Consider the following 70,861-nt stretch of genomic DNA (forward strand, 5'->3'; position numbering starts at 1 on the left):
GCACTAAAACCTGTCATCAACCCTCAGGGAAAAAGTTCTACTGGCATTTTAAATATTAGCCCTGGCACTTGGTTTTCAGCTATGTTCTCTGCCAGACTTGGAAAAGCAGTGATGGGACAAGGGACACTGAGCCAGCTCCTGCCTGGGTGACACAGGACACACAGCTGCAGCAAAGCCCCAGTGTGCCTGTGTCTGCCCATGGGGGCCAGGATTTGAGGGCTCCTGCCTCCTAAATCCCTGGGAGAATGCCAGGCAAATATAGGAGCCCACAGCACTAGCAGCATCCATGGATGCAGAATGGTTCCCAGATGAGAGGCTCTCAGGACTGATTGAAAGCAAATTGGTGAATGTGGGGCTTTTCTCTCCCAGGGGCTCTGCATGGATAACTGCTCCAATGGACAGCTTTATGGACTGTTACATGGATATGGCTCTTCCCATGGCTTCACAGACCCATTTCACAAATGGCACTGGCTGCAATCCACTGCTCTGTGCCGAGCTGCTGGTCGGGACTTTGGTGAAGAGAGAAGGAAAACATGGATGAGAAATAGCTAGGGAAAAACAAATGTCAAGCTGTGCTTTTTATAACACGAGGGCAGAGTCTTGGCCGGGCTTTTAAGTAGAGGAAGATGTGCTGGTGATGGGAAAGGTGCCTGGGGGAGGACAGCAGCCTGGCTCCTGTACCAGCAGGCATTCAGGACCCCTGGCTGGCCAGCCCTGGACCACTGTCTGATTGGGCTTGGCTGAGACCAGCTGTGCTGTGTCCCTTGCAGTGCACCCTGGGCATGGACTGGTTCTGATCAGCTCAGGTCATGGAGCCAGTGAGGTGGCAGAGAGGAGATTTGGAGGAAAGGACTGAGCTAGATTCCACTTTTCAGTTGGGGTTGGCCCCATGTCACCACCACGAGCAGAGCAGTTAGCAGAGAGCTCAGAAACACTTGCTGGCAGCCAGAGGCTGAATTTGCATTGCTTAACTGTGGCTTTTTCTGGGAAACTAAAGCTCCAAGACCATGCATAGCCATACCTGTTAGTGCTGTCCATTAGACCCATCAGGCAATGTGCTCCTGCCAGTGAATCCCATGATATATTCCTAAACGCTGTGTAATCGAAGGCCAGAGCGAGTATCAGGCAAAGACATCAACTGTTCCCTGATCTAAGCCGACTGGAATCAATTGCTGCAGGGGAAAAGCACTGCCAGCCACGTCTGAGCCCTCTGACAGGTCAATAAATTCACCTGAGAGGACACACTCGCCCGCAGAGGTGGACGTGTTTCCCTGGCATCGCTGCTCACAGGATGCCCTGCTTGGGAAGGGGCCCTGAGCTGTGTGCCCTGGCACTGCTGACCTGGGTGTCAGGTGGGATTCACACCAGGATTTCACCTTGTCCTCAAGTGCCACCAGGGCTTTTGCTCCCACCCCTCCTGTGCTGGTCCTGCTGTGACAGAGACGAGGCGTGGGCTCCCAGGGCACCCACCACCAGCTCCCGCCTCCGTCCTCCCTGCCAGTCACAGCACTTATTCATGCTTGAAAATTTGCAAGAGAAAGATAATAAAACCCTCAAGTAAGTCTGTCCCTGTTTTGGCCTGACAGAGAACTAAGATAAATGTCAGTTTTCAGTTAATATCATGCTCGAAGGATAAGCAGGAACAGCGAGGATTTCATTCTGGTACATTTATTAAACACATACAGACATGTCAGTGCTGGCAGAGCTGAACAGGTCCCACAGTCCTGGGGCTCAGGTCCCATCAGCACCAGAAATGCCCAAGATTAGATCCAACGCCAGCCTGGCATTTGAAACCTGGGAATTGCATCCACATGTGCTTTCCGAGTCCTCAGAAAATGCTGAGTCCCATCGGGAAGTTGGTCCTCAGTGCAAGCCACAGGCAGCTGCTGCACTCACCATCCCAGGTGGGCAGGCAGAGGAGATCCATGGGCTGATTCCATTGTGGACTGAGCCCACCAGGGACTGACCCACCAGGGACTGAGCCCACCATGGGCTGCACCAGTGTGTGCCACGCAGGTCTCCTCCACTGCAGCATCCTTGGGGCTCTTCCTTGCCAGCCCCTCCTGCCATAAGTCATCTCTGCTGAGAGGCTTCACTACCTCGAACTGCTTATTAGCACAAATGGCCTGGCAGTAACAAACTGCTCTCAGTGCTCGTCGTTCATCGGCCGTGGCCAAGTGCGGAGGAGGAGCCGGGCAGCTCGTCCTGCTGCAGGACACTCTGGGCTCAGCCAGGGCAGGTGACCCGTGGGCTGCTTCAGCGATGACAGCGGTGATAAACCCTCCCTTTTACAACAGAACTTACTGATGAATCAGTTATTTCCAATTTTAATAAATGGTTTTGTTCAGACACCCTTGGGCCACGCCATCCGCCAGGAGCTGGACACATGCCGGGGTCTGGTACCCAGCTGGGGAGAGGAAAGGGGGGTAGGGATGAGTTGCTGGCCAGTCCTGTCCACCAATGTTCCCTCCACTCTGCTGCAGAGCCACCCTGCCTGCCACCATAGGCACCCACACGTGGCCCCATCCCTGTCCCCCATCCCTGCAGGGAGCTAAGGCCACTCAGAGAGGTGCAGAGTGTGGAGATCTTGGCTGTGAGACCCATCAGCTCGGATGATGTACTTACACTTTTAATAAGAAATAGCATTTGATATAGCACAGTTCCAGCATTTATTGAACTGAAGTGCCTTCCACCGCTTCAGTGCGGAGCCCTAAAGGCTGTCCTAGATGATTTAGGAATGATCCATCTGGAAAATGATGCAGACAATTTGTTACATCCAGCCAGAGAGCCATAGAAACCACCGTAACAAGCTTAAATGATTTCAGCATCGCTACATCATCCAGCCCCAGCCAATCTTCCTTAGAGCCATTGCCGAGCTGGGGTCGCCCGTTGCACACAGCTCGTCTTCCTGAAGCTGATGCTGCTCCTGCAGCCCATCCCAGTGCTGGATCCAGGCTCCAAGGAAAGGGTTTATGGGATGTAGGGGACCCCTCTCCATCTTCCTGCTGTGTGTCTCACACCCTCCCCCCCTAAATCCCTATTTGCAGCTCAGAAGCTCCAACCAGCTCACAAACCCTCCCGGTGGGCTCCTCCTGCTGCCGGCAGCACTGTTGTTGCCTGTTGATGGTTAGCACCTCGCCCTGGGTAAATCAGGGCTTCAGTTTTCAAAATAGCGTGTTGATTGATGCTTAAAATATCCCCAGCAATTACTTCGCCCCGGTATAATTATAATAATTAAACTTGGATAATGCTTAGTCCTACTTTTTATCAGAACTGTGCGCTGCGGCACCAGTGTGTGGTGTTTTGTTTCCAGCCTCATTTTCCAGCCCCACCCTGCTGAGCACTGCTGAAGGGACACGAGCTGGCAGCCTCCAGCTGACAAGGGGACAGTCACCCTGTCACGGCACCTCCAGCGCCGGGGACCGCTCATGGCACCGTTTAACCCAGGGCACAGTGTGTGGTGGCTGTGCCCTGGCCCTCACTGCCCCTTACGGTGGGGTGAGCAGCAGGAGAGGATGCTCCTGGCTCCACGCTGGGGTGAGGGGTGCTGGAGGGAGCAGGGATGCTGGTTCTCCTCTTTGGCCGCTCTCCTTGTCCCCCCCCAGTCTCTCTCCCACGGCTCAGCACAATATTTCTCCTCTGTGCTCCCAGCAGTGACACTTGGAACAGCTCAGGCTGGTGAGTACGTTTCCGGCTGTGATAAATATCAGGGAAAGGAATGAGATCCCAACACTGTATTTCATGCCCTGAAATCCCACTTGCATCTGGAAATGAACAGAGTTCTCCGGCTGATATATGCAGCTCTGAGGCCATTCGCATCCTGTTCGCTTGTACACATTGTCATGGTGATTTAAGCTGGCAATTTGGCCCTAAATGAAGAGCATCTCACTTTGTCCCTCCCCATTTTCCTATATATTATCCTGCAGAAGGGAGCTTTTTGAGATTTGGCTGGGCTGGGGCTGGGCAGCATCTCTGGTCCTGGTTTTGTGCTGGTCTGGCAGAGAGCTGTGGAGGGTCCCGGCACTGCGGAGAAGCTCCTGACGCAGCCTGGGAATGCAAGCGGCAGATGGCTGTGCTGAGCTCTGTCTTCCCAGGTCATCCCTCTTTAAAGCCAGCATGGACACTGAAGAAGGCTTTTCCTCCTTTTCAGGTCAGGTGGCATCGTGAGGAATGGCAGCTGTGCTGTCCCATGGTGGCTTGAGGAAGGGGGATGCTGTGAGAGCACGAGGGGCTATGGGAGCTGTCCCTACTGCCTGGCATGAGCCCTCCTCATGCTGCCCTGTGCCCATGTTTGTCCATCTGTCCATCAAGCAGCATGTGGCTGCACAGCTGCAGGGCCAGCTCAAGTGTGAACCATCATCACCTGCATCACAGCCAATGTGCAAACCAGAGACATCACTTAACAGGGACCTGCTCACGGCTAGGACTCCTCAGGTAAAAAAGGTAACTGGGTGAAATGATTCCACAGCAGAGCTGTTTGTTTAAAACATCATCAGTGACACTTAATCAATTCCCCCAAGCCCTAGGGGTGCTGGGTAAGCCTCAGGACCCATCACCCTCCTGCCAGTGCTGCAAGGTGTGGAGGTGGGGGCTGTGGGGGGACCCCCTGGTCCCAGGATGAAGGCAGGACCACTTCCCAGCCTCTCACCCAAGGGTTGCACAGCTGGGGACAGGGGGGTTTCCCCAGGGAAGCAACTCGACTCCTTGCTGATGGGTCAGTCCCCCTAGACCCCAAACCAAGCCCGTCCCCTCCCCGGGAACCGCAGGCGCGCGCGGATGAACCCAGTCACCACTGGCAGCGCGGTTCTCATATCAGTTTTAATAGCAACATCAGAGTACTAAATATACAGAGGGCAAGGGGACAGGGTGGCATTTACAGTGCTTCCAAATACACGGCTTCCACGGACAGAGACAAATTAAAAACCACTCGGGAAGAAAAAAGGTCCTTTTGGCATCGCCCCAGCTCGTGCCGCGGGCACGTGGAGCAGCCGCGATGCCGAAAGGCGACAGCGCTTCCACCGGCACTGGGCTGGCCCGGCACCGCGCCCGGCTGGCCTCCCGGTGCAGGAATTTCCCAGGAAAAGAAAGAAGTACTCAGTGATGTAAAACCGGTTACAAAGTAAAACTGTCTCATGTTAGAAAACGGGTTTTGGCAAAATAAAAATAAAAGTGTAAACTTCACTGTACATGTCCTATCAAACAAAAAAAATAAACCCCTCGGAACCTAAAATAGAAGAATCTGGGTCAGAAATCTGTGCCCTTAGTGTACATTTTTGTGCAACATATACTTTATTCAAAGTAAATATTATCTCCACTCTTGACACTATTAAAAATGTACCTACAAACGCTGAGAGTAATTCTTAAAAATGTGTGAGAAGCATTAGATGAGCTCGGGAGACCAAACCCATGGACTTGGAAATGGCAAGGGATTTCTTGCTGGTTTTGAAAAAATCACATACAGATTTTATACCTGGTTGAACGAAAATTCCAACCACATTCATCCTGAAATGGGCGGGCTGGGATAGGATAGATATATTTTTGTTCTATTTTATTTTTTAATTTTTTTTTTTTACAAAATATATAATATGTGTAGAATATCTACTATTTAACTACCATTTGAGCTGAACTACCTTCCTTTGCAATGAGCTGCCAGTGGAGAAGAGGTAACCTGAAATCCACCCCGTGCTCTGCTGTCGCTGTGGTGACCTCCCGGCGGGCTCGGTGCCGATGACCCCACGGAGCACCACGCCCACACAGCCCCTCCACGCCACTGCCACAGGCCGCCCTTTCTCCAGCTGGGAAGACAGAGTGAAGGTAAACGATCGGATCTGGAGAGACAGGCGGCCGCCCAGGACTGGCCCTGCCTGGGGTGCTGTGGGTGATGCTGCCCTTGGGAGACCCCGGCTTGCAAAGATCAAGGGACTGAGGATCAAACCCTGCCCGCCCTACCCGGAGGTGCCATGACATGGGAGCTTGGAGCTGTAGTCCCAGACCAGCTCATCTGGTGCAAGACAGAGCCCACTGGTACCAGTGGTGCCCACGGCTCTGCCTGCAGCCCTTGCCCCTGCAGTCACACCACGTCCTGAGGCTCCTGCTCAGTGTTTGCAAGGGATTCGGAGGGAGGAGAGTCCTGGGTTTGCTGCAGAGCCGAAGGAGAGCCAACCTCTCCTTGCTGTGGGTGGCTCATCCCACACCACTGCCTCTCTAAGACAGAGCCACATGTGACACACAGACACTCCATGACACCTCTGGGGGACGTGGCAGCCTCTTGGCTGCCATGGTGTGTTTCTCAGGGACGACTCAGGGGCTAAGGAATCCGGAAAATGAACCAAAAAGAAACAAGCAGCAGCAGGTTGGGGGCTTACAGCAAAGCAAGGAGCAAAACTTCTATTTTTTCTAGCTTCCAGAACCCCAGGGTGAGATGATGTGCCCAAAATATGACACAGCTCCTGCGGGAGCATGTCCGAGAACATCACGCTTCCCTGCTTTTCCACGGTGGGAAGATCTGCTCAACAGACTATGCCATGGAAATGCAACTTTCTGTTTTCATTTCTTTCTTGTTTTTTGGCTTTCATCAATAGGAGGGAATGAAATCACCACAGTTCATTTCACTGTGCAAGACCTTGGGATGCCTGGATGCTGCCTTGTACATCACCACATCGGCAGCTCCGGCCCTGTCCTCTCTCCTCCTCCTCTCCCTCCCCCAGCAGCGGCCCTGTCTGTCCAGCATGCATGGGGGAGGCTTCCTCTGATAAAGTGCAAGTGCTGTTGGTCCTTATAAATAAGGGAAGATTGTGCATCTACTTTTGTTCCCTGGTTCACCGCTCGGCTCCGGGTGACCAGGATGTGTCCTGCTGCAAACTGTGGGGGAAGCTCGGGCAAATCCTGCCCTCTGAAACCTGCTCCTGTCCTCAGGGTCACAATTATTCACCCTCCTTCTCTCTCTCACACACACACACACACACACACACACACACACACACATTCCTTCCTCTCCTCTTTCCCACCTCCACAGGGAATTTCCCACGAGCCGGGTGCCTCTCCATCCCCATCCCCACCACCACTGGCACTGGCGCTGCCCGCAACACCCTGCCATCCCCCGGCTCTGCCTGACAACTTCCCTGCAGGCAGCAGGTTCCATCCATGCAGAAGCAGAGCACTGCTTCAAACGCCCTGGAACAAGGGAGCTGAGATACATTTCATGTCCTACTGCTATCATGATTACACTGGAATACCCGCAGGAATGAAATAAATAGGAAGATCGATGGGAGAAGCACAAGGGACATGGCTCCAAGCTGGAGCAGATGGATTACCATGAAGTCACAAAGAGGAGGAGAACCCAACACCTGTGCCAGTGAGGGCAGCTCGCAGGGACTGCACCACTGACACCAGTGCCACAGGAAAGCCCCAGGACACTGAGATGACCCTGGAGCAGTCGCTCAGACTCCACACTTCCCAAGGCAGACACTCCTCATGTTTTCCCAGGGAAGGCTAAAGCCCCTTTGGGGGGGTCACTGCTCTAGCAAGACACTGTCTCCCCTCCTCCATGGAGGCATCCAGTGGCTCTGGAGAGCTGGATATGAGCCACCCAGGAGACCCCGCTCTGCCTGGGAGATGGTTGGCTCAAGTCTGCAGGTTATTGTCAGGGCTGGCAAGGAAGACTTCTGTCCGAGGCAGCATCCAAAAATTCAGAAAAAATAATCCAGACTGTGCAATTCCATGGGAAAAGGACAGAAAAGGACATGGGAACAAGAGACCGCACTCGTGGCTATGTCCAACACCACAGGGTTCTACCTTTTTTTTTTAAATGCACCTTCATTATCATAAAGAAAAGGAGCTGAGTAATTAGTAGGGGAGTAGAAATGTGGATCTGGACAATTCTAAAAAAACACTAGTATTTACCAAGGGCAGTTTACAAAAAGAACTAGAGGACTTTGGTCTGATCTCTGCTGTCGTTCTCACCCACCTAACGGCGAAGGGACCCGAGCGAGCCCCATCCTGGTGTCTGACGTGCAGCACGGCACGGCAGCACCTGACTCCATGGAAAGGGCTTAGGGTCAGCTGGCATCCTCATCAGCACCCACCAACACCACCCAACACAGCTGGAGCTGGCTGGGCCATGGGTGTCTTTCTAGAGCAACACACCAAATCAGAATCCACAGAACTGTGCTTCCCTGGCAGAAAAATCCCTTTAAACACTATTAAACGATCCCTAGGACTGTGGACAGCAGACTGTGTCTTCTCTTGCCACAGCAGAGCCAGCCAAGACCAGGAGAGCAAGGGAAAAAGCTCCCTTGATTCCACAGCCCTGGGCTGGGGCAGGAGGCAACCAGGTCCTTCCTCTTGTTTCTCAAACAGGGCTGAGCGATCTTTGGTGCTGTGGCCTATTTAGAAGCCATTTTCCAAAAAGACTCCCACATCCCAGTGCTGAAATTTGTCTCCTCTGCCAAGAGAGGCCCATCTTTTGGAATTCCACCCCTTAAACCTGCCCTGCCCAGCCCCAAGGTGTCACACCTATCACGGTGGGGATCGCAGCTCTGGACATGGGGCAGGCACAGGCTCTCCGGCTTCTTCCTATCGGCCTTGGTGATGTATCTGAATACAGAAGCCTGGAAATACCTTCACCACTGCCCTGAACTGCCTTCCAGATGGTCTTTAGGAAGCTTCTCCCTTGCTTCCTGCCAGCAGTGCAGCCCCAGCTGTCCCCCACCACAGTCACGTCACCACGCTGGAAAAGCATTTCCAAAAAGAACCAAAACTATATATATATATGTATACATACATATATATGTCTATACATACACACACACGTATATATATGTATATATGTCTACCTATATATACACATATAGGTTGACAGACAAGCTGCCAAAGTAGAAAACGTCAGATCACCCGGTTTGCATGATGCGTGTTAAAGAAATGAGACTTTTAGCCCATGACATCTTCTTTAAAAATGAGTATTTAAGATCTTCAAAAATTGCTACAGTACAAAAAGTGTTTGTGTGTGTATATATATATTTTCTCTCTACATATACCATATGTATGTACGCGTATGGACCGGAATGGATGACCCCACCAGAAGAGACGCCCCACTCATCCTCCACAACGTTTCCAGGCGTTACTGACACGGCTCCTCACAAAGTCTTTGCATCGGTTCATGGCACATAATGGTATTATTGGCACAGGTTCAGAGTCACCGTCCACGGCCGGGCTCCAGGCGCTCAGTCCTTCCCTCTTCATCCCTCGCCGGTTCCTCCTCCTCCACGGGATTCTTTGCTCACACACTTTCCTTTCTCTCCTCCCAAAACCGTGCTCCTTGACAATGCAGTTACCTATAGGCATGTTCATTTTTATAAAAATATATTTGGCCCATAGAACGCTGCTCTTTGAGTCTCCTACTGGTAAACAGAAATGGTAGGTACAGGTAACCCATTATTTTTTTATATTTTTTACAGGTTCACCAATGGAATCCTGTTGAGGACGAGAAGAAAAAGAAAGATTAAGTCATGACAGGGAATTGCACTGCAACTTGCATTGCTGCTTCAATGCTCCCCACAGCCTGGGGGCTTTTCCCTCTTTCCCCCCTGCTGCGGTGGCATCCTGGGGAAGTGGGGTACCAGTGACATGCTCCTCCTCCTCATCAGCTGCTGGTGTGTGCTGGGGACCTGGGACCACTGCTTCTATCTCCCTGGGTCCTTTTCCAGAACAAGATTTACTCCCAGTCATCACTGTGTTCTGCAGCTTCTCATACTCAGGCCACGAGCAGCAAGTGCTGAGATGTGATGAGATGATGATGACAAGCACTAACAAAATTTGCTGAAGTTAAATCTAAAGCAAGTGATGAGATGATGATGACAAGCACTAACAAAATTTGCTGAAGTTAAATCTAAAGAATCAATAGAGAATTGGTTAAGCACCAACCCAGAGATCCTATTGAAGTCCTTAAGCTATTTATTTACTGTCTACTGGAAGATGTCTTCCTACGCAATCTCAGACCCTCAATACAAAGACAATCACTCCCCATCATTAGTGTGCAGCCACTGGCTTTCTGTCGTGCTGTTCCACGCAGTGAAATGTGCTGTAGCGCTGCTGGGTGTGCCTGAGACAGCTGCCAGCAGGTACACACAGCCCATACAACAGTGCTCAGTACACAGCCCCCTAGTCCACGCTGTGCCCTCTGCCTGGCTGGGATCAGCATTCGGAACGCAGGGTGCTTTTTGTCCTAGAGCTCTTTCTCCAACACTGTTTTTAAGCAAGATGCCCAATATACACCATCTCCAGGAACAACCCCGAAGTCTTAATTAGCAAGACAGATTTTCCAGAGTCCTTAATCTCCTGCGCCAGGGCTGTGCTGGGACTGCTGTTATTCCTCCGAAGACAAGCCGGGATTTTTTATGATGACTCATTATCTGTTAATGTTAACACAAACCATTTGCTGTTGTTAGGCAGAACGGGGCCATCACATCAGCTGCTGCCGTGTTCAAGTGTGGCATTACCACACAATGCTGTCAGCTCTCACCGCCCCGTGCCAGGGCAGGGTCAGACTGATGTCACCAAACCAGCACAGCTGCCAGGCCCCAAATCTGCCCCTCGCTGCCATCAGTGCCAAACATCCTGTGGCTCTGGGTGAGCACTGGTTAACGTGTGATGGCAAGGGGTACAATTGGTATTGTATCCCAAATAGCCTCTTTGTGCAAAGTAGGTCAGCGCTTGATCAACCTTACAGATTTTTGTATAATCTCATTCCATGGGGTTTTTCAGTCAAAGAGAGTGGGATTAAGGACAAGAATAATGCGGAATCTCAAACTTCATTTCAGAAAGCCCCAAAGCCAGGATGAAATCAAGCCAAACCAGCCACCCTGTGCTGTGGTGCCCAGCCTGATGAGGCCATCAGCATCCTCCAAGGCCAGGCTGCCGGTTGGACAGCACAGTGGTCAGCCCTCACACCAGGCTGAGGGACTGTCACATGGGAAGTTCACATTAAACTCCAACTGGGCTCCCAGTGCTCATCTCGATGAAACATCTGCAGCCCCTCTGTCCTGCCATCCCTGTCCCATCTTGTGCTTCCAGCTCCAGGTCCACACTTTTGGGAGCACTGATTTGCCTATCAGACAGCTCAGAGATGTGAAGTGTTGTCAATTTAAACTTGTAAAATACCAGGAGAAAGGGGCTGGGAGGAGAAAGCCGCGTGTAGCCTCTCCAGCCAGGAAGCTGCACGTGCTCCAGAGCATCCTCCATCTCTGCTGAGGTGCAGCAGGTCAGTGGCAACTGTCCCCTTCAGGTGACCTTGCTGTGACTGTGAACGCCAGCCAGGAAACAATCATTCCTCCGGCATCAGCGCAGCCCAAGCAGCTGCATCTCCTCGTCCACCACCTCTCCTCAAGAGCTGGAAAGGCATCCTCCATCCCTCCACTCCTCCAGCACTTCCCTCCATCCCACTGCTCCTCTGGCACTTGGCAGCCGGTTGAGAGCACAAGACAACCACGGTGGCAGGGACAGGCTAGCAGGGAGCTCATCTTAACGCCATCTGCACTTTACACAGCGACACGTGAAACTCGGGAGCATTCCTTTCACCTGAGGGAATTCCCACGAGCACCTGGTTTGGACCAGGACGTACCACTTATGCAAATGTATTCCAGAAAAACCCTGGTGCAAACACACCTACACACAGGTACACGTGCAGAAAACAGGTTTTGGATTTATCTTACTTTGTTATCCTTAATGAAACCAAGCAGCAGCTTCCAGAATTGTATGTGTAATTGAAACGCTATTACAGAGCTAATGCTCCAGGTAAAAGATGGATAGATTTTTCCAGAGCGCACCAATGTGCGTTTTATGGATTCCATGAAAACAGGTCAATGAGAATTTCAAGAATTTAATAAGGCATAACGGAATGGCTTCAGGCTATTTAAAGAAACATATGGTGGTCAGGGCACGGTCTTTGGCCCAAGGTTTCACAGCACCTCGGGTGGGAGCAGTGGGATCCTCACAGGCTTCCCATAGCGCTCTGAGCTGCCCCTTCTCCTTCCCTGGACTTGAGGCACGAGACCTGTGGATGGCACCGAGTGCAGTTGGCTTGTTTTGTGTGCTATTTCTTTTTTTTAATACACTTTAAGCCAGTGGAGAGACATTCCAAACTACAAAGCTGAGAGCGGAAAAGGCACACCCCAATTTGGTGAACCTGAATGTGGTAAATGCCAGGATCTGGAGGAATGAGCTGCACTCTGCCCTCGCCCCCACTGCAGCATCACTGGCTCTCCCAGCCAGCATTCCCAGCTTTCCCAGTCAGCATTCCCTGCTCTCTCCATCTGCAATTGCTTTGGAGAGCCACAAGCCCTGACAGACTGGCTGCAGCCCAGGAGCAGGCACAGGGGGTTACTGCTGTTCCTTTTGAGACTGGTGTTCCCTGCAGAACCTCCCTGCTCATCTTCCTGCTGCCCTTGCTCCTGGCATCAGCTCCCACCTGGGTTCCTTCGCCCTCTGTCCCATGAGACGGCAGTCATGACAAAAGAGTCAGAGAAATAAAGCGAGCACATCAACAGGTGGGGAGTGAGAGCCTTTAACCTTCCCTAGTGAAGCCACTTGCTCTGGGAGAGGTTCCAGGGGGGCAGCAGGGCCATGCCAGCCAAACCCCTGGTCTCTACCCCACCACACACCTCACCTGCCCTGCCCAGACACTGCCAGCCCCAGCACAGCCGAGACCATTAACTTTTTATTCCCTTCCATTCTAATCTAATTATATTTCTGTGTTCAATAGCTGTGCATAATGTTAAACAGGCTATTCCGAGCGAGCTGCAGCCAGGGAAGGCTGGAAATTTCATTTACACTGAATATATGATTCATTACAGCAGGGACTTGGGACAGAGCAATTAATTCACCTGAGCGTGTGGCTCGAGCGGGCACCACTGCCCACAGTGAGCTGGCACACACAGACCCTTAATTGCTTTCCTGCCACCACTGTGCTGTGCCACCTTCAGAAGTGACACAAGGAGGTAGAAATGGCTCGAGCCAACTCAACAAAAGAGAAGAAAATCCCCTAAGTCTGTCCTGTTGCAACCACAACAACATCACTGCACAACTTTGGTCACAGTAGCAGGGGTGACCGGTTGGGACCATGCACGCAGGGTCGGCTTTGCAGAGCAGGGGGCTCGGCAGCAGGACAAGGAGGAGGAGGGTGAGGAGGCAGAGGACCCCAGCACCCTCACAGTGAGCATGGAAGTGTTTATGACAGCAAACAGCACCAAATAAGCTTTCAGGTACAGAGGGAGCGTGCATGCTGGACGGGTGGCGCTCAGATGAGGCGGGCTGTCCATCATGCCACCAGAGGTTAATTACAGATCAGGCCATTTCACAGTATGGAAATTACTGTGGCTTGTTGAGGTTTTAGAGGTGGGCTGGAACCATGGGATCAGGCTGAAGTTCAAGTCTGCCCCAGGGACCCTTTGCTCTCCAATCCACATCCATCCAGTCTCCACCTGCTAGTGTGGCCTGTCTGCAATTAATCTCCCTGGAAAAGCCATTTGGCTCTCAATGCCCCACCCATGGCAGGGTGTCAGCCAGGCCAGTCAGGTGAGCCACCCTGCTTGAGTCTGACACCCCGAAGGAAGCGCAAGGGGCAGGATGGCACCAGGCAAGGTACGATGGGCACGGCGGGGGGCACAGGATGGATGGGGGATGGACACGAGGAGCGCGGTACGTACCAGGAAACAGCCCGCTGGCGTCTGCCCTGCCCCCAGAAGTCAAACAGGCTTCGGCCAGTCAGCAGGAGATTTCAAACCATTTCTCAGACACAAAGGCCACGGGAATAAGATGCCGGTCAGAAGAAGAGGGTCTGCAATGGGCAGAAAGAGGGGCTGGTACACGCTGGTACGTAACACATGCAAATCAGCTTTTTAAGGGGAAAAAATTACATCTCTCTAGAGTGATGCTTTGAATGGGCCTGGGTCTGCCAGGCTGCCAGGAAGTGCTCAGGGCCAGAGGGTCCCGGAGAACGTCCCTGGGTGGCAGAAAAGCTGTGATCCCTGCGAGCCAGAACACCGGCATCCTCTGTCACCTGGCTGGGGTTCACATCAAACTAATGCAGGTGGACAGTTCTCTATATTCCGAGGTCTGAGGATAACCTGGAAAATGTGGACCAGCAGAATCCCACGCACATGCAAAAGATGCTGGTAAAGAAGATGTCTGTGGAGCTGCTGGCTCCCAACCTGTTGTTTGGGCAGGCAGACACAATCTGCAGGTGGTATGCACTCCATGGTTCCACCAGGCTGCCTGGAGGACTTACTTGCTTGTTTTCTCCATTAAAACCCTCTTCCTGGCTTTCCCTCTACCTTTGATGGGGACACACATTCACTACGTGATAAAACCACACCAGTGACCGGTGAAAGGGCTCTGGTGCCAGCCTGGGACATGGGGAGCCCAACCCCATCGCTGCTGACCCCCTCCCTCCGGGCAGGCGAGGGGCAGGCAGAGCAGGGCTGCATCCCTCGCACCGCACCGGCAGCTGCCGTGGTGCCCCTTGTTAATGCGCCGTTATTTCACGCCAGCCAAACGCTTCATTTGGCTCTCACCGCCTGCTCCTCCATTAATCACCTGCTCGTTCGCAGCCCGGCAGCTCTGCCGATGCCACTGAGGAGACAGCACAGGCGCTGGAAGATGGATCCAGCGGCATTTTACGTGCTGGCAGCAGCAGCTGGGAACTGAACACACCGTGTGGTGCTGAGCACTGCCGGAGCTCGCCGAGCCACGTGGGGCCAGGGACTGCTGAGGCACCTCCCCAGCCCCACAGGCAGGACAAGGGGTCTGGGGGCCAGTCCCACACTAAGCTATGGGGCAGGTGAGTGCTGTGAGCCAGAGGAGGGTGGCTCTGCCACATACCCCCAGGGCACCGAAGCCCCATCACCAGAGTTGGACAGTGCTCCCCAACCCACCGGGAAACCAGGGCGCCCTCCTCACCTGTTTCCGTTGAAGGTCGTTTTGTAATCCCCGGGCGAGTGCAACGTGTCCTCTGCGTAGACGGACACGGGGGTCCGGACGCACTCGTGAGAGCACTGCAGCGTCTCGTTGTAGGCGGTGAAGATGTCGAGGGCGCTGGGCACGCGGGCGGGGGCGAAGTCGGTCAGGTTCTGGCAGCTCTCCTCCTGCTGGTCCAGCTTGCGCTGGTGGCTGTTGCGCCGCGGGCGCCCGCTCTGCGCGCAGCTGGATGGAGAGAGAATCGGGGAATCAAGGAATGCTTCGGGTTGGAAGGGACCTTAAATACTGTCCAGCTGGGGCCAGGGTGTACAATGTGGGTCAGCCCTGCCCTGGAGCACCGGCCCTCACTGCACCAGCAATGCCCAGAGTCACCCAACACACGGTGTGAGGAACTGAGAGGCACTTTGGTCAGAGCTGAGCAAACTCCCAGGTGCTGCTTCTCCAGCTGGGATACACCTGGGTGCTGCCTGCGCTTCCCTGCTGGGCATTTTCTCTGGTGATTTCCCAATTTCACTTTCTATAAACCATTTCTATTCTACACTGCTCACTGGATTTATTTTTTCCCCTTTTTGGCTTCAGCAGCAGTTACTGAGCTGTTGTGCCAAGCCGTGGTCAGCCGGATCAATGACTCACTGCCACGACTGGAGACAAATCCCACAAGTGTTTTATAAACTATTTTCCCTGCTCCTTCACTGAAACACTGCAACAACCAGGGAAGTTTAGTGAACTAAATCCCATCTGAAATACTGGAAGGGAGTGTCACCAGCTGCTCCCCAAAGCAAGCTCAGCTGTGGGGCCAGAACCTCGGCCTTTTTGGCCACTTGCTGCGCTGAGTTATGGCTCTGCCGAGATGAAGATGCCTCCCTACCCCTGCAAAGAGCTTTTCCTCTCATCTGGGGAGCCAGCGGGCTCCTCATCAACCTGGTGTTCTAATTGCCTCCTGGCTACAGGAATCAATTTGCTGCAGCACCCACAGAGAGCTGGGCTGGGCTGGGCTGGACCAGAGGAGAGAGCCACTGGCAGGACCGCACGGCCGTTCTCCCCAGCCCCGCGCTGCAGCCGCGTCGCTACACCAGCAACGCTGACCTCAAAGTAGGCCAGTTTCCCTGGGAAAATAGGTAAAGTGAGGAGTGCCTGGAGCGAAAGCTAACCTATTTTGCCATACGCCCAGCCACGCTGAGAGAATAAACAGGAGCAAATGAAGCTGGAGGAGCACAGCAGCGCCCTGGGGGATGGGGCACGCTTCGAACCATGGCACCTGAGGGGCTCTGAAGGTGCCCTTTCATCCCTGGGATCCCAGGGAAGGGCAGAAGATGCAGCTGCTTCTTGCTGAGCCAGGCTGGGGATTTATGGAGCAGCATCAAAGCTGCATAGGGAAGGAAGCAGAGGAGCTGCTGGCAGCACCAGGCAGGTCCCGGGAACACCCGCTGTGACCCAACACACGGCTCTGACCTCTCCAGGTGCCATCACACTGCAGTGCTCAGCCCTGCAGCACCGATGCACATGTGTCCTACATGGGACTCAGCCACCCAACCCCAGCCACGTGCTGGTCCCCAAAGCCACCAGACAGGAGGTGAGAGGTCAGGGAGCTGCATGGGCACGGCTGAACCCTGGTACACCAACCTCCTTCTGAGGTTTCGGTATAAACCCCCCATTTCTTCCTGCAATGCCTTTCCAAAGCCATCCTAGAGGGTGCCAGCGGATTTGGCACTCAAAGCTGGACACAGCTGGCATTCCCGTCCCCACCCTGTCCCTGTCCCGCACCACCCCCCAAGCCAAGCAGAGCAGGAGGTGTGGAGGGACCTTACCAATTTTTTAAGACAAGAGTTGTTATCAGCGCAGCTATGACCATGATGAGGGACACAGTAATAGTGATTATCTGATGAACTGCCAGACCTGTGGAGATAAGAAACAAGAGAGAGTGGGGATGGGAGCCGAGGGGACCCTTGAAGAGTCCCCTTCCCTGCACAGCCCCCTACCAGCCCTTCCCGGTGTGCAGCCACATGCAGCCCCTGGCAGCGGCACTGCAATCCTCTCTCCTGCCTTTTACACAAAATAATCTGTAAGCCAGGCTCCTCATTTCCTATCCTCTCAAGTATGTTCCTTGTCAGCCCGAATTAGGCACGAAGAACGGAAGAGAAGTGAAGACGTCTCCCCTCCGGGATGGAAAGGGAGACGAGCACAGCCTTGCACTGGGCGCAGGATTCACCAGGGATAATAATCACGGTGCTGATGGCTGCTCACTTCGTGCATCGGGTGGGCTCATTTCCCCCTCTTCACCTTCTATGGGGTATCACTTTGGCTCGGGGATCATTCCTAATGAGCAGTTTGGAAACAAAAGCAGCTCGCTGTACAGTATGTTTGTGATTTTGTGCAGCCTTACAGTTGCAATTTCATAATGAAATGATTTTTCCTGGCTGCAGCCCAAGGATGTGCTATTTTTCACAAACAGATGTTGCAGCTCCTGATGGATGGTAGTTTTAATAAATAAATAAGTCTTAGAATGACAGGAAAATAAGCAGTTTTATATATATATATGTATGCACGCATCTGTGCCATACGAGTGCAGCAGCCCCAGCTCACACAGGTGCACATGGCAAGGGAACCACTGCTCCTTCCCACAGCAGAGCACACAGGCAGGCTCCTGCCTGGATGTCCAGGGGCAAGGATGGGGTCGGTGTCGAGGCCACGGCTTGGCCAGGGATGGGGGTGGCCTGGGGGCCATCAGGCTGCAGAGCTGGGCAGCACTGAGGCAGCCACTGCTCATGGGGAAGGATTCACTCACAGCCCCGGTGCCGGCAGGGCAGGCAGCAGCCAATTCCTGCGAGCCAGAGCCACAGGACTCGCTCTGCGGCTGCTCCACCTCTGGCTCACATCTCCCGGGGCAATTCACAGGGAAACAACCACAAGGCTCCCCACCTCCCACTAGCACCCAACCTCCTGAAGGCAAGGCGTGGAGAAGGACTTCTGGTCCCACACTCTGGGTTCCCGGAGGATGGCCACAACGGGAGCGCGTCCCGGCGGACCGAGCAGCGCGGCTGGCAGCTCGCACCGCGCGTGCCGGGTCAGGAGCGACGCCCACCCCGGCAGCAGCCAGCCCGGCCGCGTCCCGCACGGCAGTCTTGGAGCAGCTCCCAGTGGGACGCTGCTGAAAAAGATAAAAGGGAAGACTCTAAAAATAAAATCAAACCAGCCCAGTGCCCCATTCCTTTGGAAACAGAAGCGGCGTTGGGGACGAGACCTTCTGAAACGCTGGGAGCTGAGGCAGCAGCGGCAGGGCCACGGGAGAACCTAACGATGCAATTAATCCTTGTATTTACGTAATGAGAAAGGCACAGGCAGAACAGATTGCAGGTGGCTGAGCACTGGGAAGGATGGCAGCTCCTCGGAGCAGGACACATGGATTTTAAGAAGGGCTGGATAATTTTAGACTCCATCACATACATAAGTTGCCATATGTACCGGCACAGAGGAAAGTTCCTTTGCATCATGTATTAATTCTGCACTGGAGCCCAGGGGGATTTCAAGGGGACAGGACATATTTCTCCCAACAGTGGTGACAGACAGAGGGATTGGACTCGACATCCTCCCAGGATGGTTCCCTGGGAAGCCCTATAGCAACACTCACTGCAATAAAGGGTACCCGGGTCTTTATTTTTACTTTACAAATACATGCAATTCTTTCCTCTGGGTCCTCAAAGAATGTAGAGCTGTATGGAGCAAGATCAGACAGAAACAGCCAATCTGCAAGGGATGGGATTAATGGATGGGGTACCCTGGGAGATGGGAACATCCCATAAGGGACACACAGCACCTAGAGGGGGAGGTGAGATGGAGAGAGATGCTGCCAAAGGCAAAGTGGTATTTTAGGCATGGCCCTTGGAGCCTAATCAGATGGAGGAAGGGGACTTGGAAGATAAAATCAATAGCTCATAGAGCAAAATCATCCTCCTCCTCCTCCTCCAGCATGGGAAGCTGCCTGGCACAGGCATAACTCCCAGTGAGAGACTGTGCCCCCAGAGAGGGACCCTGGGAGCAAGGATTACAGTGCCAGGGTTTTGTTTGCTCATCTCCATGGCAAAAGCTCCGATCCCAATGGGCCACAGAACCCGGTGGCCACGTAATTACAATTATTAACTGCGGAAGCAGGGAGCTGCAGGGAGGGCAGAAATGGGCACGGGAGGACAGGGAGGGACACTTGGCACCAGTCATGGCACCTGCAAACACCTCAGCCCTGCGAGGGGCCGGTGAGGGCTCCCCCCGCCAAGGCTTTTACCAGGCGATTTGACGCAGTGACCATTTAACTGGAGGGTAATTACAGGAGAAGTATTTAATGGAACTGAAAGTGTGTCCAAGCCCCTGTGCTTCTGCTAGTGCAGCAGAATTCCGTGTGCCGCCTGCCAGGAGGGAAAGCTCTTCAAAGGAGCTCTCTGAACCCTCGGAAATGCTGAAATATTGCTGGGTTTTTCCACTCTCGTGACATCCGAGCGCGCTCCACTCTCACCAGGCCTTCTCATCCCCCCCGGTGGGGGGAGAGGGGCCACAGCATCCTGGCGGGCAGCACAACCCAGCTCCCGATTCCCCACACCCTGGGCAAAACCCCAATCTTCTCAGAGCAAGCCAGTGCCAGGGCTTTTTTTATCTGTTATTTTAAAGACCATATATTTGCTGCTGAGATGAAAGCGCTGAGGTTTGGCCTTTCTGGACACCTTTTGAAACGGCTCCCGGACAGCTCTGCATCAACGGAATTAATTCCATGAGAAAATCCATTCGAGACTAATGTCTTGCTACTGCAGGAGCACGCAGTGGCAGCGAACAGGAGATATAAGCTCTTAATTAAAAACAAAGAGAACCTCTATCCCCCAAGGCCTTTATTTCAACAGCTCTGGTTAGGGAGCCTGTATTTTTCATTTTCCCAATAAAAACAGCTACGAGCCACAACTCTTTGAAGACCCTCGTCAAGGCCTCAAAGCTGCATAAAATTAAAACTGGAGAAAACAGCTCCATTTCATTTGGTAGGGAGAAATCTGGAGTTACCATTGTGGGCCAGACACTGGCTGCACCCGGCCAGGGCTGCACCGGAGCATCCCAGCCCCTTCCTGCAGATGTGCTATGTGGATCTCCCTCTCCAAGGCAGAGCTCAGCATCCCATCCTCATCCCTGACATGAATCTCCTTCTGTTCTCACATGCCCTGGGCAGCGGGATGCCGATGCCTCCTCCTGAGCGTCGTGGAGAGTCTGGAGCAAAATGGCTGGACTTGAGAGGCTTTACAGCTTCCCCGGCCATCAGAACTCACATCTGAGCCCCAAGAGCCTCATGCCCTGATAAAGCTGCTTTTGGACAGAACAATTCAATCAGGAGTGTGTTGTGGCCACCCAGGGGGGATCAGCCAGACTCGGTCATAGCATGAACCTACTGCTGGTTAATAGCTTGCAAGGAAAATAATTTACAAAAGCCACGAGGCCTAGATAAATGGGAGGAGACTTCTTGGAAAGCCTTGGTCCAGTGCACAGCCAGTTCCTCTGCTGCCTGACCCACTGTGCCATGAACTGCCTTGGGTCCTCTCTTCCCCTGCCTGCCCCTTGGTTTTACACTTGGTAAATCAGGGTGATCATTCCAAAACCCAGCCCAGGGAGTGTTAGTCATCCTGAGGTGAAAATGCAGCTTTTCAGCAAAAAACCCACCGAGGTTCCTGGTAACCTCCTAATATTTTGGGCTGGACTGATGAAAGAAGGAAAATATCATGCTGTCGCTGCTTAATGTTCTTGCCAAGAAGGAAGATCCTAGAGGCTTATGCTAAAGACAGTGGGACTTATCTGCTCAGGTGTTACAGCAAATATCAACGAGCAATAAATACTCAGCGAGCAGCAGAGGAGAGTTTCTGGCTCATTGAGATGCACGTGGGAGGACGTACAGAGGCACACTCACCATCTGGGCACCCCGGGGAGGGAGAGTCCCGTCTCCCTTGCAGGGAGAGCTCAGCTGATGGCCACGCTCCTGCCTTGCTTCCACCATCACCCTCCACCCTTCAGGAGAACTACAGCTGATGCACGACCTTACGAGGCATCCTTTGGGAACCTCGTGGGAAGGGTGACCGGTTGTGCTGGCCCAGGAGACACCATCCAGCCCCCTCACCTCCCCTCCCTCCTCCGGCTGCGGCATCTCCCCACTCCCTGGCACAGTGGATCAAAGAGGCGGCTCCATCCCAACCGCCCAGGGTCTTCTTTAAAACACATTTTATCTTTAATTAATTCCTTTGAAGCTTTTTGCATCCACTATCTCCTCGCATCCAGCAACCCCTACTGCACTCTCTTTCTGGAGGAGGGTCATCCCCAGCAGGAAGCCAATGTGTCTTCATTACTATTTATTCCCAACATGCTCCCAGCCGGTGGCAGGGAGGGGGAGGCAGGTGGGCTGGGGCCAAAACGAGCTGAGATCTGGCTGCTGGCACAGAGGGTGCTCACACTCACACCCATGCAGCCCCTGCCTCCGCCTGGGAGCACCCCAGCCCTGGGAGGGGGTGTCCCTGAGCACCGGCTCCGTCAGGAGCTCACTGCCCACAGAGCGTGGTGCCAAACGTGCGGCAACTGCAACACCACGAAGAGCAGCAGAAGGCACGAGGAGTTTTCTGCCTTATAAAGCACTTAAAGGTTTAATTAAAGACAGCTTTATCCTAATGCTCCTGAAAGGAGTGTCGGACAAGCCAGTGAGTGCAATTCCTGCCTCACTCTGACAGCTTCAATTCATTCTGCTCTCCTCTGCTTTGGCTGAGGCTGTGGGACTGGGGGATGCTCTGTCTTGGTGGAGGAGCCCAGCCTACGCAGAGAGTGCCTGGTGAGGGCTCCTCACAGCCCTTCCCGCTTGCAGCGTGCTGGAATTTTAATTATTCCTCTCTTTCCCTGCTCCAGAGTAAAATGATTATGACAGCCCCGAAAAAGGAAGCACATTTTTGAAAAGCACAAGCATAACCTACGCCTGGGTGAACATCTTGTGTGCCCAGCTGATGCCAGCAGCGCTGTGCTGTGCCGCAGGGGTGGCATCGGGACAGGCACACCTGAGCTGCAGGTCACCTGAACCCCTGTGGCAGCACCCACCGAGCCAGGGAATGAGCCAGCTTCTCCTCTCATCCCAGGCATTACCAGCTTTTTTTTCTTTCCTTCTCAGTGAAGAGGAGGGGGGTGAGAGGACAATGTCACAGAGCAGAGCTGTTCCCACTGCTCATCTCAGCGAGCGCTGCTGCCTCCACTAAAGTGAGCACCCCAAGGACCCCACAGTCCTCCAGCATCACCAGCTGTCCAGAGGCGAATCCCGCTCCAGCACCACAGGGAGGGACAGAAGGACACGGCACAGGAGGGACACAGGGGCAGCAGCACCTTCATTAGCAGGATGGCAGTGCCTGCTCTGCTGGGACTGAGGGTGCTGCTCCATGCCGGGCGATGCGGGTCTGCATGGCTGAGGGAGCCCTGGGGCAGCTCTGCCAGCTCCTGGGATCATCCCAGCTCCTGCGGGTGCCACACGCAGGTGGGACCACCCCGACACCCCAGGCAGCTGCCAGGGACAGTGGAGGGACCACAGGCAGCAAGAGCAGCATCACACCCGCCCCGGGCTCCCGTCACTGGACAGGGACTGGCAATGCTCGCTCAGGCACATAAAGCGTACAGGCGAGTTACCTCATCCTCATTTGTAGCCATATGTTTTTCCCAGCAGAGAACAAACACTTCCAGCCGCTACAGCTTATATAACAGAGCGGAGCAGGGCTGGGGAGCTACACAGCCTCGCGCAGGCACCACGCCAGCACAACCAGCAAGAGCACGGACCCTGTCTCGACACGGCGTCGGCTGCTCGCTTCCAAAATGCTGTCCCAAGGCACGGCAGGGGCACGGTGCTCCAGCTGGGAGAATGCAGGGAGCCCTCCTGGACCCTCAGCCCCAGCACTGGAACAAAAAGCGGATCTAGAGCTCAGGAGCTTTTCAACTGAGGGTGGACGGGCTGGGATCAAACAGGGCCTTTAGCCCTGTAAAGGAGTTTATCACATTCACCGCTCAAAGAGAAGTTAATTAGCAAAAACTCCGATCCTGGAAAAGGCCCCTAATGAGAGCTAAAGCCAGCAGATTAAAGCAGCTGGGCCCCCTGGGAGCTGCCGGGGCTGCAGCTCCCGTCGTTCTGTGGCCAGGCAGGACAGCACTGGTGGCACTGGCGGGTGGCACCAGCGGGTGAGTGGCAGCACCACTGGCTCTTCCCCACCTAAACAAGGCAGTTCACTTCAGTAAGTCCCAGAGCCGCAGCACATGCCAGGACTTATCCTCCCACAGCTGGGGCAGGCAGAGGGGCTCCCGCAGCTGGCAGAGGGAAAAGAGCCCACTGGACCTCCCACTCCTGGATCAGATAAAGCCACCCATGGCAGATCTGGGGAGACCAGACTGACAATCTCACCACGCAGTGAGCGACTCACGCCACAGCCCTTATCAATACTCCCTTGCTAATCTATCCAGCCAATTCCAGTGTTTGTAAAAGGTGTGTAGGTTGGGAGTTATTTTGCCTCTATAAATAACTCCTTTAAGTCAGGAACAACATCCTGGTTACATCGTCTCTTTCTGCCAAGCAGGGCAGGCTGGATAAATTAATTGGGATTAAGATCAGGCCATAAAATTCCTTTTCATTTCGACTAGAAAATCACAGTGGGCTCAGAGCAGTCGATGCACAGTGAGTAAATTCTGTAAACTATCCACTGATATCCCACGGTTTAATATCAGCAATAACAAATATAATTTGCAATAAATGTGAAGCAGCTTTCCCATCCATGTCCACGCAGCAGCCAGCGCTGGGGGAAGGCATCGCTGCGCCGAGCGCCGCGCTCAGCGCTATTACGGGAGATGGCTGTGGATGGAGACTGTAATGGGAAAACACAGCAAGTGGCTGGAAAACACCTCGGGTAAAAGCGATAATCAGCACTGCCGTTCACCTCCAAGCATGTCTTTAATGTCACACTAACTTCTGTCCCAGGCAGTGCTGCCACTGGGACGCTTGTCTCACGGTGACCCCTCCAGTCCAGGACCCCCAGCCCTCCTGATGACCCCTCCATCGCCCCGGCCCCTGGCAGGTCCTACCTGTGCTGTCTCCCAGCCCGCGGGGTGGTCGAGCATCTTTGCCTCCACTGCTGTGTCCGGCGGCCGGTTCGGCAGTGCTGGTGCGGCCGGGGCTGCTGCGGGGCACGTCCCCGCCGGGCACGGGTGCCGGGGTGCTGGGGGACGCGCGGGGCGGCGTGGCAGCGGTGGCGGCGGCGGCGGCGGTGGTGGCGGTGGTCGTGGCAGCGGTGGTGGTGGTGGTGGCGGGGGCAGTGGTGAAGGCGCCGGGCAGAGTGCTGCTCTCCAGGGAGTCCTCCTCGCCCGTGGGGCCCCAGACGATGACCTCAGGCAGCACTGTGGGCCGCCCGTCCCGTGGGGCGAAGCCGCGGCCGCGCAGGTGCCGCCGGCCCCTCCGGGAGCGCGGCCGGCGCAGGGGGTGGCCGTCGGGCAGCGGGGCACTGAGGGGCGGCCGGCGAGAGCGAGGTCTCTGCAGGGGGGGCGCAGGGGCGCAGGTCCAGGGGGGCCCGGGGCGCCGCAGCTCCTCTCCACTCCCCGCGCCCCACAGCGAGCCACGGGACAGTCTGTGCCGGAGCGCCGGCCGCGGCGAGAGCCTCCCTCCGGCGCCGGGGGCTGGGGGCTGGCAGCTGGCAAGGTCCATGGCTAGGTGGAACATGGCTATTAAAATCCAAGCATGGCTTCCGAGCGGGTAACCTGACCTGTGGACAGACAGGGACCGTGTTAAAAGGGAAGGGCAGCAACCCCACACTCCCTCCCAGCACATCACACCCTGGCTCTCCAACCGCAGCCACCCAAAGCAGCCCCCAGCCCGCAGAGATGCCATCTCCCTCCCTGGCACTCCAGCCAGAGTGCCCCAGAATGACATCACAGGGCACCCTGAGCCCCTCCCACTGCAAATCCCACCACCACAGACATGGCAGACTGAAGATCCCCATCCACAACCATGACTTTTCAATTGGTCTGGGAAAGCTGGGAACCACTCGAGGATGGTTTTTACCAGGAAATGAACTGAGGAAGGCAAACAGCCCTTTTGGGTTATTTACCCAAAGCAGATGGCAGAGCAGAGCACAGGGGTATCAGGGAGCCTGTCCCCTGCTTCCCACGCCAGGCACAAGGAGCCACCTGGCCATGGGCAGCACTATAAATCCCTCAAAGAGCTGGAGCAGACGAGTCCGTGGGCTCTTGCATTTGCACATGTAGCCCTTCTCCTACTATGGCAGCCGCCCACGCCGCAGCAGGAGCATCCTCCCACGGAGCATGGCACATCCCCTGTGTGGCATGCGGCACCCAGTGCCGAACACAACCCTGTGGCACGCGGGGGCAGAACGAGCAGCCCCTCTCGCTGCCCTCTCTGTCACAGAGCAGCTGGAAGTGCCCTGAGATGCCAGCAGGCTCAGCAGTTACCATTTTGGTTTGATGTAGCATGTCACCAACACGTCACGTCATGTCATAGCCCTCTCCCTTCCCCAGCAGCACCGCACCGTGTGAGGCTCTGCTCCCCTCGCATCTCCTGTAAGATGCTGCCCCATGCAAAGCAGCAAGAAAATTCCTGATAGGCAAATATTTGTTGTTTGTTTTTGTTTCCTGGGGAAAAAAAAAAAATCATTAGGCCAAAGCCCAAAAAATCTTTACTCCATTTTACTCAGCTTTTACACGAGAAAGACTTTTGTTGAACTCAGCAGGAGTTAATGAGAGCTTTACATGGCTAAACGGGCTAATCCTCCGCAGCGGCGCCCGCACAGTCCTTGGGAGCACGACAGAATGTGCATCTGGTTGACAGAAGCATTTGTACACTCCCTCCGTGCGTGAGCAAGCGAAGCTAAAGGAGCTGACCTGGATACTCCCAAGCACAGGCTTTTTCTGCTCAGAGGATCTCTGCTTTTTTCCTAATTGGGTATTTTTTCAAAGCGTAACAGCATTTATTTTGGGGAGGGAGAAGGCAACGCAGGGAAAGAGCGCAGAAGGAGAAAGGGAAGAGCCAGAAACAGACAACAGAAACCAAAATAGTTCAGGCTGGGGGAGGAAGGATTTCAAGGCTTCAAAAAACCACAAACCACTCAAACCGTGGTGGTGGTGGGTTTTTTTTTTTTTAGAGGCCGGCAGAGCAGTGTCAGCACCAAGAGTGTTCCCCATGTGCTGCAGGCAATGCTGTGTCTCCACCAGCAAGAAGTCAGGAGCTCAGGCTCCAGTCAGAGCATCAAGCACGGACTCACCTTTGCGACACTCATGTTCGCTCCAGCAGCACATCAGGCTCAATTTTAGCCTCTGTCCAACTCCCCAGCATCACCTGAAGTGTCTCCTTGCAAGGAAGGAGAGGTGCTGGGCACCTCCTGGCGCGTCACCTCCAGCTGCCACCTCTAACACCACCTGTAACCACCTCCAGATTTTGTCCCCTTCCCAGCCCTCTGTGTTGCCCAGACTCAGAGCTTTTATGAATAGCTAATGAATGGCATGAATGAAGATGTGCCCAGCCAAACCTGGGGCTTGCTGCATCCCAGCCACTGCCTGGAAGCTTCTGAAAGACAAGATGTGGGTTCTTGGTGCTTTAGATTGGCAGCTCACAGGAGAAACAGATATTCCCCCTGTTTCCATCTCCTCCTGCCTCCTCATGACATTCCAGGCTGCAGCTTGCAGGGGTTTGCTCCTGTGGGACCTGCCCCAGCATCCCTGCTTTGTTCATGGCATCAGCATCAGCAGAATGTGTGGGAAGAGGCAATGTACAACCCTCGTTTTCCCCTGGGTCATGCTGGAAACTCATGTCCCAGCATGGCCAGACCAGTGACACCCAAACAGCAAATGTCCCTTGCTCCTGCCATCGCTGCCCTGGCCAGGGGCTCTGTGATCGGGAAGGACATGGTGGGGGTCACCCAGGTGGGGCAGACCCACCCTGCCCCAAGGACAGTGTGGGTCACCCTCCCACCTGTGTGCCCTTCGAGCGATGCCAGGCAAGGGGCTGTCACCCCAGGAGCATCCTCCTGGCCACCCTGCTGGCTGGCACAGCCCCAGGAGGTGGATTCAGGGATGGAAGCAGCGAGTCTGGTTACCTCGGAGGAATTTTGCGTGGCATGCGATCTTCTGAGGGCTTTGCAACAACAGATAAGAGCAAGTGTCCTTCAGAATAAATAGCAGCGTGTAGGAGTTGCTGTTGTCTTGGCAACGCAGCGTGATGTGCCCGGCGCGGCGGCGGGGATGGATGCGGCAGCGCGTGGCACGGCCAGCGGCAGGACCACCCGGCCCTCCCCTGCCGCCCCTCAGCCCCCCACCCTGAACCAGCACCCTGCTGAGGCAGGGCAGCGAGACAGACACGTCCCAAAAGGCACCCTGGGAGCGGGGACATATCCCGCCCGGAGCTCCTGCCACCTTGTCCTTGCCCCAGAAAACCTGGGTTGTTCCAGGAGAGCCTGCTCAGCTCCGCTCGGCACGGCACGGCACGGCACAGCATGGCACAGCATGGCACAGCATGGCACAGCGCCCTGGGAGCCCCCGTGCCCCCACCTCCCCCGCAGGAGAGCATCGGGCGCCTCCTGGGAGGGGAGTGCAAAGTCACCACTGCTCAGAGCCTGGGAGGGCGTTCCAGCCTCGCCGAGGCATCAGACAGCTCCAGCACCTCTCCAGTGGCACAAGCTGCCCCTCACTGGTGGGAGAGCAGAGGCAGAGGATCCTCCACTGCTCCCTAGGGATGACTCCCTAACTGCACCCAAACGGAGGCTCTGGCATAGGGAAGGGAACACAATTGTCCAGACACACACATAGCACCCATCTGCCGTGGTTTGGGGGCACAGAGCCAGCCCTGGCTGGGAGTACATGTGGGCCAGAGAGATGCATTGGGAAAGGCCTCGGTTAAGCTGCACTCAGGAATCAGGGGCTTGGTTATTCCTGACACCCCCATAAACACATACAGGCTTTCTTGCAAAGAGATTTGGGGAGCGTGGGCAATTCTCACATTACTTCTTTTCCCATCTTGGACGTACATGGGAATGTTATCTCAAAATACTTCTCAAACTCAAGGAAAAATTCAATAAAACTCTGAAACTGGGTTGGAAAAAGAAACACATAGCAGAGATATTTGAGAAGGCGAACTCTCTTCCTTGCTCTCCTCATCTGAGGCCTTTGCTCCCACCAACCACAAATCCACTCTGTGGATAGTGAGGCAGCCTCACTCCCACGCAGGAAGGGGAACTCCTACAAATATTTACCTGCCAGAAGCACAGGAGCAGATTTCAAGGAAACCACTGAGCTAATGACACGGATCAGGCACACCAGGCACTCTGGGACTCTTTGCTGAGCCCATCTGTTCCAAAGGTGACGGAGCAGTGGGTGTCAAAGGTACCACGGCAGAGGCTGGAGCCACTGCAGCCTCCACACCCAACGTGACACCTTTCAGAGCCCTTCTCTGTATGAAACCCCTTCCTGAATCCTTCTAGCTGCAGCCATGTGCTTTGAAGAGGAGGACAGTTGGCACTTGAGAGAGAGATTAATTTCAAGGATGCTGGAGGACACGAGCTTGCCGCTGTCTTCGGCAGTCGGGAAGAGGCTGCCGTGGAACTCAGCTGCTGCCGCCGCTGCACACGTGGTGCCAACCTCCACGTGCAGGGAGGGAAAGCAGGAGTATCCAGCATGAATTGGGACAGAAGAGTGCCCACCCCAGTGCCAGGGACTTTCAGAGGATGGTGGCACCTTGGGGAGCCCTGATACTGCAGACAGGACACAGGTTAATCCAGCACACCCACCGTGCTCCCAGAAAGCCACGCTCTGGTAATGTGTCTGAGAATTAACTGGGATCATGGCTTTGACAAACATCAAAACACCACCCGTCAGCACTAACCCACTTCCCCGAAGCCTCAAAGGCTCACTCGAGTGCAGTCCCTTTCATAAGGTCCTTGTTTGCTCTCCAGCACCAGCCCCTTTCTCCCCTGCCTGTGGAGACACTTCACAGGAGCATTAACTGCAGAATAGGCTGATTTTTAATGCAGAATTATACAAGTGGAGCCATTCTTCCATTTCATGCCTCCCGTTAGGTAATCTATCGGTATTGCACAGGGAATCAAGGTTATGTCCTTGTTGGGGTGATTTACAAACTCTGAGCATTTCATATCTCCAAACACCGAGCGAGGCAGACAGAAATATTCCTGTGAATGCCTGGAGCAGGAGCAGGAGCCGTGGTCAGAGGGATGGGGTGATGTTTGCTTGAGCGAGGTACGACACGGCAGAGAAGTGGGTGCCACACTCTGCCATGCTCTAGGAGAAGCATCCTTGGCAGTGTGGCTGCGTGTCCTACAAAGGCGTTGGGAGCACGGCACGTTACGAGAGTACATGCAGGAACTCGCTCCATACGGAATAGAATGAGGCCGCTGCATCCCACGGGTGACTTTCACACTGGAGCAGGAGGAAGAAGGGACAACTTCAGTGGCAGATACTTGGCCTGCAATCGTGTCCTCGCTGAGGTGGGGACTGCAGCCCCAGCCGCAGCCGCTCTCCTCCCCATCCCGCTGTCCTGTGCAACAATCCCTGCAGTGCAGCAACTGTCCTTTGCTGTCACACTACCAACCACTGCCAGGGAAATAGAGCATCGCTGTCCTGCACTCCAGGCTGGACTGGGACCCTCCCCAGGGGGGAAGGTGCACGTTCCCATCTGAGGGTGGCATGGCTGGGTGCCAAAAGGTACGTGACAAATTATGCCATGGGATCAGCAGGAGACCTTGTGGACCACGCCAGTGGGGCACCCAGCATAGCACCCAGCATGTCCCACACCACACCACAAGCGTCAATGGCACCATGGGGACCTTTCTTCTGAGCCATGATCTGCTCCAGGATGAGTCGCTCTGATCCCAGACCCAGTGGGAACTGTGAACGTACTACTCACTGCACTGTCTGCAGCCCCAACTCCTTCCAAGATAATTACAAATTTGTGAAAATATGGCTGCCAAGCTCTTTAAAGCCAGGACTGGGACTTAAGGCACAAAGGCTGACACACAGTAGCACCTAAGTAAATTAAATGTGCCACATCACTACCTATCTATATTACAGACCTGAGCTTCAGGATTACCTGCTAATAAAAGTGATATTTAAAACAAGTCCTAAGTTCCTCCGCTGCCCCCTTCTCCCCACAAGTAATTAAACTGACGCTGCTTCCCGCAGCGGAGGGGATGGGATTTATCATGGAGGGAAATCAGCAGAGGGTGAAATAGGTAGAATCCTCACTGCCACACTGCCACAGCCAGGCAGAAACAAACACCCACTTCCTTAGGAAAAGGGGGTGGAAAGGGGTCAGCTGGGGCTGGGAAGTCAGCGGTGCCCCCCAGGATGGAAATGCCAAGATGGAGGTGGCTGGATCCATCCCTGGCTGTGCCTGGGAGGCCGTGAGAGGGGGGTAGGAGGGCGGTCGCGGTGGAGGGGAGCTGCTCTCTCTTCTGCCTCTGCCTTGAGCTCACCCAGCTGCAAATAAACAATTTTACCATTTGAATAGCCGCGAGTGCGGAAGGCATAATTAATACCCAGCGGTACCATCAGCCAATGTGCTGATGCGGGAGGTGCAGCCCCTGCCAACGCCGTCAGCGCACAGCTCTGGCGCCGCAGCGCGCGGCCCCGGCTGCTCTCGCCGCTGGGCCCGTCCTTCGCTGGAGGCACGGGAAGGGCAAAGCCCCAGTGCTGGGGCTGGAGCCCGCCAGCATGGGACCCCTCCGGCACATCCCACCCCTGCGCCGTGGGAAGGCTCAGGGTCCAGCAGAGCAATGTTGGGGAGAGAAAAATGGAGGGGACAACTGTGGGTGCACAAGGCGTTGCTGCGAAGGCAAGAGATGGATGGCTCTACATTCCCACTCACTGCCTAAGCCAAGCCAACCTTTAACCCCAGTTCAGTTCCCATTTCAAAGACTTTAAAGGACACTGACAGGACAAAGGGTCCAGCGCCTGCGGCTGGCCTGGGGATGAGTATGAGAGCTGAGTTTACACAGCAAGCTGGACAACACCATCCATGATGGCCAGCCCAGCTCAACTTGCTCTAGAAAGGCCACGACACCTGCTGTAGAATGTTTTCCTGGTACTGCAGGATTATTTTAGACAGGATTTGAAAAGTGCTGGGAGCAGAAAGCCCAGAAGTTCAAGTACACCTTCAGACACAGAAACGTCTCCAGTAAATTTCTGTGCAAGACCAGCGCTCAGTGATTCACCCGTCACCACTCTGGCAGCAGGAGATCCAAACACGGTCTGGCTCCCCTGGGAAGACTCAGTGGGCTGTGGGTTCATCTGCCTATGTGGCAAGGCAGATGCCTGATGAGCCAGGGGACAAAGTGGAAAAGTGCTCACCAGGGGGACAACTCAGCTGCAGGTTCTGCATCCCAGGGTACTGCTGCAGCATCCCTTCTGGCAAGGCAGTGTCGGTACTGCTGGAGCATTGCTCCCAGTGGGGAAGGTGCAAGTACTGCTGTAACATCACCCCCAGCAGCACAGTCCGGGTACCACTGAAGTATCCCCAGTGGTGGGCACAGTGTAGGTACTGCTGGAGCATCCCCCTCAGTGGGCACGGTGTGGGTACTGCTGGAGCATCCCCCTCAGTGGGCACGGCGCAGCCGCTGCTTCCCCCGCCGCCGCCCGGCCGGCAAACACTGCGCGCATTTAGCGTGGCAGGGCTGGACAGTGGGGCATTTCATCAACCCGGCGGCGATAACACTCAGCTTTTGTCCCGCCCGCATAAAGGGGGTTTGTGAGCACTGGCTTTCCAGCCCAAACCTGCACCTGTCGCCAAGTTACTCCACTTGTCCCCCCCTGAGTTCTGCGCCAGTGCCGGGGACCAGGCAGCAATAAGAGCTCCAGCTCAGACACAACTTGCTGGGAAGTTTCAGATTTCCACATCCACCAAAATCTTGCTGAAAAGCCACAGCTTCAAGCTCTGCTATTGACAATACTAAAAATGATCCACAAACCTAAGGAAATCAGGGTCTCCCCCCTTATTTTAGCTTCTACCTAAACCTCCTCATGTGTCCCACCTCCTCATGGACACCACAGAATCACTGCCCAGGCTTTACATGCTGATGCTGACCCAGGAGGTCCCAGCACATTGCAGGATGCAATGCCCAAACGCTGTGGGATGTGATGGGATTGATGGAAGAAGTGAGGCTCTCCCCACCAGGATTGCAATAATCCTGCCCTATCTCAGACTAGAGCTGGAGCCTTAAGAGGGGTTTCCCTCCTCTGAATACATATCCACAAAGTGATTCCAAGAGACAGCAACTAATTCAACCCAGCCCTCAGCTCTGAAGGACCTACAGAGAGGAAAACTGTGCCACAAGCTACAGCTTACACCACCCTTTAACCCTGTTGCTTCCCAAGTAAACAACGCAGTGCTGATCTTATTTTCTAAATGAATGTGCCCAAGAGCATCATTACAATGAATGCAGGAAATGCTCTGATCTAAAAAAATAAGGTAAGTTGGCTCAGTACATCTAAAGTAGCAGCTTAATGAGCTTAAAACCAAAATAATTAAAAGAGGTCTGTGGCATTGTTGTAACACAATGTGTCTTTGCAGGAGCCGCCCATCAGAGCCCACAGCCCTATCCCTATCAAAGGGAAACACCACCAACCATGGAACACAACCACGAGAATGTACCTCCTGATGGGATTTTTTATGATGAGCTCCCGAAGAGCCCTGCTTTCCCAGAAGCCAAGACAAACACTGACCCACTGGAAGTGTCTGGAAGAGCAGCACAGGGCCCAGCTGACCCCTTCCCATGGCATAGGCTGGATGTCTGCATAGGGAAATCTAACTCAGGTCTTCACTCCAGCACCACGGGCTCCTGGTGGAGCTGCTCTCAATTCACAGTGGAGTGACTGAGATCCAGACCTGTCTTTCTCCCAAGAAGTCCCTGGCAGCCCAGGGATGCATAGCCTGCCGGGAAACCTCAGCAGCCATTCCCAGGAATGAACACAGGGAACATGTCAAGAGTTTCAAAAGCTCCTGAAACTCTTACAGAAATGGAGATGAGAGGAATGAAGCCTCTGAAAGCAGAGAGAGGCACAGATGGCTTTTATGGAGCAAGAAATACAATGGGAAAAACTGGAGCAGCAGAGCTCTCTTTGAAGGTGTGAAACGTCAGTAGGGAAGCCTGGAGAAATCCAAGGCCTGGGAGCTCAGTGCAGGGCGCTGCGTTGCCTGGCTGAGGCTCCAGCTGCAGCACTGGGGAGTTCCCAGCCCCCTGCTCCTGAGACAGCACCAGCTCTGCCCAGCCCCACCTGGGAACATCCCACTGCCAGAGAAGGCTCAGTGTGACACACAGCATGGAGAAATGTGAACAGCCCAGCAAGATGTTGAAAAAGCCAAGCCAAAACAGAAAGCAAAGGCAGCGGAAATGAACTCTGGGGCAAAGACTCTTGATCCTGTCACAGAGAGTTTTAAATCCCCTTTTAGCACCAAGCAATTTCTTTTCCACAGAGAAGAGCCTTTCTCCCTGCATATACAGCATCCAGCCAGCTCACAGGCTCTCCCATTCCACCTATGGCAAAATCCTGGTGGACCAAGGTGATGGTGAGGAGAAGCCTCCAGCACCTCAAGAACACCGTGCTGCTGGGAGCAAGTTCCATGAGTCAGGAATCACAGTGCTCTGCATCTCATTAAAAAAACAACAATCCCCTTTGTGGGAGAGATTAAACTTTTGGAGCATTATCTCTGACAGGTCAGCAGCAAGGGATGACCTCCTGCATCCCTCAGTATCTCAGCTTCCTTCAAAGGCCCCTGAGCCAGCTGCCTCACTTCCATTCCTCATCCATCAAAATAACCAAAATTGATTTTGCCAGAGAATATACCACTTTGACAGGAACCCAGAGTAAGTCCTGAGTACGTTATGTTGGAGGAGTAGAGCCTCTTACAAAGCCCAGAAACAAGAAGATGAGTAACTCATCCTCGTCCTTCCCACGGAAAACTTGAAAACCCATGAACGGCAGATAGTTGTAGAAAAAGGGTTGATTCTTTTTGGGAGCTCTTCCTAAAATAACCCATCCGGAATGGCCACACTTCCCCTACATACCATCCCACCACTGCAGACTCAGCCATGCTTTGGCTCTGGCCGAGAAGAGGCAGAGCTGACCGCGCTCCCAGCGGGACGCACGGCCTCATCTCCCGGCATTAATCACCCATGTTCCGGTGGGTCCTTAAGTGGATGTCCTCATCCATGTCAATTAACTGATGCTTCATTACTCGAGTGCTGCAGAGGGAGCAGAGATGCTATCGCGGGCTCTGGGAGCAGGGCTGAGGTCATGCACGGGACTCCGGCAATTATGGAACGCGTCCCTGAGGAAGCCGTGCTTGCAGGAGGCTCGGCTCGCCAGGCAGGCAAATCCCAGGGGGAATAACCCAGGCTCCCCCCAACCTTGTCACATCTTCAACCTGAATGACGTGCAGTCAAGTGGCAACATCAATTAGCGCTGTTTGCTCCACCAGCAGCGAGTCCCCAGCCCTCCCACGCCGAGCACAGCAGCTCTACACAACAGCTCCTAAGCCAGCATTACACAGCCACATTCCTGACTTACAGGGCCATAAACCACGGCTGGAGTTTCTCCTGACCATCCCAGGATGCTGCAGAAGAGGCACAGCCAATACCCTCATGGACAGGAGCCACTGATCCCCAACAAGCCTTAACTGAGCACCACAAATCCACTCTCCTGCCTGGCACGTGCGGTCCCTCGCACGGTGTGTGTTGTGCCGCCGCTGTCCCACAGCACACAGACACCCCTCACCATGGGGCCCTGTACCAGCACGTCCCCATCCCCTCACTTCTCTTGCGCTCGGGCACGTGCCCTCCGGTGAGCTCCTATTTTTCCACCTCGAGGATCCAAACTTGTCTCTCTCTTGCAGGAAGCACCTCATCATTCCCAGACGACGTGTTGTCTTTGAAGCAGCTTCTGCTCAGCCTTTATTTGGAAGTCAGTGGAGTTGGCAGCTCTGGCACAGCAGCCAGGCCAGAGAAGCTTCACTGCTCCCACCTTGCCACAGCTAAGCCTCATCCTGTGGATGCCTCAGCCGGGGTCCGGAGCAGCTCCGCAGCCAAGGCTCTGCTTCTCCTCCCTGCCAGCTTCTGCACTGGGAGATGAAGAGTCCTTTCCATACCCACAGAGATGCTGCGCCAGGGAACAGCTTCTACTCCCAATGGTTTTGGCTCATGGGGACACAGCAGCCACTGGCAGAAGGGACACAGAGCCGCTGGGATGCTCTAACACTGCCAGGAAAGTGGAGCTGCCGAGAAAGACCCTCAGAGCAAACTTCAACAAAAATCATCGCATGTCAAAGCGTATCTCCTGCCTACGCATCATCTCCAAGTCACAAGGAGACATTTTGCAGATCGGAGTTGGAAATGAGCACTTTGTGAATGACTGGCTTTATTTATTTTTTAAGTCCTCAGGCAAGTCCCAGTGGGTGCTTTGGCCTCCAGCCCCGGACACACAGTGCCCGCAGACCCTGTCCCCGCTTGTCTCCATGGAGCTGCTCATCCAGCTCCAGCCAAGCTGTGTTTCTCCTCCTTTTCTCACTGTTGCTTGGGACCAGAAATGCCAAATCCCTCAGCACCACTGGGAAGACACATCCAGCTGCCCTTGGGGCATGTGTCCACCCTGCTCCCAGAGAATCCCGTCCAGCAGCCCTGTCTCTGCACAGCACCCAGCCCTGCCACGATGCCACGGGCAGCACGGGCGCTTTGCTTCCAGCCTGGGCAGGCGTGTGAGACAGCAGGGGGAGATGGAGCCAAAACGCCCATCGGCTCCCGCTGTGTCCCCACACGAAGGCGCCCAGCGCCGCGCTGAAAGGAGGCTTTAGCACAGCGTCGCCTCGCAGAGCCACAGAAAGCAACTGATAAACCCAGAGAGCAGGAGAGATTCAGCAGCAGACAAAACCTCATTTCACAAGGAATCCTCATAAAACCAAATTAATGTTGAAGGATGAAGGCAGGTAAACCTCCCACGGTTAAGTTCAGGCCACTGAGACTCAGTTTAAATCTCTCAGCAGTTCTGATTTAATCAATGCATTTCCAAGTGAAATTAGATGAAGTACATCTCCATCACAGGAAATTATATAAGCTATCAAAGTCTGTAGGTACAGGTCCTGGTAAGAAGAGCCAAAAGAAATATTCATATCAACTTGAATTCCATTTTTAAGGAGCTAGTTCAGGTCCAGAGTTTAATATTATTTCAGTGAAAACAGTGAGCCAAGGCAAGGAAGGGCCAAACAGCAGCTTTGGGAGCATCCCCTGAAAAACCCGCAGTGGCTGCTGGGACACTGGGCTTGGCCAGAAACCCCCTCCCAGCAGTACCACCCAGCACACTGTGGGAGGGAAGGAAGATGGAAGGAAAGATGGACAGAAAGACAGGAGGAAAACCCCTTTGTTTTAAAGGAGGGGGTGAAAGCACCAATGAGGCAGCTCCATCCACTGGTCCCACCCAACACACTCGACCTCCAGGAATTATCCTGCTAGAAGAGTTTTGCTGTCAAAACCAAACTCTGTTGGGCTTGAACTGCTATCACCTACTTGGTGACCACCAGCTGTCAAGGAGAACAACAGGCACCACAACCCAGAGTAGAGCAGCTCCTGCTCCTCTGGCTCAGCACATTGATTCCCGTAATCTTTCCTCCCAGTCCTTCTCCCATTAGCTATATTTAAAGGCTTAGGCACGCATACATTTCCATAATGAACCTCAGACCTGTCGGAAGTCCCATGGATTATTCACACCCTACAAAGCTGTCCTTGGGAGCCACTGGCAGTGCTCACCACCGCCCTGTATGCCTGCACACCCTATAGAGACTGAGGTAAATAAGCTGCCCTGGGAGAGCCCGCAGATCAAGCTGGGTGAGGGGAGATAGGAACAAGGCTGGAGAGCTGGTCTCTGCCTTGCTGCCTTTCCCCGTTACAGGCTGGACTCTGAAGGAACATTAGCAACTCCTCCTTTCCAGCAGATGACCATTACATAAGGCAGAGCCAAGCCGCTGTGCCCCAGTGCTGGGAGTAGCTGGACCAACAGCCCGCCCGTCCTGTGTCCCTCATGCCAAAGGCTGGCAGGGTGGCTGTGACATGGGACAGCCCCCGAGCATCCCAGGCAAGCGTCAGCACCACGACAGCTCCACCCGCCACCCCACCGGAGAGGCTGCAAAGGCAACGTGGTTGCTCTGGCGTTATTACAACAATTATTCATGCTCTGGGAAGTGGCTGCCGAAGCCCCGCACCGCTCCCCTCGCCTCATCTGGGAAATTGCTGCCAGCGTGGAGGTACGAACGGCCGCATAAAAGCACAGTTTATTCAAGCATTATTGTGGCTGTTAAGTATCATAGTCGGTGACACCAGATGAATTTCTGTGGCAATCAATCCACCTGGGAGCAGCCAGCTCAGCCCCTGTGTGGATGCGGGATGAGTAAGGACTCCTCAGTGGAGGCCATTAACTCCCACTGCTTACTGCTCTCATTACTTCCCAGACTGCAAGGCTTGCATCTTTGACAAGCGGCTGAATCTACATTTGACAGCATGAACCTGATGAGTGAAATTCATGGAAAATGTTTGCTTTGGCAGTAACTACAAGGCCCATAAAGTTTCCTCGGAGCCAATGCGCAGGGATGTATGCCTTGTAATGAGTTGTTTTATACAATCGCCGAGAAATTGCAAACGGTGGTTTTACTCCTACTGCAAATCACTCCGGAGCTCAGCGCTGTAAAAATCGTGGCATATTGTTTAAAACATTGTATTCGTAGCCATGGAGGGGAAGTCCTCGGCAGCACTGGAAGCCCGGCAGCCGGCACGCTGCAGAAGGCTGCCGTGTCCTCGCAGGCGCGCGCAGGCACTGACGCAGGCATGTGCACGCACACGTATGTGCCTGCACACGCAGGGAGCGACAGGGCCACTGCCATCCCCACGAAGAACAGACTTTGCCCCGCAGCATCCGCACCTGCCAAGGGCAGCGCGGGGCTGGAGCATCCCTAGGACCTCGCCGGGGCTTTCAGGGCAGTGCTGCTCACCCAGCCCCGCTCCAAAATGGGGAGCAGCAGCTCCCCTTCACATGAACCGAATAATTCTGAGCGATGCAGTTGCACAGGTCTTGCCCTCCCCAGCAGAGGACCACAGCTCAACCCGAGGTCAGGCACTGCTACTGCCCCGGAGCAAAAGGGATCCGACTTGAAAGGAGCAGCAGGGTACCATCTCCCTGCCGCAGGCAGCTGCTCCAGGCAGAGGCTGTGCAGGGTGAAGCGGGCGCTGCAAAGCTCCACTGCTTCTCCTGGAGCTATTTTTCTAGTAGTCTTCAAGAAAATGAGGAGAAATGACATGGGAAATGTCAGAAATAAAGCCAGAAGCAATTAGAGTTAGAGAGAAGGGAGAGCAGCAGGCAAGGTTAGCAGTAAAGTTATCTCTTATTAAAAATAAAACAGGGAGGGACTGGAAGCTGATGAGGTGGCAGAGAGGACAGCCTGGCACTGGGGATCCAGGATGCACAGCACAGAAATTCACAAGACGAATGAATCAAGGAGAGAAGCAAGCAGAGGGCTCCTGTTTCCATTTGCTAAACTCTGCTCAAAAATAACAAAGCAGAGGGCATCCTCTGTTCCCAGGATTACAGCCTTCTGTCGCTCCAGCCCTGGGAAATGGGCTTTTCACCTGCCAAGGATAAATCCAGACACGAGGCACCCTAAGAAAACCCTCAGGCGCTTTCCTCAGGAGGGATTCCTAAGGTCACTACATCACCACAGACTCTGTCCTTCCCACACACAGCAGCACATCCGTGGCGGACAGACAAACAGACATCTCTGGCGGCAGTCTGAAGGTGCTCCCCTGCCCGGGCCACCAGGGTGCACCAGCCAAGGGCACAGGACAAAGCCGGGGGAGCGGGAGCCGGCTCGCCACGTGCCGCTGGAATACGCGGCGCGGCACACGCGAGGGTAACAGAGAGGCCGAGGGCCTCCCCCAGCTCCTGGGCACAGACAAAACCTCAGTTCAGGTTTCACCCTCCAGGACTCCATCCACGGCCCGGGCAGACGGACAAAGCCTCCAGTGACCCGCCAGGGGTGACGGACAAAGGCCTCTCTCATCACCGCTCGCTGCCCGTGGCGTTCGGGGGGCCCTGCCTGCCTCCCTCCGTGCCCCCAAACCACAGCCATGATCTCCTGGAGCGCAGGGGCGCGGGGGATGGCGCGGGCTGGTGGGTTCCCTGAGGTGCTGCGTGGGGTAGGGCTGGCGGCAGGGCTGCATCCATCCATCCATCCATCCATCTGCTCACCCCGCAGCCTCCTGGGCATCCAGTCCTGCTCCCTGGGGAGCAGCTGCAGGGCCCGGCACAAGCTGCAGTAGGGGGGTGGCAGCTCGGGACCCCTCGCCTTGGGACCCCTCTCGCAGCAGTAGGTGACATGCCGGAACCACTGTCCTGTTCGGCAGAGGGAGGTTTGGGGTTTGACCCCTGCCTCACACAACCGCTCAAATCCTGGACGTCCTAAACACAAAACGGGGCTGGGGGGAGCGGAACGGATCGTGGATCTCACTTTTCCTTAGGGTCTCCCTTGTTTTACCCACTATTGCTTTCACTCGATTCCACTGAGATGGGCTTAAACCACCAAAACCCAGGTATTGCTGTGGCTCCGGGGCTGCGCACAGGCAGGGGCCGGGGCTCTCCAGCCACAGCACCATGGAAATAATAAGATTTCGGCTCAGATGACTTCGCAGCGGTAATGAAAATGTGTTACGTAACAGTTTGCCTCCGTCTTCTCTGTTTTGCAGTTCTCGATTAATCTCCCAAACACATCCATCCATCCGTCCATCCATTCATCCATCCATCCATCCACCCGCCCGCGTCCCGGCCGCCCCCCCGGCCCCTTCCCCCGAGTGGCCCCCGCCGGGGCGGCCAGCCGGCGAGCAGCCGGCGAGGGGACAGGGAGCGCGGATCCATCTCCCAGGCAGGGCGGGGGAGCCGGGCGGGGGGAGCCCCGGCACCGCGCGGAGCGAGAACCGGCCGCTCTCCCCGGCGCGCCGGCAGCCGCCGGCTGCACCGCGCGCTCGCCGCTCCGCTCCGCACCCCGCTCCCCATCCCGCTCCCCGATCCGCTCCCCATCCCTCTGCCCGCTTCAACTTCACGATTTAACTCCGCCGCTCCCCGAGCGCGCCCGGCGGCGGGATGCGCCCGGCGCTGCCCCGCGGGGCCGCCGCTCCCCGGCCCTACCTGCTTCCCGGGAGCCGTCGCATCCACATCGTCACGTCTCGGCCCGGCCCGGCCCGGCGGGGCTCAGCGCCTCAGCGCTCCATCCAGGCGCGCCGCCCCGCGCCCGCGGCGGCGCTCAGCGGCGGGGCAGGCGGCGGCCGGCGGGGCGGGCATGCCCGGCGGCGGCGGCGAGGACGGGGGTCGCTGCTCCGGTGACCCGGCCCCTCAGCGCCGGCGGGGCAGCTGCGCGCCCGCGGAGGCTGCGCTCCCCATGCGCGGCTCGGTGTGGCTCGGCTCGGCTCGGCTCGGCTCAGCTCGGCTCGGTGCAGTTCACCGGGCTCGGCTCGGCTCTGGCCTGGCTCGGTGCAGTTCAGCGGGGCTCAGCTCGGCTCGGCTCGGCTCGGCGCGGCGGGCTGGGCGCGCACGCGTCTGCGCGCGCACCCGCGGGGCGGGGGCGGGGCCGCGGCGCGGGGAAGTTGCGCGGGGCGGAGGCGGGGGCGGAGCGCGGCCCCTCCGCGCCGCGGCCGAGCGGGGGTGGACCCGGACCGGCACCCGCACCGGGACCCGGCTCCGACTCCGTCTCCGTGAGGGTTGCCGGGCAGTGCCGGGATCCCGACGAGAACGGCCCGTCCCTCCCCGGGACGCCGCCTCCGGCCACCGCTTCGCCCGGTGAAGCGCTCCTTCCCCGGACCCCACGAACAGCCGCTCGCCGGCGACCCCGGGGAGCGAACCCCCCGCTCCGCCCGGTGGGCACCGGCCCAGCAGCTCTGCGCCCCGGGACCGCGGTGTGACCGCGCGGAGCCCCGGTGCCCGCACGGGCGGGCGGCAGAGAGGTGCGGGTTCAGTCCGCGCTTTGCGGGCAGGACGAGGGATCCCCTGCAGTTCGGCAGCTCCGGGGAGCCCCGGCCCGCTGACCCGCGGAGCGGGCCCGGCTGCTGCTGCAGCGGGCTCCACCAGCCGGCCGAGCGGGCATCCTGCTCCCGAGCCAACCCCGGGAGAGTTTCCATCCTTATCCTGCACAGCTGCCCCGCAGGGACAATATCGGGCCAGCGGGAGCGCGGATCCGCCACCGCCGCCTCCGGCCCCCGCACCGAGGGATGTGCAGCCACCGAATTCCCTCCGGCTGAAAGCGCCTTTCGTGCTCCGCGCTCGCCCAAAGACAGCCGAGCACAAAGGGGAGCGTGCGGGGAGAGGCGCTGGTTATTTTGGGAGGTGTTTCATCAGAGCCTGATGCGTTTTCTCTCTTTCCGGGGGTGCTGCCAGTAAGGAGCAACATTATTCCTGGTGTACTGAACGAAAAGTGTGTCTCTCAAAAGCCAAGCTGCTTTGAGTGGTTTCTGTTCAGCTGCTGCAATAAAAGAAGTTTTTGTATGAATTTGAGATTCTTTGAAGCTGCTCCTGGCTATGAAAGAGGAGCAGGACCGCGGTGTGCAGAGCCAGCGCTGCCGGGGTGTCCCCTCACAGGGACAAACCACCCGCAAGGAAGGGGCACATCAATGACCGTGGAGCGCTTGGCTCTGATCAGTCACAGCAGAAAGCAAGGCTTGTGTAGAAGCGAGTCTCTCTGCCTTTCTGACTCACTGGGTTTCTTTTCTGCCTCCAGAGAAACTTATTCTCCAAAGAGAGGGAGCCTCCTGTGAGCAGGGCAGTTGGATGGAAGGTCAGCATTGTCCCTCGGCTGCCTTGCCAGTCCCTGCTCCTCACGTGTGCTCCTGCTGGATCGGCTCCAGCTGCCACTAGAAGTGCTGTAGTTCAGCATCCAAATCCCCACTTTCCTTGGAGCTGGATTCCTGATGGGAAGGAACCTCTTTTGGCAAGGGGTTGGCCTGAGGACCAGCTTACCCTTGGAGGTGGCAGGTGGTGGAGGGGACAGACCTCTCCTGTCCCAGCCCAGGGAAAACCCATAAAATGGCCAGGCTGTGTTTGGTTCTCCCTAAGCATGATCCTGGCCTGTTGGGGTGGTTTGGGTTCAGTTCTCTCAGAGCCACCTGGCAGACCTTTGGTAGTGCCACAAGGCCAATGCTGGCCTCTCCCCACCTTCCAGAGGGAGGCCAGTGACAGAGTGGCCATGGCTCTGTCCAGTCTGCAGCCAGAAGGGAGGCAGCCCTGAGCCCTGGGGTGTTCATTCCATACAATCCCATGATTGTGCACACCACATTCGCAGCTGCCGGTTATGGCAGCTCCAGCACAGGCCGGTATCAAAGCCCAGCGCTCACCTGGGTGCAGCCTTCCTGGAGGCTGCGTGTGCAGGCACTTGAAAGAGAAAGCTCAGCTTTACTGCAAGCTCATGGACTTTATCAGCCATTAAACCCGGCTCACTAACATGAAAGATCTTTAGAGAGAAGAAGGAAAGAGCGTGCAATTGTCAGTCTCTTAAGAGGCTGCTCTGGAGCCTGAGAGATACTGGAAAGCAGTTAAGTAGAAGACAATCAATTAAGGCTTAAATAAACCCAAACGAGCAAACGTTAATGAGAGCTATCTTGTATCTCAAACAGATCCTCTTAACTCGGCCCCACTTAAAAAAATATTATTTCCCCATTTGTGCCAAACACATGGAGCTGGCGTGGAATTGCAGAGAGGACAGTGTTGGGGGATCTGGAGCCTGGCACTGAAGGCTGAAGTAGTTTTTTGTCTATAAACATCTGTTATGGTCTATACACATTGGTCAGGCAAGTGACCACAAGCATGCAAAGGTCCCACACCCTCACCATCAGCTTTCCTCTGGCCCTGAGGCTCTTCTCAAGCTTCTGGCCTCAACTCTGCATTGCAATGTCACCCTCCAGAAGCTTCCAGAAAAAGAAAAAAAGAGATCAAAGGAGAGCTGAGGTTTTCAACAGTACCAAAGCTGTGTGCAGGCAAAGCTTTTATGCACAGGCCATTATTTGGGTTCAGGGCTGGTTTGGGATGCTTGGAGTGGAAACCTCAGAAGGAGGGAAATACCTGGCTAGAGTGTGGGTGTCCTCACTGCCCTCCAGAGAGCCCTGCCCACGACCAGCCAGGTGACATGTGGGGCACTCGCTCTGCACTGCCCTAAAACGTCCAGTGCAGCGTTTTTAAGAGCTGTTTGAAAGGCTGGTGGTAGCACTCAGCAGTCTTGGCAATCTTGGCCCCTTTGTCTGGCTCATCTCCTCAGCAGAGCTGCTGAGGCCGCCTGCCATGGGCAGGTGATGGAGCAGCCCGCTGCAGGAGCAGGAACTGCGAATTATCCCACCATTTAAGTAGGAGGGAAGGAAGTCATTAGCGAATTCGTTTGTCTAACTTGTTCTTCTCAGTCATCGCTCCAAGAGAGTAAAGTTCCTGACTGGTGCAAAGCTGCAGGCGCTGACTGGGGCTGGCTGCCACACTGGGGGGCACAGATGCTCACGCAGACCCGAGTTTGGGGAGAAAAGAGGGGTTTTCCCTGTCTGTGCTTCCCAGGTTCTCCATAACAGCACCTGTGTTATCAGCCATCCACCGAGGGCTGGACCAGGTGTGGGCACCCCAAGAGTGCTGCCAACCACTGTGGGGAACATCACCAGCTGTGCTGCACTTCACCCACCGTGTTCTGAGGCAAAAGCTGTTCATTTGCCTCTGACTGGAAAGAAAGACGATGCCCTGGCTACACTTGCCAAGGAGGAGTGAAAATTGTCTCTTCAGTAGAAGTAGGTTGTCATTACCCATTTTCCTTTCATACGGGAAGAGCAGAAGTGTTACTTAGAGCTTGTGAAGCAGAGAGGAGTATAATGCAATTTCTGCCTCCTTGTAGCATCGTCCTTTCGTTTTTCAGACCAGCGCTGACAGGGAATAGGATTCTGGAAAGCACCCTGAGGATTTTATACCCTCAGCAGCTCTTAGGGGACTCTGAGACTTGCATTCCCTTCAGAAAGCATCCCCCACTGCCTCAAACTCCTTTAATGGTCTTGACGGGATTGTCTAGCAAGGCACAGCTCCAACCTGGCACGCTGGACCCTGAGAAGGAGTCACGAGGCAGGGGAACGGGAAGGGAGGGCTGAGAAGATGAGGAAGAGCTGGATGGGATTTTATGGGCCCATTCTGCAAGCCCAGAAGAGTCACACAAGCCCCCAGAGCCTCCCTGCTGCGGGGGCTGCGTGCCTGGGGATGTCAGCCAGCTTTCCAGCCACAGCTCGCTTTTCCAGGGAAAAAATAAAGCATTATCCCACTGTGCAGGATCTGCCTCTTTCCCCCCAATCTGGATCAACACCCAGTTTATTGCTAAACAAAGATCAGTTTGTTGATCCACCCTCTAGTGATCACCCCCTCCTAATCTGGGCTGTTCTTATGCAAATCAGAGTTTTTGCCACTGCATACCTAAAACTTCTTCCTCCCCTTCGGCTGGGGGGGTGCAAACCTGCAAAGTACCCTGATGCTTTGCAAATGGCACATGTTGTTGGAGTCAACAACCTTTAACATTTCAGTCTCTCTCAGAGCTGCTCCCAAAAGCTCACATCTTGTGTAGTATTTGTCTGGCCAGGCTGCTCTCATGCAGTTTCTTCCTTTTTTTAAGCTAAACATTGCTAATCAGCTTCTTCAAGCTCCAACATATGTCCTATAAATATCCCTTGTGGAAGCAAAATCTGCTTTGTGTGTGTATGCAAGACAAAAGAAAAAATTAGAAAGCGTGAAGCCCTGACTTAGCAGCGCAGCAGCAGAGCTGTGCTAAAGTGAAAGCAGGGACCATGCCTGTCCCCTCCATCCCCCTCATCCAGCCCCACAGCGTGCCAGAGCCCAAGACTCTCAGTCCCAGATAGCCCCAGAGCTTGCCCAGGCTCCACTTCTCCTCCCTCCTGCCTGCAGGTCCCTTTGGAGCACTCACAGACTACTGCCAGTGCTTTGGCTGAGCACTGGATGGGGAGGGAGCTGGGGAGCACTTTGTCCTTGGAGCTGAGCAGGCAGCTCAGTGCTCCCTCTTCTTGGTATTCAGCAACAGTCCTGAGGTTCTCTTACAACTCTTATTTCAAGCTGGCTTAAGAAATTTTATGAGGCCCTGGTTGAGCTTTGGGTAGTGTGGGATGTCATGATCCTCAGGTTGCCTCTCCGTGGAGTGGGTTGGGGACAAGCTCCTTGTGCAAGATTCCTCCAGGCACAAGGATCCTGGAGGCAGATCCAGGACAGTGTCGATGAAGCTCCTCTGGCTTTGCCTCTCTCCCAGCATGACTGATAGCAATGAGGGCTGATAGGAATGAGCTCAGATCAATCATCTGTCACTCACTGGCTTCCCTGGCCAGGCTGCAAAGCCCAGACTGAAGTAGGACCCTGAGGACAGATGAGTCTCTGAGCAGCTTAATTGCCTTCAGCACAGGCAGCAAGAATCCACCTGCTCATCCTCAGGTACCTTTTGTTCTGATAGAGGCACAGGCAGCTCTTGGCTGATGTCTGGCACATGGGCTGCATAGTCAGGGGGTCAGGCTCGGACTGGAGAGCTTGTGGGGTCAGGCTCGGAGTGGAGAGCCCGGGGGCACCACCTGGGGTCAAAAGCAGGCTTCTAAGAAACAGCACTTGCAGGGCCTGGAAATGGCACTTTCACCAGCTGGAGAGGTACCTGCCTTTGTTACCTCAGCTGAGAAATCCTTGGCATCATTAGAGAGGTGACTCTGGCCTCAGCATTGCCATGGTTTCCCCAGGTTTTCCATCAAGCTGCTGCAAGGTGAAGCAAGGTGGCTCTCCTTCCCCGTGGCTGTCGGCTGGGAGATGTTAACAATTTGGAGACGTGAAGCTAAAGCAAAGGTCTCCTCTGCCCTGTGAAGGAGAGGGGCCATCACAGATTCCTCGTGGGAAAGAAAAGCTAATCCTGTCCTGGATGCTGCGGAGAGGAGGGAAACAAAGCCATCGTTCCTCCTAGGACCCGTATCCACATGGAACGCCGGGGTTTCACCTTCGGGGGGGGTGCACAGCATGCACAGGTCGAGCCCTGCGGTTCCCATGTGAGAGGTTTTTGTAAGAACAAAGCTCTGACGCTGATCCCAGCTTACCTCCAGCTCCGGTGCTGGTATCCTCATCCTGCATCCCTGGCTGATGAACTTCCCCAGCTCTCCATCGCTGGAAGGGGGTTCTGAGTGGAATGAAATTACAGAGCTGGGTTTCATGAACAGTGTGTGCCTCTGAAACCCTGCGAGCGTCTCTAGCAGGGCTGTTATAGATTCCCTTTGCTTTGGCTGTATTTGTCTCATCAATCTCAGTGATGTTGACAATTGGGCACGGTTTAATTCTGCAAATCTGAGGAATGATCAGGCCAATTTAGTTCACATTTAAAGCATTTGTGTTCACACGCTGGAAAGCCTTTTTTCTTCCTTGCTCCTTGCCCAAGGCCCTTATTATCTGCTGGTGCTATTTATCAATGCACAGCAGGTATATTACAGGAAGGTCTCTTTCGTAAAGCGATACGAAATAATCATTCCTGTTCCTCGTCTGCTCAGCAAGAAAAGTGAGCCCGGCTCTCCCGCCTGTCAGCATTCCTGAGCCACAGCATTTTTATATTACTGCAGGAGAAGTGATTTAACTCAATAAGCTTCCCTCAGAAATAGCAATAGTTTGATAAAATAAAGGAGGAGTGTGTGAATGAACACGACGTTCCCCTTTGGCTGGGTGGCTTCGGGCCCTGCCCCGAGTGGGGGGCACTGCAGGACCCCCTGGCAGCTGAGGGACTCAGCCCCTGTCCAGCTCTGAGCTTGCACTGGGATGCACTCGGGACTGGGAGATGCCTTTTTAGGGCAGAAAACTTCTATTTTGGCTCCTGAAGTGCATGAGATGAAGGACCAGTCTTTAATAACGGCTGGTGCCTCTGAAAAAGCCCCTCCTTCCTCCTCCCCATGCACACCACGGCTCCTCATCCTCTCCCCAGTGCAGATTTGGCTGGGTTTAGCCAGTTTTGTGCCATTTCACTGACACAAATGCACAGATTCACACTGGACACTTGTGCTTCACAGGGGGGACTGGAGCTGCCTGAGCTCCAGTCCATTAAATCCTTTAAATCCTTTGTGAAATGATTGGAGATGTCTGCACACCTGGAAACCACTCTGGAAAGTACAGTTAGGAAGGAAGATTGGGTGGTCCCAGGAGCTGGAGAGGAGCAAGTTGCGTGGAGAGCCCTGAGCATCGGAGCCCTGGCTCCCTGGGATGGGATCCATGGGAATCCCAGCAGAGCTGCAGCCCAAGTTCTGCCCTTGAAGCGACGGCCTCTGCAGAGCAAAGGGGTGATTTAACGTGCTGCCATTCCTTGAGCACCAGGACTGTGGGTTTGTTTGGCTTTCTCCTCCCCCAGGGACTGAGGTGTAATATCACCTTCCCATTAATTTATATGAGAACATTTCCAAATAGTAAACTGCCAATAAATTAGTAATGCTGATCTATAAAAGGGAAAAAATGGCCTGTTGTGAGTTTATAGCTCTGTGGAAAAGACATTAAACAGAGGCTTCTTTAGCACGTAGTGCTCCGAGGAGCTGGGGGGAGAACTCTGGGCTGGGACCCACCTGGACGTGTTTTGCATGGTTGGTTTTTAAACCTGCTCCCCCTAGAATCCCTTTGGAAAAAAGCACTAAAGGATTCCCAACAACCAAACCAAAGGCAATGAAAAATGAAGGAGAAGACAATGCAGCCTGGAGAGAACAAGCAAACTACCTGGAGCAAGCAGTTTATTTTAAGATGCTAACAAATTTGCTCCAGAGGCCTGTGGAAAAAAGTCAGGCACCACACAGCCAACCTCTGCCTTATTTGTAGAATAATTGCTATGATTGATTAGCCAGGATCAGAACTATATTTACGGCATGGAAGTTTTCAGCAATATTTCAAGTAATTCACCTCCTCACACAACTCCCTGGCGCTGTCATCCCAGCTCCAGTTTTTCTCCCCATGAAGTCTGCTTGCACCAGGATTTATGGCTTTGTTTTTGGGAAGAGCAGGTGTCTTGCTCCAGAGAACAGCAGCAAAACAAGAGCTCAAGGGTAAAACCCTCACACCAGGGCCCCCCAGCAGCTCTCTGTGCCAGCAAGGGTGTCCCCTGCCTTGCTCCCACGGTGGGCAATGGCCCTGGCACATCGCTGCTCTTGCTGGCACTGTCCTTTGGCAGAAGGACATGGCTTCTCTCCAGCCCCCCACTGCCAGCTGCTCTCTGGAGCACACAAGACAGCAGCATTCTGATCACCCTACAAGGCTCCCGGGCTCCTTGTCCCCTGCACCCACCAGCACCCGGCTGGGCAGCGTGGATGGGGAGGTGCCAGCCGGTGCCAGCCACTGTACCATGGTCTGGCAGTCCCTGCTCGGCTCACAGCAGCCGTTCTCCAGGTATGGAGGGTTGGATTTGTGAAGTACTGCTAAAGCCATTAGTGCATGAGGCTGCAGACAGACAGAAATACAGATGAGCAGGCACAGCATCTCTGTGCCAGCCTGGAGATGCCCATGGCAGCTCCTGGCTCTGCTGCTTTCCATTGCCTCCAGCCCAAGGTAGCAGAATTTTATTTAAACCCTTCTGCACTCCTGCCTTGTCTCCATTTCTTTATCTCACAATAAAAGTAAGCTGCTATTTTCCTTTTGTTCCAACTGCCCTCATTTATCCCCCAGTACCCGCAGGGCTGGCAGCTGGACTGTGCCAGCACTTGAATACTGAGGGAAAAAAAAATGGTCCTACAGGCTGGAGGCCTATAGGAGTGAGGGAAGCTTGATACTGCTGGAAATAGGAGCTGCTGCAAACCAACTGATCCCCATCAGCTTGTGTTTGCTTCCCTGCATGGCTTCAGGACTGGCTTAGGGCACAAACGTCCCTTGTCTGGGTCAGGACCTGCCATGGCCTGTCTAGGCGGCCTTAACCCCACTTTTAAAAGGTGGAGGCATTTCACCACTCCAAATGCTGGATTTATTACAAATCTGGGATCACAAACTTCATAAAAGGGGATTAACCCGCCCCTCCAGCTGCTCTGCCACTAGCAGGCAATGTCAGCTCCCTCCTTCCAAGGGCACAGACCTGGGCAAGGGGCAATTAGACCATGTTAATGGGCCACTGAGCCCTGCTCCTGCCCCCCAGAAACCTGCTCTGGGAAAAGGCTTCTGAGAGCTTTTCCTCTGCACTCTCTTAGAGTAATGTGGATTTCATGTGTGTGGGACCAGCAGGGTCTGACACCACCAGCGTTCGTGACCGGGGATCAGGAACAGCTCCATTGCCGTTTGGGAATTAGACAGACCTGGGAGCAGCCAGGATATCACTCGGTCCATTTGTTAAAATAACATCTATAAAGAGAAGCCTAAAGCAAGCCCTATCTCGGGGCCCCAGAAGACAGAGAAGAAGGATGGCCCTTGTCCCGGTGGCATTTGTTTTCATTAAGTGAGTAGAGGAGACCTGATGGAACTGGGGACCTTGATCATCGACCTTGTGGACTGTGGAAAAGTCAGGAGATTTCACACTGGAATTAGCAAACCAGTTTGATTAAAAAGAAATAAAGCCCAACCTAAGCCAACACTTTCTCATCCTTCAGCATCTTGCCCCTTTTGGCGACTCTCCAAACACCAGCTTTCCACCAAAGCCCACCCACAGAGGACGTGTTGGTGCCATGTGAGAAATGCCTTGGCAAGCCAGGGCACTCCTTAAAGCCCCTGCAGAGCTGGAGAGATGGACACTGGACTTTCCTTCCCAAAGGCCAACCCATGGAGAGAAATGTTTAGTGGAGGGCATGGCCTTGCTGCCAACCCACCGCTCTCCTCACTCACTCAACTCGGCTAGAGCTTGTCAGCACATCCTCCAAACCTTGGCAATGAAGTTGTACAGGGCAGTTTAATGACTTTTCAGAACAAGTAAAACAGCACCCGGCCCTTCTGCCTCCTCACTATCATTCCTCTTCCCTAATATCTTCAAAGTCATGGTTCCTGTCCCCCTGTGCCCCCGTCCCCATTAGACATATCTAATTATGAGTCCAGGCTTATGGGTTCTTTGACTAGTCTGGCTTATCCGCTCGTGCTTGCTCTGCCATGACTCCTAATCCTTACCTAAAGTGGCTCCTAATCGTCCCCTCTGTCCCTGTGCCTTGTGCCTGGCTGGAGGAGCCTGGACTGCCCTGCATTTCTTTGGGTCCAGGCTGCAGTGCTGGCCCTGAGCATCTTGTTAGAGTGGCCACTCCTGGTCTGGCTCCTGCAGGATCCATCCCCTCCATCATGGATACCAGCAGTCCATGAAAGTCGCCCTGACCTGCTCAGAGCCCTGTCCTTCCCTGCAGCAGCTGCCGGGTTACACACACTGAGACAAAAGGTGCCTCACCAGCAGCTCTGCCATCTCATCCCTCTGAAGCTGGAGATGGTTTTGATAAGCTCCTTGTTTCCCAGGCACAGAGCACAGAACTATTTTTCTTGCACTGAGCAGACAAGATGTTGAAATGTTTTTTCCTGTGATAACTGAAAGTGGAAGGAATCCTGCCTGCAATTCTTGTCAAGTCGAGGGATCTCTTTGTAGTTCAGTGAATCATTTCATCCCCAATGTTAATTTAAAAGCAAACAAACAGAGCTGAATGCATTCGATAGTAGAATTATTTCCAGTACATTTCAGGTTTTGTTGCTGTGTGTTGTAAAACACCATGGCACGAGCACTGTGTGGGAGAGCTGGGGGGGCTGGAGACTGGGCCATGCCCCACTGCACCCCACTGAGCCCCACTGCACCCCACTGAGCCCCACTGCACCCCACTGCACCCCATCACGCCCATGCTGGGAGAGCAGAGCACCCTGCTGCTCCCCGGGAGCATCCCAGTTGCATCCCGTGGGAAAGGCTCTCCTTCCCCCACACAGCCACAACAGCAAACCAGGAGTTAAAAACTCCCCTTGAAAACAGGAGCTGCAAAACATCAGCCTTGTTCCACCTCAAAAGAGCAAGAATGAATCGGAAAAGGGCAAAGTGCGTGAAAGGCTGAATTGTAATAAAAACGGTGTTTAAATGTGCCACCGAGAATTAATCGCTCCTTCCTTTGCAGCTTCCCCTCTGCAGGCTATTCCTGGGAATTTGTGGAAGGAAGTAGGAACAAGGAATCAGTTTTATTTTACATGTAAACTGCCCTGGTTTAGAGGCACCCCCCCTGCCCTAGGGCTCTCAGAGGGGACAGGTTGTCCTGGGGGGACAATTTTAGCTGTCCTTGGGGTTGGCAGCCCCAGTGACTCGCTGCGGGAGACAGAGACTTTCCCACCTGTTTCCAAGGCGGTGGGGTCCAGGTGAGAAGCGCCAGGAGAGTGGGAGGTGGCCACAATTCAAGCCCAGCACTGCAGGGCCCGGCTGCCCTCCAGACTCAATAAATGCCTGGAATTGGAATGCTTATCCCTGTTGAGTCAAGGACTGGCAATAACGCTTCCCAGCGAGAGGCAAAGCGCTCCATCTGCTCGGTGTGTCGGGAAGGAGCCGGGGCAGCTCCTCGGCTGCCTGGAGGAGCGGAGGGCACGGAGGTGCCCCACGGTGCCACGCTGGGTCCCACCAGCCCCAGGCAAAGCCACAGGGTGGGCAGTGAGGAGGACAAAAACAGAGAGCCCAGAGACCTGATGCTTTCCTTCCTCCCACCTCTTCCCCCTGCCCATTCCCTGGGTTATCCACAGGGCCCCCTCGCTCCCTGTGGCAGCGACACACACAGGGTGTCGTGGGGAGATCAGAACCGGCGGGTGCTTCATCACCAAACCCCCGCTCGCTGCAAGCCCGGGGAACGTCACCTTTTCAGAACACAAAATCAATGCTGTCCTATATCCCAAAACCTTTAAACACCAGACAGGCAATTTGTCTTCGCTGACGGTGGCTGCACGTTGAAAGGAGCCCGGCCAGATTAAATAAACCAGCAATAGCAATTTGAGGTCATTTTCATCATATTAATGGGTTTCCTGCCTATAGTAAAAAAGGGAGCTGGGGAGACAGGCTTGGATCGGCGCTGCGGTGGCACAGCTTTTCTGTGGAGAAGCTGGTTTTGGTGATCACTGCCACAGAGTGGGAGTGATGGGAGAAGAGGCAGTGATGGGCTGGGCATACATGGCATTGCTGGGTCCTGCCTGGGATGGCACATGCTGCATGGGGATGGGGTTTGGCCTCTGTGGGCTGTTCCTCTCCTCAGCCAAGATGCCAATGGAAAGCAAACTATTTGAAACTCAGCTTTCCCCCCTTTCTTTTAATGAACAAGTAAACAGAGTCAGAGCTTTATGAGTCTGTTTGAATGCTTCAGTGCCAAAACGCAGCTCAATATTTTCCAAGAGGTTTGGGTAAGTATCTCTGTGATTATGCACACAGCACACCGCCCTCCTCCTCCTCTGAACTGGGGGAAAGGAGGGGAAGAGCTGAAAGTAAGAGTACTCCTTAGAAAAGGAAAGCAAATTTGAGATACCTTGAAAAACATCATTTGACATATCTGAAAGCCTTTTGTAAGCACTTTCCAGGAATATTTTACGGCCTCAGCTTCATTAGGAAGAATACCTGCAGAAAGGCACCTCTCAGCGTGAGCGCTTGGTGTTCAGCACTTGCAAATGTTGGATTACAGATTCCGTTGTAAAACACACAACGTGTGCTGGGAGATAACTCCCAGCAAGAGTGGGAAGAGCCGTGTGTGGTTTCTGGGATTCCCCAGCACAGCTGGTTTTGCCAGGCTGAGAAACCCCCCAGAACTCTCTGCCGGGGACAGCCTCAGAAGACCTGGATTTGTTTGCTGGAGGGGCGTTTCTGTAGTCCTGCAGAATGGCATTGGCACAGAGTGATGGGCAGCTCGCAGGTTCTGGGGCAGGAGAAGCTGCTCTCCTGTGCACTACCAACCCTGTGCAGGCAGCATGGATCCCAATGCTTCCCTCAGAATTCAGGGAAAACTGTGGGTCCCTCTCATACCATCACTGGCTTTTCACTGGCACCTCATGAAGATCAAGAGAAACGAAATTCACCAAATACTTGCAGGGGTTTAATGGAAGCCACGTATGCAGGGGCTGCCTGGGGGGGTCCTCTGTCTCCCCGTTGGTGCAACACATCAGGGGGCCAGTGCTCCCTGCCCAGTGAGGATCTGGGCCCCAGCCCTTCCTCAGCTCCCTGGGCAATTTGTCCTCGAGGTTTCTCTGCTTCAGCACACAGCCAAGAGAGACAGTGACAGATACAGGAGAAGAGCTCCACATAACCTCGATTACCCAAGGATAATGAGGCCCAGTGCACCCTCACGCTATCAGTAATATTTGTATCTATTCAGCTTTTTCAGTGCTAAAGGTAACCATTTATATCCATTAAAAGCAGACAACTGGATGGCAAGCGGAGCTCAGCCCTGGCTGCCTCTTGATGGGCAGCATATATCACACCCTGTGTCCTCAGAGATCTCCTCCAGGGCTCCTGACAGCACAGGGCTCTGCCAATGTCATGACACTCCAAAGAGCTGCTGTGACACACCAGCTTTGAGGCCATCCTGCTGTTTGCAGTGTCCCCATCCTGTCCAGCCTATGCCCTGTGTGGTGCCTGGTGGAGCCACCACTGTTGATTGCCACACTTAATTCCCTTCAACCCGCAGGAGACAATGCCAGCTAACTCCTTTTTGATGCCTGTATAACACCAGACCAATTCAGATGCATGTTTCATAGTAAGACCCCTCCAACACCTATGCAGATTTGGCCTGGTTAGGAAAAAAATACTGTATTTCCTCCTAGATTCATTTAACTGGATGAAGAAGTAACTTTTCTTTAGCTTATAAAAATAGAAAATTACATGTCTTAGTGCTAATTCCTTTTATTAGGTGAAGATGGTGTAAGAATAATGAACAGAGCCCAAACCACATAGGATGCTGATCTTTCCTGAATAATTAGATAGCGTGGTGATGAATGCAGACCATGAAGGCACAGGCCCAGGTACATGTTATCACTCCTGTTTTTTCCTGGACTGTTTGCCCTCCTTTGGATGCGATATGCAACCCCACTCAGGTAAATATTTGGCCAGTGGATGGGGTTATCTTCCCCTCTGCGAGTCCCTTATCTGTCCAGGCGCAGCCTGAGCCGCGGCTCCCGTGCCCCCATTGCAATTCCAGCGGTGGCAGCAGCACAGCTGGGGGAAGGCAGTAACAGCCACACATCTGAAATATTGCTTTCCACCCAGAGAAGGTAATTGCTTTGGCAGAAGAGATTAAGCATCATAATGAAATGACCGTAAAAAGAGGCCTCGTTCTCCCTCCGTGGATCCCAAACATTGCAGACTTTGCAGGCTGGGACACCCAGCCCAGCAGGGCAGCGACAGCTCTGCTGACACCGCTGTGGCTCCAGGGCTGGGGCTGCCCGGGATGGTTTGGATGGAACCACACCACAAACTTGCCCCAGAGCTGCAGCCCCTTTCTGCCTTCCCAAACTTCTCGGCCTTCACCTAATTTCCAGTGTTTTGGCTTTACTTCCGCTCGTGGGAAGTGTGTGAGTGGCATCATCCCTGTGCGTGTCTTTAAACCCTGTGCTGAGTCTCCCAAACCTGGAAAGGGAGGAAACAAACCCTCAGGTTTGCAATGCAGCAGGACATCACTTTACCAGAACAGGTAAAAACACAGAAGACTTAAAAAGGCTGTTTTATCAGCTGGAGCCTTGCAGCGATCCAAGCTGAGACCCAGCTGGCTGTGGGAGTCAGCGTTCTCCAAACCTGCCTTCCTTTTTTCTCCTTTCCCTCCACAATGCACAAAGTCCTGCCCAAAACATCCTTCTATTGTTCCCAGCCTGGATTTTCTTCCTCAACCAGTCACCCCTGCTGGGATGCTGCTGTAACCATTGCAACCACATCAGTGCCCACCTCACCAACTCCGAGGAGATGAGTTTTGTGCATGCCAGAGGTGCCTCAAGGAGGGGCCAGGAACCCCTTGGTTGCTGGGAATCCACTGGAGGAGCACCTCACCCATTCATCCACATTCATTGTCTCCTTGGACAGAAGAATCTGTCCACTTAAACCAGGATTATTTCTGGATGGTAACCTGCAAAGTTAATTTGGCTCAAACGTCTTTAAACGGAACCAGTAATTGGAGTGCTAATGACTCTCCTGGAGGGCTTTCCAGGCCGGGCTGGCGAGGATATGGGAAGGTCTGTGGGCAGATAACCCCAACTTCCTGCCCATCTCAGTGGGATGACACCAGCATTGCATTGGGAAGGGCACCAGGATGAGCAAACTCCCTCCATGAAGGGCCACAGCTGCTGGGCTGAGACCCCAAGCACCCCCAGAGTGACGGGTCCCTCCTGCCTGTGCCCATCCCTCACTGCCTGCTTCCAGAGAAAGAGCCTGAGAACAAACAGCTTTAATCATACAATCCCCACTTTCTATTGCTAATAATATTATCATCATGATATTAAGCCAGTTAATTCTTTCTCTCAATTTATTTGCTTTTGTTTTTGTACTCCTATGTTGTAATTTTCAATTTAATTAGTTTCAGTGTTTCTGAGGGCAATAGGTCTCGGTTTATCTTTGCAGCTAATAGTCCTAATTGTTTACCCTTTCTTCAGCAATATCTCATTAACTTTATGGGCCATCATTTTCATGGCACCTACAGGATTAATTCCTTTACTCTTTGAACCATGTTCCTAAAACCTTCATGGCTTTTTGCCTCCCTAATCCTGCCTGACCTTGCCCATCCTTGCACTGCTGGCTGCTCCTGTGGCTCAGCGCTGCCACTTCCCACCAGGCTCCTGGGCAGAAGGTGGAGGACAGAGTTCTGAGTGGAGGGAAATCTCCGCTCCCACTCAGGCCCTGTGGGGCTGTCGGCCCTGGGCAGAGCTCTGTGTCTGCCACCTGCTCACTGTGGACATTTGTCTTCTCTTTGTGTCCTCCCACAGTGCAGTGTGGGCTTGCTTGGCTGCAGGAGGATGCCAGGAATCTCCCTGGGTTACAGCTGCGGGCTCGGCACTGCAACATGCTTTCCCATTAGGCAGACAGGGAGGGATCTGCTGGTGGCCACTGTGAGGGCACCTGAATTATTGATTGGAACACGGGCTCCAGGCAGCGAGGGCAGCGAGAGCGGCTCCTTTCCAGCAAACCTCGCCTGCAGGTTTGCCTTGTGGCAAATCCACTGGCCAGGCCCCCCAAGTGCCACTCCTCTGCACAGTCCAGGCTCCACAGCTCTTAGGGAGAGCTCAGGGAGGGCACAGGTCATGGCAGGGAAAAGACAGCTGGAATTTTCTCCAGCGATCACAGGGGTTTGGATAAACGGCTTTGAGAAGCAGTCGAGGGAAGGAGAGTGTTCCTAAAGCTCCTCAGTCTGGTACAAGAGGATTTTGCTGTGGCTGAGGCTGGCACTGGCGTGCAAAGTGCATGGGGGCGAGCAAACACACGTACATGCAGCATATGGAGAGACACACACGAAGCACGAAGCAGCCATATGGGCCCAGGCTGCTGCCAAATTCGCTTCTCTTGCGCTTTCCTTTGGCTATTTTTCATCTTCCATTGGCTGCTCCCAAGGTGCCAGGTCTCCTTCCTGCACATCCCAGGCATAGCACCACCCACCATCCCACTTTCCATGGGCCAGTCTGAGCCATTTTCTGGATGCTTCCATCTCTTAAATTTTGTTGTATTTGTCTGTGTTTGCAGGGTTTTGAAAAAGGCTTCCTGAGGGTTGGTGGGTGGGGAGGCAGATCTGATCCGAAGTGGGAGAGGTGGTGGTGCTGGGGAGGCGTGTGGAGCAGGAGCCAGACGTGGCAGACTGAGCCAGATGTGGCAGCAGAGGCTTCTGGAAGGGAGCCCATGGCGACCGGTGGCATTTCTCTAACCCCATATTGACTTTGGCTTCCAGAATCAATTTTCTTTATTAGCTGATGAATCTCCTCAAAAGACTTTCTGTACTGAATCTAGATAAATTATTTAAGCAGTAAATTCTTTCTGCTCCAGCACTGCTCTGGCACAGGGATTTCATGGGGAAGAGCAGCAGAGAGGGGTGAAGGGCCAAGGTCACTGCCAGCAGAACAGTGGAACAGGAGCAGGTTTGCTAAGCAGTGACCGTACAGCTGAGAGCGACTGTAAAACAGACCATTAATAAGAAACAGGTTTTTGACAAAATGCTGGGATTAGCAGTGAATATGAGGAGCAAGTCATGGGAGACTATAGCCTTAGTTATTCATGTAAGCAAATTGCTGTGGATGAAGGGAGAGCGCGGTGCTGATGTGGGCAGGAGCAGGCAGGGTTGTTGCCTGCCCCAGATGCCCCAGAGGGGGAAGAGATGCTCTGGCATGCGGCTCATCACCTGGAGAGCACAGCCAGTAAGGGCTGGCATGGGAAGGGCGCTCTGCTCTGCTGCCCTGCCCCTCCCAAGGTCTGCTGAGGGTGTCTCGTTTGCTTTGTAAATTGGGCTTCACTACTCGTCAGGGCTGGGCAGCCTCAAGGCCAGTGCTAACTGACGAGCCACGAGCAACAAATAATTCTGCCTCCAAGAATAATGCTGGCTCACGAGGTCAGAGAATTCCAAAGTATTTATAGCCAGTAAAGAAAATGATTGTGTTAAACGGCAGCTGAAGTACACGGAGACCCAGCCAGAACTGCTGGCTGTGGCCATTTGTTATGTTACCGGGAGCACAATTACGCAGCTCAGGATTCGCATCCTGAAGACTTCACAGCAGTCCCTCTCAACAGCCACTTTGGGGATCAGAAGGTGAATGTGTATTTTCTGCAGAATGCAACTCTACATCCAAGGCTGACCTCAGGCTCAAGAGACATCGGCGGGTGCAAGACAGTGGTGGTGCTGAACAGAGGGGCAGCAGGGCCCAGCATGTGTGCATGCCCCAGTGGTGCATCCCCCCATTTTCCATCACTCAACACAGGCACAATGCTGGGGACAGGCAAAGGGACTCAAGAGTTCCTCACTGCCTGTCTCCTTATGGAAACCACATTGAGATGAGTTCGACCTGGTTCCAATAATCAGCTATAAATAGCAACCTCAATTAAGGCAACCAAACAAAGGCAGTGATGGATACCTGCACAGAAGGCCCCGGGGGACAGGGGGGCAGGGAGTCTGGGTTTTGCTTGTGCAAACACCATGTTTTTATGTAAAGCTGCTGGCAGCAGATCATGCACGGGACGAGGACAGAGGGGGCCAGAGGGCCACGCACCAAACAGATAGAGGGGACCAGGAGGGCGCACACCAGCTGCACACACACATGAAGTCAACATGGCAAAACATCCCTCCCCGAAGGGCTACTGTGGTGCAATGCCTGGCCCTGACCATCACCACTGGGTCACAGAGCAGCTGCAGCTCCTGTTCCAAGGCCCCTCACTCACCACCAGCAGCAGCTGCTGTCCCAGCCCATGGATCACCTGGGATCAGAGCTTTGCCATCTGCATAACTGGCTTGGCAGTCCAGGTAAGGTGCTGAGCACAGAGGGTATCAGTCCTTCAGGCCTGATCCATAGGGAGCAGAGGCACAACCTCATCAGCCACAGTGATGGGCAACTGCAGAGGTGATTGGTTGGCTGGGTCCCTCTCGTCCCACCAGTGTGCCCTGGCAGCCCACTAGGGAGCTCATCAGCACTCCCATTATCCCCATAGCAGCCAGGGCTTGGAAGCAACAGGAACTGAAGGGATAAATTTGAAATACACACAGCTCACAGTGTGTACATCAACCCCAATTTATTCAGAGCAAGCAGCTCAGACACGCTCGCAGCAGCCTCGAGAGCGTGTTTATCAGCCGGGCTACTCGGGAGATCATTGCCATTGATTGCCATGTCATTGTCACTTCTGGGCACAACGGGAGGCCGGAGGAGTGAGATGACATTGTCGGCAGGAACCGGCGCTGTGGGGAGCTCGGCGTTCCCGGGCGGGCGGGTGTGCCCGGGTCAGGCTGAGCTGTGATGCTCCACGGAGCTGCCTCACGTGGGGAGCGAACCCCAGACAACTCTGAGCTCTGGAGAGCCAGGAATAACAGTGTGCCCAGACAGAACCATTTGTTATTTATTGCTGTTTATGTATGGATTGCTATATGGCCACCTGCAAGGAGAACACTGGGGGGGGGTTAAAAATGAGAGAAGACAATCCCACCTGATGGCAATGGAAACAGAGCAAATGCTCTGCAGGAAGAAGGCAGGTGAAGCTGAGCTGAGGGCTGGAAAAATCTCTCCCCCAGAGGAATTAAGGAGCTCAGTCTATTGAACTTATTAGAATAGAGTCAGGAGGGATGTTTGGCCCCTTGGCAGGGAAGGGAGAGCCCTGCAGGGCTGCCAGGTATAGCATGAAGAGACCCAGAGGATGGAACTCCCCAATTCACTTGGAAGGCCTTTTCTTCCAATAGCAGCATGGGCTATTAAGGAAGTTGAAAGAAATGATGGACAGTCCCAGCCCAAGGAGGATCCTTTCGGCTCCCTCAGGACTGAAGCAGGGAGGGAGGGCTCATCCAAGGGGCAGGGAAGGCACTGGTCGGACCAAGAGGCTGTATGTGCTGCTTAGAGCCAGAAAGGATCAGCCACTGGAAAGCCCAGAGCCCTTTTATATGTACTCAGACTCCTCATTCCTAATCCTGACCTCCTGGATGCAGCTGTGGATCAGCAGATCTCCAAGGACTGAACGAAGCAGGTCGTTCTCATTGTCCCCTTTTTTGCAGACCAGCAGGTTGAAGCCAGCACTCTGCCCTCCAAAAATCAGGCTCTAAAGAACTGGGCTGGCAGGGACAGGGGGGAGGCAGGCTATCCCAACCCAAGCAGGACAGTGTCCAGGGCAGCGATTCCTCACTGGTGGAGCGGCGGGAGGAGACTCCTGGAAAATGAATGGAGCTGCAATTCCTCCTGGTGAAACTCACACCAAAATGACTCGGTTTGCAGTCACCGCGGGCTCTGGCTTGTTTGCCTGTTTGTTCTTTGCTCATCACATTTCCAGCTGCTTCTGTGTGTATTTGCACTTTGCAGGCTTTAATTGGGATGGCTGAGCAAAGCCTGTCTTCAGTTGGTGATGCTGTGGTGATAAGTAACAGGAGGCACAAATTAGAACAAATAAATCTGAATCCAATTCAATTCCTTGTGCAATCAGGAAGATCAACACGTCAAAGTGCAGGCACTATAAATTAAAAGCCGCCAAGGAGACAGTGGAAGGCGCTGCCTGGCTGCTGTGGCTGGTGTTCAAAAGGCTTTTCTTCCTCGTGGAGCGAGCGAGAGCCTGTGAGATGAGCAGCGGGATCTTGTCTCTGCCGCCAAGGAGGCTTTTTGCCACCAGAAGATTCCTTTCAGCAGACATGAGAAACCTCTGCTGTGGTGGTCTCAGGTTGCAGTGGAGGGGGTTCATGTCTGCAGGAGGGAGGCCAAGGCTGTGTGGGGTGAGGTCTCCTTCCCGCATTGTCACCAGCTGATTTCAGTCCATCCTCCTTGCAATAAACAGGCGTGCACAGCTCAGCTCTTCTGGGGAGCTCTGGAGCAGGACCCAGGTGGTTGATGTTCCCCCAGACATCACATCTGCACACAGCAGGAACGGAGGAGAGAGGAATCCCACCCCTGATTCGGAAATTAGGTTTCTCTGGTAGACTGGTGCATTTCAAAGAACAAAAATGTTACAAAATAATGTGAAAAAATTTAAATCTGTGTATTGCAAAGGACACATGGGCAGACAAGCACGCAGGAGGCTCACAGGTGCACTTGGTGCCACAGCATTTTTCATGTTCCTTTGGCCATTACCTGTCCCTGTCTGATCCGTGAAACTGTCCGTGCCTGCATGGCCCAAAACAAGTTGCACACAGGGAGGAGGGGTAGAACACACCTGCGTGAGGGATAAGCAGAGCTGTCTCCTGCAGCTCAGCTGCTGCCGAGAGCTGCGCCCACCTCCGTGCTGCGGGTGCTTCCCTGGTTATTGCTTCCCTGCCCACCATGTGCTGCTGGCTTCTTCACCTCTCAGCCGCCATCTGAATTTTATTGGATTCCTGTGCTTAAAATTACAAGCAGGTCCTTGGAATTGGCATTGGCTCTTTAAAGATGTGCTGCATCTTCGCGTGTCACGCCAGCACGAGCCAAGCACATTAGAAGCTGCTGGATAATAGGCAATTACTGCTCTTAAACAGACGAGGCATTCACGAGCGGAATGGGCTGCATCTTAAATCATCCATAAATCCTCTAATAGTGCTTCTATTAATACCTGGTTTCTGGCACATTCCTAATTATTGTGTTCCTTATCAAAGCACCACTTTTCCTCAGCAAAGCAGCGCTGCTGGGGAGAGGAGGAGCCAGTGTGGAGCTCTGTGAGAGAAGATGTGGCAGCCCAGCCTGGTGTTGGCTGCACTGGCACAGGTACTGGCATGGCTGTGCCAGGCTGGAGGGATGCCCCCAGACCATGGGACTGTGGTGACTGGGCAGGCAGGGTGAGGGCAGCTCTGCCTCCACCCCAAAGGCATCAACCTCCCCAGGGAAGCTGTTCCACAGCATTGCTGGGGTCTCCCCTTTGCCAGGCTTTCCTGTGGAGGGTGCCTTGGCTCTGGCTTTCCCTACGGTGCTGTTGCACAAGCAGCATGTTTTGGAAGGGGATGAGGCTTTAGAGTCAACAGAATCTCTCTGGGTGTTCTGGCTGGTGTTGGAGGAGCCGAGCGGGCACCTCAAATTTTGGCTTCTCTGTGGACACAGCCCTGCTCAGCACATGAGACTGGTTGTAAACACCATTCATCCTCCCTCTTGAACCATTACACACTCCTGAGGACGAGCGTGTACAATTCACGTCTCATTAAATTTTTTTTGAAATATTATCCTTTTCTTCTTCCCTGCATTTTTCCCCCTATTAAGCCAAAATTGTGCTTCCTTCGGAGAATACGAGTCATTTGTTCCCATAACAACAACTCTCCATCCTGAGCGTGGTAACACTCCCCTCCCAGCAAACTGCATCTGCCTGAGTGGGGGCAGGACCCCTGGTGTGGGCAGGACCCCTGGCACTGCTGCAGCTGCACAGCCACTGGGGTTTGAGGTGGCCACTGATGTTCCACTCTGGCTCTGAGCTTTGGAGGGAAATTCCCTGTCCTGGCCCTGGATCTTTGCTGTGCTAGGATATAACCCTGCCATGTTCACATGAAAATTAAACATGAGAGATGAAGCTGCTAAACTGGATTCACTTCTGTACATCAAAATTCCCCTCGGAAGCTCAGTCCATGGCAAAAAGTGGGATTTTTCAGAAATGTGAGTTGTGCACGGTGTTAATGCCCCACCTTTGTGAATTTCCCTGACACTATTTGGCTTTATTAGGTCCATAAAAGAAATTAAAATACAGTTAAAATGGATTTCTTAAATGGGCTTGTAAAAGCTTTTGATGGAAGAACCACTTTATCCTTCTAACTTTTTTATGACATCTATTCCCACTTTTCCTTTCACTATGAACTTTTAATGACTTGGAATTTTTTTACAAACCGACTCATTTGTAATTCCCTGAAGACACTTTTATGTCGCAGTGTAAATCCAGTGGCAAAGCCAGACCTCAGTGACGTGGCTGGGGCAGCCACACTGGGTCTGTCCAATGGGGCCAGTGTGTCCCAGCAATGGCTCGTTGGGCTGCTCCTCCCTGGAGCGCACGGGATCGCCCACCAGATGCCCTCAAAAGTGCTAAATGTTGCTGCTGTTATGACATCACCAAACTACACCACGTAGTAGCTCTGCTACACCACACCACGTGCTGCCACATTTACATCAGGTATTGATAATGGTGAGGATGATTCAAATGCTGCCCATTGCTTCTCTTCAGCTGTGCCCATCGTGGAGGTGCCGGGTCCTCAGCTGGTGCTTGGGGACAGGCAGGGTCCAGGGCCGTGGTGCCACCCGTCACCTCTCCCACCCAGGCAGGAAACACAGTCCAGCCACTCAGTGCCACAGCGCTGAAATAAAGATGATTAAGGAGATATTCCAGCCTCTTCTTTTCTCCCTCTCCTCAGTAAATGTCATGCTTCAGGGGAGTACAGCCAAGAAAAGTTCAAAGTAATAATATCAGAAATCTGCTTCTCTTTTCCTTTTGACATTTTATTGTGATATGAAATAGCAGGGGATAAAAGCTCTAATGGGGATATTTGGTTCTTTCTTTCGGAGAGCGTTTGAAGCACTGGCTGGTTATGACTCACATGGATTATGATATATGCAAATCTTTAAGGGCCTCATTCACAAAGCCAAGGCAGCCACGCCACCCTTCCATGGGATTTACTGAACGGGAGCCAAAGCCTGGATGACTGATGCCCAAGGTCCCCACTCTTCACCAGGCCTCTTGCCACACGCTCTGCTGTCCCCAACCCTTCATCCCAGCGGGGCAGGCTGGTCCCAGGGGTAGTGGGGTTGGGACTGCATTCACTGGCACAGCAGATCCCACGGAGAGGATGGATGACTCCATGGGGAAAACCAGTCTTCTTCCACCTTGCCTTCCATGTGAGACAGCTGCATCCAGCACCCACTTTTTGCAATTAAGGCACAAACTGTTTTCCCATCAACCACTTTGATGATATTTCTGTGTCAGCTTTAAACCAGATATTTCACACTCATAAACACTGGCAAGTAACCAGGCTGTAAAATACAACTTTAATAATATTTAGCTGGTAATGTGCAAGGAGTCTTGTTGATTGGTGTAGAGGAAACCGGGTTGATTTAAAAAATAAAATAACCCCCTTGTTTCACATTGAATCCTCTCCTAATTAGAAGCTGTTATTGCTCTCCAACAAATAATCTTCCGAACCAAGCCCATTCCACAGAGAGCGATCAAAGGGTGATTTAATTAAATTTTCATGTTTAATTTTCGTTTTCCATTCCTGCCTTTTTTCATTTCTTTCTCTCACAATTGCTGTTGGAGGAGGGAGAGGGGCTGGTGGGGGCACAGCAGCAGCCAGGTCCTGCCCTGCTCTGGTTGCAGCATCTGCCCACCGGGTGCGCTCGGCTGCCGAAATCCAGCCAGGACCCCGCGGCGTGAGCAGCCCGAGTGCGGGTTTCCTCTTCACGGTGTCTTGGTTTTAGCTGTCTGGTCTGCAGCCAGCTTAAATGTTATACTTAATTTAGAGCAATAACACTTAAATTATGAATTGTCTGCTGTAAGTATAAATTATACATTTTGGAGATGAATATTCAGGTCCTAATTCAAAGCAGCAGATGTGGCATGGAAATGTTTGCAGGCAGATATGACTAGGAGCCGTGATTTGGTTTGATTTTCCCTGGGAAGTCTGTCCCTGGCAGTGCTGGCAGCCCATTTGGGGGCTCCAGGACTGCCCCTTGCACCCCCAGGTTTGTTTGCTCTGTGCCTTTGGGGGGCTGGGGTTTGGTTTGGCACACCCAGATGCCGTGGGAGTTCTGCAGTTGTCCATGCAGTGGTGATGAACCAACACCACTGGAGATGTGCTCACTCCACAGACACCGGGCTGAACACGATCAGCACCAGGGAATGGAACACCTGAGGTGAACTTGGCCATGGATATCCTGGAGGGACCTTTGCTATGCCAGCACCAAAGGGCCTGCTCCTGGGGAGAAGCTCAGCTGTGAGCCAGCACTCCTCCCATCCCCGTTTCCCAACTTCAGGCTGTGTTAACAAGGAAACAGGAGATTGCAGATTAAGGGAAAACACACGGACTCTTCTCCGGGATGAGGCTCCCTGATCCAGCCTACGCTGCTGCTCTGGCTGAGCCCGAGCCTCCCTGTGCTGCTGCTGATGTTCCTAAAGAATTCATCAAAGTGACAAGGCTACAAAAGCCGTGCATTACTGCTCCTCTATTCCCTTGCCACTCACCGGAAAATAATGCCCCTGCTGAGCTGCATATGATCCGTTTCAATTATTTTTTAATTTTCGACGTGTTAGTCAAACTCTGACACCCGGAGAAAAAGGAAAAATTCATGCAAAGTACCCTTGAAAACTCCAGTTCTGGTAAAAAGCTCTCATGCCATGAATACTCAATGGCTCCTGGAGCTACTGGTGAGTTAGTGTGCATTTACAAAAACCACATTTACATACAAATACGATTTCAGCCCGGCATCTAGAGATGGAGAGGGATCTCCTTTCTTCCTCCAGCCACGCACTGATTCTGCTCTCACTGGTTTAGATGCTCGCATTAAGACATCTGCTGACACACATCTGTTTCATAAGAGCATGGATAAGGAGCGTGGTTTGCTGCCTGCAGTGTTCCTCCCCCTTTTTTCTAATCATGCAAATAATCTTTCCTCAGGGATTAACAGCTGCATCCGTGGGCATCGGGATGCGGGTGGGATGGAGGTGTGGGTGGGATGGAGATGCAGGTGGAACGGGGATATTGGTGGAATGAGGATGCAAGTGGGATGGGGATGCAGGCAGCAGCTGCTCCTGGCCCTCAAGGCACATCTGTGCCAGCCAGTTATGCAGGGCTGGACTGGAGCCGTGCAAACTTCGGGCGTTTGCATTCAGCTCCAGGGCTGGCAACAGCCCTGTGCCACTGGTGCCAGAGATGGGTGCGAGAGTCCATGGCAGCTCCTCATCCCCAGGCTGAGCACAGGGTGGCTTTCCACACAGTCACACTGGCAACGCTCAGCTGCTGGAATGCTGACACGGAGCACAACAAATCCAGTACAGCCTCCTGTTTGCTCACAGTGCCTGGAGCTGCTCTGTGCAGACCCTGCACAGCCCCCACGTTTCAGAGCACCACAACCCTCTCCTCAGCCACGGTTCCCCAAATTCAGCAGACTGTGAAGGCAGGTCCCAGCCTACAGGACATTACCCTCAACAGCACATCTCCACAGTCCATGGTGATCGCTAAATCTCCACAATCCCATGGAAACAGGACTTTACCTTGATGGGCCAAATGGGCAAATAAAGCATGTGAGGCTCTGGCTGGTGGCAGGACCCAGCAGTGCCATTTTTCAGTGCCGAGCTGCATGGGGGACCATCCTGGGTCTGGGATATTACCCTTTCTCCATCACTCTGCACTGGGTTTTCCAGCTCATACTATATCAGTGTTATTGCCAGTGCCAAGCTGCCTCCAAGCCGTGGCTCACGGTGCTGTGCTACACCCTGAAGGACACCTGGCCCTCGCTGTGCCCATCACACACCGCAACCTGCCTGCTCCTCCTCCCTTTCCTGGTTAGTCTCCACCGATCATTTACACGACAAAACACTGCCCTTGTGCTCCCCACATTCTCAGCTTCTACACAAATACTTCTCTGATGGAAAAATCTTATTTTTAGCTTTGCTTTTTCACTGAAACACAAAGAATTCCCCTCAGACCCCTTAGTAATGAATCGCAGAGAAAGTTTCTCTCCAGTTCATCTGAATGATTCTCAGCTGAGGGGGTGGAAAATTACTGAAAAACTTTAATAGTAAGTAACAAAAAAAAATCTTAAATTCATCCTTTATGGCATTTCTAATCACATCGGGCATGATTCATTTCACATGCAAATCCGGCCCCGCGCTCTCTGTGCCGCTAAAGCATCTGACTTCAAACTATTGCAGCACAGAACCGCTTGGGCAGATTCAGATCTTCACCAAAGAGCAGCCAGAATTCTAAACTGCTTTTGAAATTGGGGATTCCTTTAGCGAGGGGGGAGTGGTGAGCCTATCCAAGAGCATCCTCTGACACGGCACCTTTCCCTCTCCAGCGGCGGGTCAGGACGGGTCTGCCCTCAGTGGGGACCCCACCCAGGGCTGGGATCTGGCTGCTGGTCCATCCCCAGCTCCTGGGTGTGAGTGGTTCACTGGCTGGCTGGGGACAAAAGCCCAGAGCTCCCCAAAGCCCTGCTGTGCCTTGGGCTCCTCTAGCCTGGAAGCACAAGCCTTCCTTCCCTCACCTGCAACACTGCAACACGGTTCACACATATGCAAACACTGACACCTTCACCAAACAGGTTTTTCATGGAAAAAAACCCGCTCTGAATCCCTCAAAGCCCCTCCGAGGGGGAAGCCAGGTGCAAGCACAACTTTTATCAGCTCATTTTTCTTCCTTAGGTTTTTAGTCCAAGCCAATTGCTCTTTGCTCCTTCCTGGCAGCGGGATAAATAAGGCGCGAAGTGTTTAAGTGATCAATAGGGAGGTGATGAAGTGGCTGCCGCCCTGACAAAGGCGCGGTCAGAGGGGCCCGTGTCTGCAAGGGACACGGCTCCAACCTCCGCTGCTGCTGCAGGCACATCAAACATTTATTAAGGTGCTCTTAATTAGAGTAAGCTGAAGTGGAAAAGGGAAATGAAGCAGGGAAACGACGTGCGTCTTTGGAAGAGGGCTCTAAACCACCCCATAGTGCTGATGTACAAACCCCAAACCCTTCACTTCCAGCAGCACCACAACTGGAATGATGAGAGCAAAAGCAGGGAATGCTGTGAGAGATGTGGACAAAGCCAATGACAGATGGGGTTTTACAGCTGCATCCAACATGACAAGTTTCCTTCAGCTGAAGGGAGTTGGGGACTTTTCCAAGCAGCAGTTTTTCTCTCTTACTCCTTCTCTTCCTGCATTTCCAACCTCTTTCTTCTGGAAAAATACCATGAAAGGAAGAAGATTTGTTCAATGTTCAGATTTGCATTGAAATCCCAAGAACAGGTGATGGGCCAGGCTGCACCCAGCTGGGAGCTCGCCTGAGGATGAAGGTGTTTCCATGTGTGAAAAGGAAAATGGCATTTTTTACATTGGTTTTGGCTCTGAATTGGACACAGTTTCCCATAAGGAGATAAAATATTTAAAAACAAGTATATGAAAGTCAGCCTTTATTAAAATGACTTCATCTTTTGGGACTGATGTCTTCAAGTACTCTTGTAATTCATCCTTATAGATATAAAATTATCATCTGAAGGAAGATTGTTAATAAAACTGACACTTCCCCATCAGTCAACTTAATTCACAATATCACATTTTCCAAATCCAATTACGCCTGTCTGATGACTGACGTTCTCTTCAGCATTATTGGTCATGTGGAAAAGCGGATATAAAAGTCACATGCAAGGAATCTGTGAAACACCAGGACAACTCTGGATAACTCAGTGTGGGCTCTCCAGACCTGGCTCTGCCCAGCAGTGACAGGGGCCGACTGAGCAACCAGCACATATTTCTCAATCCATTTTTAATGTTGACTTGATTATTTTCTGTGCACGATCAAAGGCTCTACCAAGCCTCGGGTTTCCCGCTACCTTCTTGTGATAATGGGCTTTTTCTTTTACATTTGGATTTAAAATGAGGAACTTGCATTCCTGTAGGGGATTTGTTGTTCAAAACAGCAGAGTTATCTCACAGAGTAACTCTGCTCCTTTGTTGGGGGACAGCAGGCACTTCTGTGAAATTGTCACTCCATCAACCTCAGGGAGCACAGAGACCACAGTAACAGACTGCAGGCTGGACATCGACCTGGCACGGTTCAATAACCACCAAAAAATTGGTTATAGATATCTTCCAGGCCACATTATGTCTGGAAAACTGCACCTGCTGCCAGGCTGTGTCTGATGGTCACGCTCCTCAGTGGGATAGGATTCTGGGAAGGATCCTGGCAGAGCAGGGTCTGGGCACAGTTTGGGGAGTGCGTGGTTCCCTCCTGCACAACATCTACTTCACACTTCTGCTACAGGTCAGGGGCAGCTCCACCTCTGGGTGCAGATGCCCAGGTTGCTCCCTCTTCTTCTCCTCTCCCCATCCATTCTGTCCACAGGGCTCCCTGCTGTCTGTGCCTCCCTGGGGACTCCAGCACAAGCACATTCCCTTGGGAAGAGCAGAGTGTTTGACTGAAGTCAGGCAGACGCGGCGCCACAGCAGCGATCACATGGCAACCATTGCCAGGGAGACCGAGCTCTGCGCTGCGTGGCAGCTCCATGAGCAACTTCTCTGAGGCCAGGATGGTCCCAAATCTTCCTGGTCTGTGCTTTGTGCATCCCAAATCTCCCTGGACTCTGTGCTTCGTGCTCCTTCCCTGGGTGAAAAATCCATGAAAATTAAGACAACGGACAAACATCAGGCATTTGCAGACTGCCAGGACCGGCAGGAAAGGTGGAACCTGCCTCTCCCTGTCCTTCAGACCAAGCATCAATAAATCCCATCGGCACAGCCAGGTATCACCTGCCATGGGAGCAGGGAGCACCTTTAGAGCAACAGCTGCTCAGCTCAGGTTTTTCTCTCAGTGTCAATGAAGAGTGATTGGAAAACAACAGGGAGCCTCATACACCAGGAGACAGCTCTTGGAACAGCCCTGGGACTGTATTTTTTCAGTTTCATCCCCTTGTGTGTTCACTCCACCTGCAGCATCCCAGCAGGTCTGGGTTGAGGAGTGGGAGTCACAGTGGAGCTGGCACTGCTCGGGGACTGCAGGCAGCCACAGTCTGCCCTGAGCATTCCTCTGGTTAAGGCAAAGGATAAAATCCTAAATTCTCACCTAAAGGATGGCATCAGAGAGAGCTGAGTTCCCAGGAATCATGGCACATATCTGCCCTGTACAAGAGAAACCAGAGACGGACCATTTCCTAACCCAAGCTCACAGCACAGCAGCCTGGGAGAGCGAACAGTGCCCAGCACAGGACTCAATTTGCTTGGAAAGGTTGTGGGGCCCAGAGCACAAGAGGCAGATGGATGGCTGGAAGAGCTGGGCTCATTTGTCTTGCTGCCCTGCTAAAAATATCCACATGTGCTTCTCTGCAGGGTGGAAGCATTCCCTTCCCACACAGGGTTTCTGTGCTTTCTCCATGAAATAACCCCCCACAGCTGCCTCTGGCCGGGCACTGTGCCCTGCACCCCGGGTCCTGCAGGCTCCCACCCTCTTCCTGAAGGAGCCAGGCAAAGCTGGCAATGCTGTGGTGTGCACCAGTACCAGCTCCATGCCTGGCATCCTGCAGTTGCCATGGCAACTGGAGATGCCAGCAGTGCTGCCAGGCTGGGGGTCAGTGTGGGGGCTGCCCCAAGGGACATCTGAGATGCCCAGTGGGCACAGGGGGGACACAATGCCCTCGAGGCTGAGAGGGGCTTAAAGACCTGTCCAGTGGGTGTTTGCCAGGCCCTTGCAAATGGGACAAAGAGACCCTGGGGTGTTTTCATGGCTGTGAGTCCCCTCAGGATTAGGAGGAGATGCCCTGAAGCTTGGCAAAGCAGCTGAGAGCACCCTTTAAATACCAGCTTCACTGGGATTTCAACTGTCTTGATGTGAAACCACATTATTCTCTTCTTTTTATCCCTCCTCAAGAAAATATCGGGATCAATTAGTTTCAGCAGCACAGGCACTGAAATCCCTTCCATGTGCTTTTCCAGTGACAAGCCTTAGGGATCACTTACTCAGATTATTGAAAAAACTTGCTCTAGGCAAAAAATTAGGACCCAGACACCCAGCTGATTAGGAATAGTAGAGCTTAAAAAAGAAGACCCTTTTCATCCAGATGCTGCATTCAGGGTTTGAAGTGACAGTTCTTCTGCTGACAGGAGGGTTTGGTTCTGCTGATGTCAGAGGGGAGCAGGCAGAGCAGCACACACTGTTTATACTTGTGTGATATTTAACTGACAGAATCAATCTTCACCACTCAGCACTTCCACGATATGTATCAGTTTCCTATTTGGTCCTTGGAGAAATCCCAAGCAGCATCAACGAGCTGCCTTAAAACATCATTAGGTTGAAATAAAAGGCAGAAGAACCCCAGTCCTTTGTGGATTTACAAAGCTATAAGCAATGAACACGTGATGCCCCATTTTCCAAAGCCCCTCTCACCAGCTCCAAGCCAGAAACCAGCAACTGATAACTCATAGAGCAGGGATGTGACAAACAGGAGGGAAGCAGCCATCTATCACAGCAGTTCTCAAAGCCTTGCAATAAAACAAAGTGCCAAATGGAATTCTAAACCATCGCTGGTGCTTTCAGGC

General features: G+C 53.7%; 1 protein-coding gene across 1 annotated transcript; it reads right to left on the reverse strand.

Annotated features, from left to right (window-relative positions):
* Nucleotides 1-4,800: 4,800 nt before the first annotated feature.
* Nucleotides 4,801-40,535, reverse strand: AJAP1 (adherens junctions associated protein 1). The gene is made up of 6 exons (XM_050322400.1): nt 40,225-40,535; nt 24,079-24,752; nt 16,779-16,866; nt 14,953-15,195; nt 13,701-13,831; nt 4,801-9,471 (listed from the first exon to the last, which is right to left on the reverse strand). Exons 1-5 carry the CDS (start codon nt 40,251-40,253, stop codon nt 13,759-13,761), a joined length of 1,107 nt encoding a protein of 368 aa, XP_050178357.1. The 5' UTR covers nt 40,254-40,535; the 3' UTR covers nt 4,801-9,471; nt 13,701-13,758.
* Nucleotides 40,536-70,861: the final 30,326 nt, after the last annotated feature.

Source organism: Myiozetetes cayanensis, unplaced genomic scaffold (assembly GCF_022539395.1).
Source record: "Myiozetetes cayanensis isolate MyiCay16 unplaced genomic scaffold, myiCay2020 scf28, whole genome shotgun sequence".
Lineage (NCBI taxonomy): Eukaryota > Metazoa > Chordata > Aves > Passeriformes > Tyrannidae > Myiozetetes > Myiozetetes cayanensis.

Excerpts from the sequence above, each read along its gene's own strand:
- AJAP1 (XM_050322400.1), bottom strand. The coding sequence starts at position 40,253 with ATGTGGATGCGACGGCTCCCGGGAAGCAG. Across the intron at positions 24,753-40,224 it reads CGACGGCTCCCGGGAAGCAG|GTCAGGTTACCCGCTCGGAA; the intron begins GTAGGGCCGGGG and ends GTCTGTCCACAG. Across the intron at positions 15,196-16,778 it reads ACTCTTGTCTTAAAAAATTG|CTGCGCGCAGAGCGGGCGCC; the intron begins GTAAGGTCCCTC and ends CTCTCCATCCAG.